A 60,948-nucleotide genomic window follows, 5' to 3' on the forward strand; every position below is an offset into this window, starting at 1 on the left:
TTTTATTTGTATATTGTGTTTGAAATTAAGGTGATAACATAGCTGTGCATAGAATTACGAAATTTAAACATGTATGCTAGCTAAGACCACTATATTAGCTCAATATCCTGCGATTCTGTTGTGTTTAATGATCAATTAACATGCATTGGTTAAAGTTGGCTTGCTAGCCTGAAGGAATGGTGTGCTATGAAAGAGTGTATTTAAAGTATAGCAGTATACAAGGCGCTCATTTGTAGTAAAATATGCTAAATATAGCCTAGCGCTCTGAGAGATTTGTGTTGAGTTAAAAGGTGATTGTATATGGTATTAGTCTGAGTCTGAGGTTGAATATTATTAGAAGCTCATAATGCTACGGTGCTTTATTCTGTTAGATAATTAAAAAAGAGGAATGCTTTTATATTCGTTCTCCCTCTTTAGCTCTTATGTTGAACTCGCAGTGTGTTCATTGAGCCTCGAAACCATGTACTTAGTTACTTTCAACTTTAATTTGAGGGTGTTCATTTCCACATCAGATGAATTGTAAGACAATGTCAAATCTGCTCAACATTAAATTGAATATTTGGTTTGAATTCTTTCCAGTTAATAACTGTATCATGTAGTCTAATAACCGATCAGCAGACACATGTTTTTCTTTGCTGGTAATATTCTTTCAGATCTTTGCTGCTGCCATCCACAATTCTTACTTACTTCAACTACCTACTTCACTCGGCCATAAAAAACCTCAGTGTTTTTAGGATCATTGTCCTAAAACATATATGTTATGGTAAAAAGGACTAGAAATCTAATGTGCCATCTGAGCTAAAATGACGAAAAAGCTGTCACTCTCCTAGAACCACGTACTTCTGTTTCTCCTGTCAACTGCGGCTGCTGATGACGCACACCTTTGTTACCTAGGTGACAATTTTCCATTGAGTTGTGACAGTGAAGAGTTAAAGTGTGTGATTTTGATGTTTATGTCAAAGCAGCTGATGACCTTCTGGTTTCTGAGAAAAGTTCCCACGGCATCACCTGCTTACATTTCCCAGAATCCAGCACAGTAAAAATATCAGACCACCGGGACTCTGTTTACACATCACTGACCGTGCAGGTATCGTCTGCACGTTCTCTGCTTGTGATGCAGCATTCATTCTATAACTGCTAGTGAAGTGCCATCTGAAAAAGCACAACTAGAGGAGATATACACACACAGTATTATTTAACAGGTAGTATTGTTTGTGCAGTCAATAGATCTGTCTGGATCTCAGAGTATACTGTATACTTCTCTATCTGGTTGCAGGACTGATTCACGTTTCAGACACATTTCTGGTGACCCACATCTCACACCTCCAAGCAAGTGTCACGTGATCTGCAGAAACCTGAGTGCAGGAAGTAGCCGATGCTGCTCAGATAGTCACAACAGTTGTCACCAGACTCAATAGACGGGTCTGTTGGAAGTTAGTGGAAAAGGCACTGTCCACCTCTATCTTTTATTTTTCAGTTGTAGCTGAATTTAGGTCCTTTAATCCGACAATCTTTTTTGCATAAAAGAGACCAGTAACAAAGAAAGGAAGATGCATATTATTGCAACAAGTTTAACAGCTAATTGAACTTCTGAAGAATCGAGTTTTGTGCAGCAGAGGACATGTTTAACTAAATACACTATGTGATTCATCCATTTGTTTGTCCTCCACACAACTCTGTGTCCAACTAAATTGCACTCCCACACAACTAAATTACATTCTCAGTTACATTCCGAAGTAAACATATTTCTCCCAGATAACAGTTGCAGTTTTAAACATGTGGTTAACGTTGTGAATCGAAACAAACCAAAAATGCAACAAAAATACTTTGTATGGTTAAGTAAAACATCATGGTTTGACTTAAAATAAGTATGTTTTGTTTAGTTACAGACTTTAATTAAAATCAGTCAATGTAGACTTTTGGTTTCACTATTATGATTATTATTATATTTATGATACGTCAAAACAAACTTTATCCCTCGCAAAGCAATTAACAATAAAGTTTTGTTGTATGGGATCAGGATTTTTCGGAGACAAGGCTGCTTTAACATTATTGTTTAGTCTTTATTTGCAAAACATAACATTTTTGTTTTCAAAGATGAACTTTTCTTCAGTTTAAGTCTGATTTTCATCTTGGAAAAACAAATTAAAGGACTAGTTCTACATTTTGGGATATGTGATTAGCACAATGATTCCACTCTCATTTCTGTATGGTAAATATAAAGCTACAGCCAGCAAACAGTTAGCCTAGCTAAGCATAAAGACAGGAACGGGGAAAATGCTAAAGCTCATAAGTAGCGTGTTATATTCAATTCAATTCAGTTTATTTTGTATAGCCCAGGGGAAAAACTCCCCTAAAAAACCCCTTTAACAGGGAGAAAAAAAGGAAGAAACCTATGGGAGAACGACAGAGGAGGGATCCTTCTTCCAGGATGGACAGAATGCAATAGATGTCATGTGTACAGAATGAACAGCATAACAGAGATACAACACATTCAATGTACAGTGGGGCAAAAAAGTATTTAGTCAGCCACCAATTGTGCAAGTTCTCCCACTTAAAAAGATGAGAGGCCTGTAATTTTCATCATAGGTATACCTAAACTATGAGAGACAAAATGAGAAAAGAAATTCCTGAAAATCACATTGTCTGATTTTTAAAGAATATATTTGCAAATTATGGTGGAAAATAAGTATTTGGTCAATAACAAAACTTTGTTATATACCCTTTGTTGGCAATGACAGAGGTCAAACGTTTTCTGTAAGTCTTCACAAGCTTTTCACACACTGTTGCTGGTATTTTGGCCCATTCCTCCATGCAGATCTCCTCTAGAAATCTTGCTTGTTTGTAGGTGACCAAATACTTATTTTACAGAGGAATTTACCAATTAATTCATTAAAAATCCTACAATGTGATTTCCTGGATTCCCCCATTCTGTCTCTCATAGTTGAAGTGTACCTATGATGAAAATTACAGGGGTCTCTCATTTTTTTAAGTGGGAGAACTTGCACAATTGGTGGCTGACTAAATACTTTTTTGCCCCACTGTATATGACATAAGTTATTCATATAATAAGACTACTTATAATAACAGCAGCAATTATTATAGTAGAATTATAATTATGAAAATAGGGATAGTAATGTGATTAATAATAATAATCGAAGTAGCAGTGGGTGTCAGTCGGCTCACAGCAGGAGGCACGACTACGGTCCAGGTACCACAACGATTCATGGAAACCTGCAGAACGAGAAAGCAAAAGGGCTTCAGGGTGGAACTAAAGCTAAAATGCTTAATGGTACAGGTAATAGTAATAGTAATGTGACTAGTAATAATAATGATGGTAGCAGTCGGTGTCAGCAGGGCCGTAGCAGGATGCACGACCACGGTCCAGGTACAGCCACGATTTATAGAAGCCTGCGAAGCGAGAAAGCACAAAGACTCCAGGGTACAAGCAAGTCAATAAGCGTAATAGTACAGGCAATAATAATAGTAATGTGACTAATAATGATAGTGGTAGTAGTAGTGGGTGTCAGCAGGGCCTCAGCAGGTGGCACGATGACAGTCCAAATATAACCCCGATTCCTGGGAACCTGCGAGGCGAGAAAGCACAAGAACTCCGGGGAAGAAGCAAAATCAGTAATGTGCATAAATAGGAGATTAATACATAAAGAGGGAGTGAGAGAAGAGGAGAGAGGAGCTCAGCGTATCCTAGGTAGTCCCCCGGCTGTCTAGGCAAATAGCAGCATATCTAGGGGCTGGGCCAAGGCGAACCTGAGCCAGCCCTAACTATAAGCGCTATCAAAAAGGAAGGTCTTAAGCCTGCTCTTGAAAGTGGTGAGTGTGTCTGCCCCCCGGACTGAAACTGGAACCTGGTTCCACAGAAGAGGAGCCTGATAACTGAAGGCGCTGGCTCCCATCCTACTTTTATATACTCTAGGAACCACAAGTAACCCTGTGTGGCACCCTGGACATTTGAATGGCTACAATTATTTGCAGGATTGTTAATGTATTAGTGTGTGTTATTAACTTGTCCCCCACACCATTATTTTCTGGTTATTATAATTTAAAACGCTTTGTGTTACTTCTCAATTAACCTGCTTTCACCTTAAGTAATCGGAGGGCGAAAATCACTTTCGCCACTAGGGGGCAGTAGCGGCTTCTGTATGGCGGTGACGCTGTAATTCTTTAGAGAAGCAAGTTAGTGAAGCCAAGAAAGGACAGTCAGGATAGCGGCAGTGAAAGATATTCACCCGAGACTGTCTTTCTGTTTGTATTCACAGGTGAGAGAAGTACACAAGCGTCATATACATTATGTTAAGTTCGCTCGCTTTTGCGGTGCCATGTTTTCATGTTTAGGAAGTGTTTATTGTTGACATATAAGGCAGCTAACTAAAGCTAGCATCAGTAGCTAAGCTAAGAATGTCGAGCCCGCTAGCTCTTTTGGCGCCAGTGTGACGTCACTAACCTAGCCGTATAATTGCATTGTTCAATGCAGGCTCGTACACAGATAAATGTTTTGTCCTGTGCTGGTGATAAGCAGTGCTTTATTAGTTATGTTAAGCTGTACATTTTAGGTTGTGTATTTATATTTTGTTTAACCTAATTACAGTTGTATTTAGATAGTCTCACTGATGTATGTTTGGCAGTGACGCTGTAATTCTTTAGAGAAGCAAGTTAGTGAAGCCAAGAAAGGACAGTCAGGATAGCGGCAGTGAAAGATATTCACCCGAGACTGTCTTTCTGTTTGTATTCACAGAATTAAAACTCATCTGGCGACTGAATGGAAATTGTCATCATTCAGTGTGTAACACCTGCATTGATTGAGCGGAGCTCTCTAGTTGGGTAATATGGAACTATAAGTTCCTTAAGATAAGACGGTGCCTGGCCAGTTAGAGCTTTGTAGGTAAGTAAAATAATTATTTATAAGGGGGACTATTTCTTGCTTCCCGGAATCTCCGCTAGTTTTGTATTTCCCAAAATGTCAAACTATTCCTTTAATGTTGCCCTTAGGTGGAATCGCAACTGATGCCTATTCAGACTTGTAGAACAGACATTTGTTCATGTGAAATAATGTGAATTCCATGTTTAAACAACTCCTGCTGCAATAGTGTTTTTACTGTCATGATAAAATCCAGAAGTTGTGAAAATTCTACTTCAATTAACAAATCCAAATCTGCAAGCAAACTTGGCAGCTATGGATGAGTTTACCAACCATTCTTCTTTTGTAATAATAAACCCCTCGTGAATGCACAATAACACATGGTCAAAATGAACGAGAAAATTGACTCATCTTGTGGGAATGAAATGAAGTTGAGCCGTAAAGTCGGCATCTCTGTAGGCCTGGTTGGATCTGTGCCACCAGTCAGATATTGTCACAAGCCGTCCGGGAGTGACACAATATCCACCCCCACCTCTCCATACCAACATATCAGCAGTGAGTCCTTATCAGCTCAACAATAGGCCTTACATTCTCCTGAGAGGCTCGCCGGAAGCTGCTGCAGGGCTGAGCCAACCACTGCGGTTTTCCCTTCGCCGTGGATAAAGCTCAAAGGCAAAGGGAGTTTTCCCATCGCTTTTCTCACGCCGGTCAGATCCACACCACGGAGGATTAATTTACAGACAACTAGCACTGTGCGGATCAGCTGCACCGATCAATCATCGCTCGATTGCTGGCAGTTAATCCAGAACAAAGGAGAGCACAGTGACAGCTTGTGAATGGAGGTCACAGAAATAAAGTAGAACAGCAGCTGCACTTCAGGGGAAGATCGAGAGTACGTGACAATAAAACAATCTGACACCCAAACTGTGATTTGAAGGCGGCACATAACCTTTAGAATCTTTCATAGCTGAAAATGTGACCATCTACGTAAAATATCACTGAAAGGCAACGTGGAACTTGAACATTAAACAAGCATAACACACAGATTTTACTATCCATAGTATCCTCAACAGTCCACAATGCAATGCAAACCATTTTTAGGCACACAGTGGGATTCCAAAACAGTCTCTACTCCTCCTCACAAGCATTGTGACACAAATTTAAGAAATTTGACATAAATGCGTAAAATACATCAGTATCTACCCCTCTCATGAATTTTTAAGCTTTTACGTGTTTGTAAAAAGGCATTTTCTAAATGAGACGATAGCTGTTGTCGGAACATTAAACACGCTGGTTGTGTTTACTCACAATATGTAACCGTGTTGTAGATGGTAGAGTTTTACTTCTGCCTATGCATTCTTGTATTTTGTATTGTGTTTCTGCAAAAATCATTAAGTGAAGATTTGTAAGGATTATCTCGTTGAAAAAAACCTTTAGGTACAGTAACGCTTATTCTCTTTAATAATCCAATATCCAATGAAAAAATCCTGTTGTTTTTTGTCGATGGAACTAGTGAGATGCTAACTTCCTATTTGGCCTTTAAAAATGCGTCATCCCTGCATCTCTATATAAGTAGGATGCACGTTCTCTGGTACTTTGTAAGCATTCTGGGAAATGTAGGAAAACTAGCTAGCTAAAGGAGAAGTATGGTTGAGATAAATCGTTTCTTGCATCTTTCAGCGAATTTCTAGAAATTTCAGCAAAACAGAATACGTTCCCACAACGTTAACATATCGAGTTCTCAAGCTAATTAGCATCAGCTGCTTCCTTCATGGCAAACAGCTGATTTGTTACCTCAGATCATATTTGCACAGGAGTATAGAGCAAAGATTTGCTCATACTGAAATAAAACCTACAGGTGGATGCAAATGTACCAACATATTATCAATATTTTAAAGGGTCAGCTCAATAAACGACCAGAAACTCCCCTCTGACTGCTGATTAAACCACAAACTGATGATGTAAATCTGTGAGTCTCCAGCGTTGATTTGGCCTTTTTAGGAGGGGGTCCCTTTTCTTTACCACAACCCTCTCCCCTAACCCAAAATAAAGGCAATTCTGCAAATTCCTTCCCATGCTGCTGGAAACGAGAGGAAATGAACAATGACTACCTTTGAATAATTAAAGATAATAACATCCATCAGCCATGACTTCATCTAATGGCCATTTAACAATAAACAACACAATGTGTATATCCAGGCAATCTGCGAGCACAGAAATATTAACCTTCCATCGCTGTTTACCTCTTCCATTTTTATGAGCATCCTCCAGGCTCCTATGAAAACAGTACCCCCCCATGCGCTGGACACTTTATTAATGAGCCCGTACAGTCGTTTTGGGTCTACGAGAGGTCACCGGCATTAGACTGATGAGGCTCTGGCAGTGCACTCATTTTGTTTTTTTCTTCAATGTTTCCGTTTGATTTTTGCCAAGTTGGCTCAGTCACATCAGATTTTCCTGACTACCTGCAATGGGCCGAGGGGACGGATGTTGAGATGTCTATGAGTACTCTGAAAAGCGCTCTATAAATAAAATGTATTATTATTATGTAGAATGTGGAATGTGCGTGCATGCCTTGTAAACACAGCAGGGATGATGTTGTTAGAATTTCACTACCAGGGCTGCAAATTATTTATTTTTTCCCCTAAAAAAAGCAATTAGTATTTGTGTGTGTATGTATATATATATCATTTTTTTTAATTAGTTTTAATTAATTAGTTTTTCCAAGGGTGTCAGAGGGGACATGGAGGGAACATGGTCTATGATTTGGGGGCCAAATTAAATATGGAAGTGACCTTTAAAAGGAAAATTCCAGTGTTCAACCTGGCATAGATCCCTGTGCAGTTAGCCCTAATGGCTGCTCCAGGGGACTAATCTCTGTGTTTACCTTGGGGTCGGACCCAGACACGAGTTTGAAATGATTCACTTGAAAAAAACTTTTTGGGGGGGAAAGTTGTTCTGCTTTCCCCTGAAACTCTACATCTGAGGTGGAGCGTGCAAAGTTATCACGACACACAGAGTCCCAATGGCCACTGTAATGGCCTCATTTTCCTTTAAGGCGCAGATGCTTGTGCTTTTCATGATCTAGTGGATGTAACATATCCTAACACTTACGCTTATTCTCTATGCCCAGTGCTGTTTTTTATGCAGGAAAGGGCCTCAAACTCAGGTCAGTTTTAACCCCACATGGACCACATGACAGATCCATAACAGCAGTTTCAAAGTCTGGACTGAAAACAACATAATCAATCCTTGTCTCTTACAGACTTTGGAGCAATCTCTCAATGACTTACGTCAATGTGACTCTATCAGCTGTCAATTATTTCTAAAACCTCACAGTACAGTAGTAGCAGTACAATAAAGGTTGCGTTATACCCTCTAATGTGACCACGGAGGTAAATTAACACCTCTGTGAACTGCTGCGCTGTGTGGATTGTACTGATTAGGAAACATGTACAGCACGAAGAAAGAATTATAGAATTCTCAGCATGATATAATTCACCACAGGTCTGGGTGTATAATTGCAGGAATGCTTCCCTTAATCACTCATAACGTCTCTTTTAAGTCCATTTTCCCATTTCTCTCTTCCCTTTCAACTCTTCTGCTCTGCACATTGGATCCATCTGTTGCACTGCGTGACGCATCGCCTACCTTTCAAGCTAATCTCAGGCTTTTTTCACCTTCCTCCTGCCACTTACCTTGTCACCTGCTCTGTCACTTCAGAGAGGCAGGAGGAATAGGTGAGCCTGCTGGGAGACAAAGGAGACGTTGTTCAAACTTGTCCCAGAGACATCCGGGGACACAAAAAGAGGCTCTCAGGCTGACACCAAGAGAGACTCTAATCTAAGAAGCCACATGCGCCAGGTGTGGAGGGGCTGGCTAGATTACCTCACACACGCTTTGAACTTCTCTCTGATGTCAGCAAAGTATTTTTTTTTTTTTTTGAGTAACAAAACAACCTGCCCTTAAATTACCCACCAAATTAGTTTCTCAATAAATCTGAGGTCAGAAATAGGGCATGCAGCTGTCTATATACAAAAAGTTATGTTTTTAATTACAAAACATCCCCTGACAAATCCTCTTCACTCTTACATTCAGTGATGCTCCACAGAGGGCAATGTCAGTTGGCCGGTCCACCACTTTGGTCCAGACTTAAAAAATTCAATCTAGTGTCAACATCACGTCAAAAGTTCACATTGTTTTTGGTTTATGACAAAAAAAAAACACTGTTATACTAATGAGGTCCTCATCAGCCTTTATATTTAGTGCTAATAAGCAAATGTTAGTATGCTAACAGACCAAACCAAGATGGTGAATACGGTCAACATTACACCTGCTAAACACCAGCACGATCTCCTCGTCATGGTGAGCACGTCTGCATGCTTAAGTTAGCATTTAGCAAATAAGGCCTACACAGAGGCGCTAGCATGGCTGTAGACTCTTAGTTTTGTTATTTAGTGAGTATCCACAATGAAATACGGACCAAGTCACTTTATGCTTGCTCCTTTACTTTTTTCTTCCTCTCACTTATTTTAAATAGAGATAGAAAGATCATGCATGGATCAAAATACGCATCAACCATGGACAGGCATGTTGTGTTTTAACTGCCACTCAAGCGATTGTGTACTTAAGGGGTGTGCCATGTTGTACTTTGAATGGGTGTGTAATGGCCCTAAAGGCGTGTTCAGACTGTACATGAAGCCAACTCAGCTTTATTTACTCCTGGAAAGGTTCAGCTGCACGTGTACAACTTCATGTAGGATCATGTACAGTAAGGGTAGCCATTGAGCGCCTTGTTGAATGCAGGGAGCCAATGAGTCTCCCGTATGCAAGTTCTTAAGCTAGCATTATTCACCGGTCCACTCGCGGTCTCGAACAAACTCCCCGAAATGTTCTCTAGCTTACAAAATGTCATGACCTTGCATATACTCCATAAATGTGCTTCGACCTTCCCATTTCTTTACTATGTCTCCATGCACTTTAAATGTGCAAATTTCCCCGCTGCGGGACTAATAAAGGATTATCTTATCTTATCTTATCTTATCATCTAGAGCAAGTATTCTATACCGTGTCGACATTTTTACTTACACCAATATTCCTAGCAATCCCTAGCAACCAGAGGAATATTCATAGCAACCAGACGAAAACAAAGCTCTCAGCTGGATACAAACGTCGTGCTTCTCAAGCACTTAGCTGGGTGTTTTCACCTGCGAAAAAACCCTGCTTTGGTGGACATACCATTTACCTTATTTTTGGCCAGGATAATAGTGGCATGAGCACACCGGAGCCCCAACATGCCACACCGGCTGTTCTTGCATTAAAAATACAGAGCGGACGAGCAAGGAAAATACCTACATGCAATATCTGGTTGCAGTAGCGACTGTACCGTGACAAATGTTTTTATTCAAATTGGAAAAAAGGGACGGCTGGTACAAAAAATCTGTCTCGAGGGAAAACAACATTTTGCAAGTTAAAAGCAGTCAAACCTGACTTGTGCACAGACATCCTTGGTTTCAAAATCTAACAGTCATCATATTTATATCCGATATGTGTGCTTGTGGCTGAGCTTTTTTAATTTGGCATGGCTTATTGTTTGAGAGGTTACATAGCTGTCTTTCTGGTGAGTTATTGTTCATTCATCACCGGCTCTGTCACCGGAAGGACGAGTAAGTCCAGCTCATCCCCGTAGGCGTGAGGTGTGTTTCTTTGGAAGCCATCTACTCATGCTGCTCCTGGGCCGCCTCCCACTAAAATGTTTTCTAGTGTGAAATGAAAGCGAGGGTGTGAGTTATCCGGCACCTGGTGGTGAGTAATGGCTTGAATAATACGCCGGTGTTCCCTGAGCTGTTGGAAGGGGTCCAGGTGGTTCGCAGCTGGAGAAGTGGCGAGAGTGCCAATGTGTTAAGACATGCTCACACCCAAAGAGCAGGTTAATCTAAACCTGGAGCAATTTTACCTTTAGTTTGGTTCATTAGAGCAGGAGAGAAAAATGTTGTTGAAACTCATGCAGCACTAAATAACTGAACATCCTCCATCATGAAAACTGTTGGCCGGTTCAGTTTATTGTACCTAATAAAAGGGTAATTTGGAGGCCATAATATTAAATATCAAAAGCTGATTCTAATGTTTTGTACATCTCGATATACTTATGATCAAATGTAGACAAAAAAACTTTAACAATTAAAAAAAAATCACAAAACACAAGATGCCCAAATTGCCCGCAAGCTTAGCATAATGTTAGGCCTTATATTCGTCTATCATTCACAGATAAACTGCTGTAAGATTTGCATCCTGGCAGATTGAGAAGTTGCTAAATAAAATGTGTAATAAACAAGCTTCTTTTGAGTCTATAGCCGTGTTTCCATTAGAAAAGCTGTAAGAAAACGACAAAATTCATGAAAACTTAAAACCTTAAATGCGCAAAAAAGTTTTTACGTCAGCTTGAGATGTGTTTTGCCTTTGTGGAAAAAAGGGTTGATTTGGATCATGGAACTGCCTTTGCATAATAAATTCCGACATAGAAAACATTTAACTCACATGACTGATCAGCTGTTTGTGCTGTCGCCGTCTTCCGGGATATATATTTAGTTTGTCTTCGTCTCTAGAACGCATGAAACATGGCCAATACTAGATGACATCAAAGAACAAATAAAACTTGCCCAATTGAATTAGATTCTCTCATCACTTTTTCTCTCTCAAGTCTCCAAAGGTGACTTGTTTTGTTTCAGGTTCAGAACCTCTTCTTCTTCTTAACTGTTTACTGGCTGCTTACAGCCTTGAACCGTCTATAGCGCCAATTCTGACCAAACTATACGGTAGCCCAGTTTATTGTCTCTTAACCAGTTAATGGAAAGGCACCTTCACCTTTCTTTTTTGTGGAATTTCAAAAAGTTGCTTAAACTTTGTTTGACAATTGAATGAAAACATTGCTATTGTCACATTTGTTTAAATAAAAACCCAGAGTTTTAAGGGAACTGGATTTACCAACTACCATAATCCATACGGTAATAATCTATGTTTACACCACGGTACTTACATTTTGCTATCCACTTGAACACTGTGACCACATTCATAACAAACTGCTTATGTAGATGGATCACCTTCAGACATTAACCTAGCCCAGGTATCTGGGCAAGACCACTTATCATGAGTGCTTGTCCAAGTCCAGCATCATTTACGGGACAGGTGCCGGCCCAAATCCAAATGGGCTCAAGACCAACTCACAACCAAAGAACTGAGATGACCTTAAAAGTCAGAAATGTGAATTTAGATCAACGTCAGGCTGACTGCACTTAAAATATCATATTCCTTTTGATTTTATTTAGTTTTTTTGTAATATTTGGAGGGTCAAAGAGGGTCAAAAGTAAAATGAGTCCACTAAAATCAAATAAAAACACACTGTGGGTGTGACCGAGACTTCTCAACCACACGGCTGACTAACTGCTGACCAACATGACTGATTTCTTTGTTGTGTTACCACACACACACACACACACACACACACACACACACACACACACACACACACACACACACACAAAGAAGTAAACAAACGTGACAGCAGTAGAAGAAGCAATTGTGTGTTTTTAAGAGGCCTGTTGGTCACGGTCCGGATGCTGAGACCAGCGTGGTTACTGATAGAGGCACTTATCTGAATTCCTGCATATGTGAGGGCTCAATAACTAGGCTGCTGTGGCGTAGTGGAGAGCAAGGTAGTTCTCCAATCAGAGGGTCGGTGGTTCGATACCCGGCTTCGGCAGTCGATGTGTCCTTGGGCAAGACACTTAACCCCAAGTTGCTCCTGAAGGCTTGCCATCGGTGTGGACTGGATGTTGCATGAATGTTAGTTAGAGTCTGATGGTGGCACCTTGCATGGTAGCCTGTCATCAGTGTGTGAATGGGTGAATGATATGTAATATACTACTGACTGTAAGTCGCTTTGGATAAAAGCGTCTGCTAAATGACTGTAATGTAATGTAACAACATGCGCCTTTATTGTCACTTTTTTGGGTTTAACCACCAGGCCGCCCTGATGTCCCAGTATTTTAATTCAGATTCAGTTTGTCCCAATGCTGTCCCTCACAGCAGACTCTCCATGTTCTAGTAAAAAGAGGACATACACGGCAGTCAATGCGATTCCTGGTCACAAAACATAATTACTACCAGTTTGTACTGTTCTTCGCTCCCTGCCCTGACGAGTGAATTAAATCGCATGGATGTGATTTGCCGGTGGCTTGGCCGACGGAATACATCCTGACTGACTTTGAAGGTGGAGCTGCTCTGTGGCAGTGGAGGCGGGGTTGGTGAGACAAAGTGTCGGCAGTTGTTTTCCGATTGGTGCTTTCTTGAGCGACTGGATGACAGGTGGTATTTATCATCTGCATTTCAGGTATTTGGCCAAGGCTCACAGCAGGGTTCCCACACTCCTTGAGAAAAACTAATTTGAGAAAAATGTAAAGCGTTTTAGAGATTTTATAGGTGCAAATATTTTATTCAAAAGTAGCCTACGGCGGATAGTGTGGCTCCGCTTTCTTGGCCTTAGGGTTGGATACGTTTCTCACACATTCTTTTTCAGAGTGAGTCCTGGAGAGCAGTTCATTTATAAATGTGGCCAGCATTTATAGACCTAACAAATGGAAATAAAAACATAATGGTGATGATCATAGCTAAAACTAAGACATTACCAACAACAAATTTTACCATTGTTTTTTATAAGTTTGGAGACCAAGCCTGTTTTTTTCTCAACTGAAATCAATCATGTCACTGTATCCCAAATATAAGACCAAATCTAGTCCCATATCCCAATATTGATACAGTATCGTTGGGGGTCCCCCCCCCCCCTGTATTTAGAACTCCTCACTGTGAACACGCTGAGTTTCGACTCTGAGCACTGGTTTCCCATCTGCCCCTATGCAAACTTTGCTACAGCTTTGGAGCTCAACCCCTGCTGTCATATCTGAAACCATCCCTCGGTCCCCGCTTGAACTCCACGAAAGCCATTTTTTGGGTTAAACAGTCTTGCCTGGAAGTCTGACATAATGAAGCTAGGACAGGAGAATGAGAGTCCCTCGTTCAGACAGAGTACGAGGACACAGGGAGGATTAGTCCTGCCTGCTGTGGGGGTCCCACAGACATCATCAGGGGAGGAGGGCACATGAATCCACTGTAAGAACATCAGCTCGCCTTGATGTTTGGAGATGGATCACAGAGTTTGTGTACCTCCCGGTCACCTCATTTAACTCAGGATAGGAGGTAGAGGAGGGAGGAAGGGGGAGGCTGGGGGTGACGGTGAAGACCAACGGTTTGATTAAATACTTCTTTGATCTTCATCCTAGCTGTTTTAATTCAATGTTCAGAATATTCTTTCATTTACTGTACCTCAGGCTCCTAGCTTTCTCTTTTTTTATTTTACAATAATTCATTTTTTATAATTCATATTGGTTATTTTTATAGTATTGTATTGTTTTTTCACCGGTTTCTTCTTATCTCATTGTTTTTTATTGTATAGTTTGATTTATAAACGTGTTAAGCATTGGTACCCCCATTTAACTAAAGTTTTGAACAAATAAAGTTATTATTCATACAACGTTTTTGCATCCGGCTATCACGTTTCATTCTCAGGCTTTTAATCCTCGTCCTCACAGAGGAGCAAAGAGCCTGATGTGTGCGGACAAACTGTGGGCGGAGAGCAGAGCCTCATGGGATTACAGCACAACAATGTTCCCCTGGTTCACTGGCGCTCCGCTGTTTTGTCTAGAACAGGAATACTGTTATGTTTTGTTTTTTCCAGGCCTTTATTTTCTTACGGGTTCTGTGGATGCTGATAATGATCTGTGTTGGTAATGGATGAGAATACGGCTCTGCCAGAGGACTTTGTTGTCTTAATTGGTGAACTGACTAATACAAAGTCAAGTCTGTAGTTGCATGTTGGAGCCATTTTTTCATATAATTCAGAATATATAGATAGTATGTGTCCTTGGTGTTTGTTTTGACTTTTGTAGTTATTTGGTCAAAATTTTGATTAGCAAAATAAAGACATTTAGATTGTATTCATCTTTAAGTTAGTTTTATCAACTGTATTCCAACTAGCACACATGGGAAGTTAAGCTAAAGTTGGTAACTTTAATAAAAATAACTTTTTGTCAATGTGCTTAAACTGTTACCTTATCTTGAGGCAGATAATCGTGAAAAAATCAGGTTCCTCTGACTCTTCATAATGCCCTTAATGGCATTTACAAGATTCCACCGAGCCCGAAGGAAAACCGCCAATCAGAGCTGAGGGTCTTTAACACAGCTGATGAACTCCGATCAAACTGTCAAATTAGGCAGCGCTGATGAAATATGAATCAACATTCTGTAATTCCATTGCCTATTTCTGGTCTAGATTTTTTTAAGAAACACATTGAAGTTACTTAAAAGCCATAAAAGGTGAAAGTCCGAGGTCATTGTTGTGACTTCACCTATTGGTTTGTGGTCTTCGGCCTCCAGTTCGGCAATATCGCCGTGGCCATATTGGACTTTTGCAACCAGTGAACGGAAGTTACTATATTTACATGAGTCCCCTACAGCTATGTTTATACCAGTAAAAAAAATGCAAGGAAACCGGAGGCGTTAAAGTCACAAGAACATGAAACTTCCATGGGGAAGATTTTATTCAAGTCTATGCTCTGTCCTCTCCCCCCGATTCTTACACCAGTTTGGACAACTGGGAAACAGGGGGGGATATATATATCATGCAGAGGGATCAGTGTTGAACTTAGCTCGTCATTATGATAATCAGCCCCTGTTTTGGTTATAGATCTCAGACTTTGGGGGGGGTGGGACCACACAGCTCGGAGGAAGTGCCTCTCGGGGGGTACAATCTCACAGATTTCCTCCTGGGTCGAAGCGCTCACAAGCGGATCTGTGTGGTCTGGAGGCCTCGGTATCTCATACACATCTGTGAGCTCAGCTCCAGGTTTTCCACTCGTTCCACCAAATGTTTTGTCTGTGGAATTATATTATTAAAAAGTGTGACAGATGGTCCGTTTTAAACAACGAATTCCCTTCCCTCATGACTTCTTTAAGGTGGAGTGAACTTTATGTCAATTCTTTTCCTACTCTTTTCTTTTTTATTGATGCTATAGGTCCAGTCTTTGCTGTGGTCCTGTGTTACCCTCTCTGATGTATATCAGAACCTTTAAACCTTTAAACGATACAGCCACATTCAGAGCATGTTATATCAGCTCAAAAGCCTGAAATCGAAATGTAAATCTTACAAGCGCGTGTTATGTTTGGACTCTGCACAAAGGAAAGCATAGGAATTGATGAAATCATAGATGATTTACAAAGCAGGGTCAATTTATCGCAGTCATATATTACTGTAAACTGTAGGAAGAATGAGAGTCGTTCTATCAGATAAGAGCTTCTTGCCAAAACAACTTTTTAAGGCTGAGATGCCTTGTGTACAGCAGTCACTCAAAACAGATGAATCACTGTCCAAATCCCTCTTTTATGAGGCTGTGTCCTCTCGGTCCCTTATCTTTTAAAACACAGCTTGCTCTAATATGAACGCACTAACATGTTCTCAGAGGCGCTACATAATGTCTACATGCTGATGTGAACGGTGTGTTCTCACCTCGTTTATTCATCCAGCATTCGTAGCTATACCTTAGAATAACCATGTGCCGTTATTTGTAGATATCCGATGAAATGAATACATTTGTTATGCACGTAATCATGAACCAGGAAGTATAAAGACTGCAAATTCCCACACAGGGCGGGTCAACAAACACTGATCTTTCAGCCAGTGTTCGTTCCTTGTGTGAAACGATAAGTCAACATTGATTTATTTGTCTCGTCACTTGTGTACTTGTTAATGGCATTTCCGTAGTTATTTTAACCCAGGCAACGATAATTTCCTAAAACTAACCAAAGACTTTTGTTGTCTAAACTTAACTAAGTATTTCATGATCTTTTCCTAAACCTAGCTAAGTAGATTTGTTGTCTAAACCTAACTAAGTATTTCACGATCTTAACCTAAACCTAACCAAGTAGTTTTGTTGTATAAACCTGTTTAAGTATTTCACAATCTTTTCCTTAACCTTGTTAAGTAGCTTTGTTGCCTAGACCCTACGGAATCTTATTTTGAAAAAACCTGTATTCATGTAACGAGAGGATATTGACACAATTTGCTGGACTTTCGTAAGAAAACGCACTAAAAATAAGAAGTATGTTTTTGTAGGACACAATAGCTGTATGAGGAGAAGTTAATCAGTCATATAATGTGACCTTATATCTAAGCTGTTTTTAAAAAGGACGGTTAATAGGGAAATATGCTTGTTTGCTTTCTTGCCGAGACTTAGGTGGTGAGGTCTTTGTCGCTCAAGTCTGTGAGGACCAGTAGCTTAGCTTAGCGATGAACTTTGGCGAAAGCCTGCCTCCAGGTGTTATGCTAAGCTAAGCTATGACATCTATGAAACTTCTGTCCACCCTGAGAGAGGTTTCTTCTATTTTTTCCGCCGCTAATGGTTTCTTTGATGAGCTTTTCCTTATCCAATGAAACGGTCAAAGAACAGAGGATGTCGTATGTTGTACAGATAGTAAAGCCCTCTGAGGCAAATTTGTGATATAAAGCTATATGAACAAAATTTAATTGAGAATCAATCAACCCCTGGCTCTCGCTTCATATTCACCCTAAATCAGATTGGTATCAATGACTCATCTGATTCTCTGCAAGAAAGTGAATACAACATCTGCCGCTGTAGACCAGCAACACCTGTGTTATGATAGGTAGAAATACTGTTTTTATCAATGGAGTCTGGTGGTTTTGAAAAGAGCACAGATAACGTTTTCAGTTCCCTTTCAGAAAGGGCTGTCTGAAAGCATCGTAAAGAGGTGAAAATATTCTAAAGTGTTTTGATTACACAAACTACTACTGTTATTCACTGACTATGGAGAAGTACCACATACAACCACACTTCAAACAATCCAAACCAATCCAAGTCTTTCAGGTCCCTGAATGCGGACCATTACCAAGGATAAGTCAAGTTTATTATGATTTGGCTCCTCTTTTTGTAGTTCTGGCCATCATTTTTATTGGTTATAATAACATTGTACTCAATGTAAGTGCTGCGATCTGAAAAACATGGAAACATCACTACAATGGAGTTTGACATGACAAGAAAAACAAGCAGTTGAGCATTCAGATGGGCTGGAAACAAGGCAACAGTGTAGCCAGATTATCTCAGCCAGGGGCACTGGTGGAATGTTTTTAGTACATTTACTCAAGTATTGCACTTAAGTACTTGAGTATCTACTTCTCATGGCACTTTATACTTCTACTCCACTTCAATTTCATACTCCACTTTTTTTTATTAATTATTTGCCAACTTTAGTTGCCAGTTACTTTACAAATTAAAATGTTCTAACAAAAAATTTAAAAAAGTACAATTACAGACGAAATCATTAGTCAGTCTGTGATTGACAGAAATGTTACGGGATATTACTTTCTACAGTACTTTTTTCCATACAATAATGAAAACATTCAGGTTCTCAAATGTGAGGATTTTCAGACGTTTCCTTGTAATTGTTGTTTATTTATTTGTAAGAATTTTGAGTTCTGGACTTGTTTGGAAAAAACATTGGGAATTAGTCACTTTGGGCTCTGGGTATTTGTGAGGGCATCTCTCGTTATTTTTGAAATTTTTAAAAACCAAACGGAGGAAATAATCAGCAGCTGAATCCATAATGACAGTAATCATAGTTATATATGAGCTCCATCTCTAACTTAAGTTATAAAAATCTATTGAAATAGATGGGACATTTTTTTCTGCATATGTTTTAATTTTTAATACTTTAAGTACATGTTCCTGATTATACTTACATGCTTTTAATAAAATAACATTGGCTCATTTGCGCTAAGATATCATACGGCAGAGTTTCATTACCATAACTATTACCTGGGAATGCTGCTGCTTTAATTCCCACTGGAGCCATGAAAATAATATTAATGGTAATCGTACTGACACAGGTCCTGAGCCAGGAAGTTGCCGGAGCATCTCGCATGGAAAATGAACTGTGGCTCCCGATGCAGACGTGGAAAACTGCAGAACCATTTATGGGTTGTGGTGCGGAGAGAAATGGGGGCCACTGAGTAGCTCTCTCTCAGTGCAATCAGAGATATCTCAGGTTTCTCAGGGTTTTCAGCTAATCTCTTCTCGAAACATTTGGAGGCTTGGACGGCTTGGGGAGAGAACAGTAAACACTCCGGTGACAGATTTTAAAACAAAGCGCTCACCAGAGGAGCATTCATACCTGACGGAGTGAGTCAGTCTGGTGAGGCAATCGAGGAGGATGCCAGGCCTGCTATTTTGGACTTCTACTGTTCTGTCCGTGAATGTTTGATATGTGGAGCGGATTCCTGTTTGATAGCTCTGGTGATTGAGAGAAAAAAAGCTACATCAAAGCGGAGGCATTCCTCCCAAAATGAAACCGGCATGTGGCTCCCACTCGAAGTAATATGGAGAAATGCATCTCAAGGTGCCTGATAACCATCTTGTTTGTTAGTTATTTTACCAGTCTTGGCAGGTCATGTGCCCTCAGAGCGCTGCTGCTTTACCACTGCACTGCCAATGTCAGCATATAAAGAGTGATTACTCACTCCCACCGACCCGCAACATGAACAACACGGGGAAAGTCTGGCATTACTGAGGTCCAAGCTAAACTCCCGTTAGCTCAGAGTGAGCGGTTGCCGTCTCATTTCTCCAAAAACCTGGGCTTCTCCAAGAGGAAGTGAAAGAAAGCCTAATTCTCTGCAGAACACAAAACTCAGTATCTTTTGAAGGATAAATAATGTTTCACTGATCATCAAATGCACATGTAAACATTTGTTTCAGCCTGGAAAGGAGCTTGTTTCGGCTGCGCACAACAGCTAACTTGTAAGCTTTAAGCCTTCAGGCTAGGTTTAGCTGATGTTTGTTTTGAGGTTACAGCAGAGGTGTTTGGCTCGCAATAATGTTATTAGTGTTATAAGTTCGTATGAAGTCTTTTAGAAGGGAAATGAAAGTCTTACTAATCAGGGCAAAACACAAAATGGCCTCTTACTCACAGTCACACAGTTCCTTAGTGCTTTTAGTTGGCTATCTGCTCGTGTTGTCTCCAGGGAAGTGAAGAAGAGTCCGGTTGTAACGTTAACATTAGCCGCTGTTTGCCCACCATTGACATGTTGGACTGTAGGGCTCGGAGGCTCCGCCCCCAGGCTTGTTAATTAAAAGTTTAGTAATATCTATCGACTGTATATAAGAAGGTAATATATAATGTGTAACGTGTCCAAATTTCACAGGGAACTCCCTTAGTTCCTCAGCAATTGTGACCGAATGAGCAGTGTGGAGATATGTGAAGGACAGACAGACAGACAGACAGACAGACAGACAGACAGACAGACAGACAGACAGACAGACAGACAGACAGACAGACAGACAGACAGACAGACAGACAGACAGACAGACAGACAGACAGATATTCTTGCTTTACAGTTAGATGAATTCTACATAGACTCAATTCAAGTTTTTTAGAAAACATGATAGTTTAGAACTAAAAGTATTTTAAGTATCTGAGCTCTGAGTTTCCAACTCCCTGAAGGATTTTTGACTGGTATGCAGTAAATCAGGTCTGTGGATTGTGCCTCAAAATAGTTCATATTTTATCCATAACAGGACATCTGTAAATAGGCTACTAAACTTGACTTTAGATGCTGTTTGTTTAGCTTTCTATTTCTGGCAATTGCATCTGAAGTTCAAATATAGTAAGAGGATTATCTAGTCAGATCTTTTTCATTTCTGCATGACATTTTGAAAATGTAAAACTAGGGAAAGAAGTTTCAAAATATAATAATAATTTACTGACTTATTTGAAATGTTGTAGAACAAAACGTTGAAATCTCAGACAACAAAAAAATGTACTTTGAGACGAGGCAACTTTGAAGTGAAAAAATACTGACTCATTTCTGGGTTTTAGGTTTCTATTCTAAAAATTGTACAGTCCTGTGCCTTTTATTCTCAATGCAGTTGGTCATTGCTTATACGGGGGGGATGAATAGAACTTTTTCCTGTGAAACCCTACAGTTGTGGTCTGATAGCATACCCCTGCACACTATATTAGCAGACACTTTACTGTACGTCACGGGACAGCAGGTATGATAAAGACTTAAGGTTTTGAAACAAGCTCCTGTAGTAACAGACAGAACAAAACACCACTTAAGCCCTGCTTTTGTTTTGTGTAAAACACCCCTGAGAGGAATCAATTCCATCATTTTTATTTTTTTTTAAACACATGAATGTTTTAGTGAGCCATTAATTGTTGTTGAAGGTTTTTTGTCTTTCCCAGCGTCACATGTCATCTCCCGAGGCGAAAGGAAATCCACGAGACAGAGTGATGCGATTTGTCTAAGAGTGAAGCGCACTGAGCTGACAGCTTCTTTCGGCAGCGTGTGAGTGATGACTGAACAAGCTCCCGGTCTGTCAGGACTAGCAGGGTAGAGTGTATTTTGACATAAACAGAGTCCAGGTTTTGATGGAGGGGGTGTCATGAACCCCTTTGACCCTTGGCTCCTCTGCGGTTGCCCCTAAGCGCTACTTTGCTGGTCAGATTTTTGTCTTGATCTCATTGTGTTATCGGCTGTGGGTGTGGATTTGGTAAACTGATCTGAACGTTATATATCGAGGGAGTTTCCAGTGCCTTCTAGCGTTGAACGCACCGGGGGGGGATAAAAGAGACATTGTTGCGTTTAAGTGACACAGAAGCATTAGAAGACACAGAGAAGCTACACAGCATGTAAGCCTCCACGCTTCTGCATGCTAATCCCATAGACAATCCCTCTGTTATATTTTCTCCACACTGTGTGGGGCTGTGTGGCCTTTTCACCATGCATGAGCCATGAGAAAATGAATTTGTCGCCCACATTGTCCAACAGCATCGACGGAGGCGCCTCAAGAAGTCGCAGTGCGTTGTTGTGCTCTATGAAATATGCTGCATTGGAAGTTTTTTCTCCAGCTGTTTTACTGACCACTTTTGTAAAAATAGTCCTTGCATGTCAAACCTCTTTGTCAGTTTAGACTGGCCTTTGTCCCAGCTAAATTAGTCCATGTCAGTGCAGCAAACTCGCGTTCCTTCCCAATCCTTGGTACTGGTGGAAGCCAGATTAATATTTATGTGATTTTTCTAGAAGTAGGCAACATTTTGGGGAAAATGTTATTGGCTTTCTTGCTGAGAGTTAGAGCAAAAGATAAATTGCGCTCTCACGTCTGTAAACTAAAAATTAAGCTTACCAGCAGTTCAGTCATTATGCCAATTAAGCTGTCAAAAGCTTATGTTTAACATTAATAATTTTTATCAAACTTTGAGCTTTTACATTTTTTATTGGCTTTAAACTGTCTAAATATAGTTATGTTTAAACACTTTCAAGTTGATAAGGCAAACAGTTTCCTATCTAGCTGAATCTGATCGACATTATCATTTCATCTGTCCAACTGATTAATATAAGTCCAATAGTTACTTTACTTTTACTTTTCTCTTCCTCTCACTTTGGTCTCCACTTAATGCCATACAAAATATATTAGACTTTTTAGCTGCTAAATTATCACCAGCTAGTTGTTTACTGTGTCTGTCTGCTGTTTGGTGCTGCTCAGTCTAGTTCACAGTGGTTTTATTGTAGATTTTTCACTCAATGTGTAAATTCCTGTGGGATGCACATATAAACGACCCCCTTTCACATTACAAATAGTAATTTGACCGATTGTAGATAAAAATAAATTATATAGTTCAGTGAAGCTTTAATGATCAGTACATGTCCTAAAATGATAGAAAATCCAGAGAATTAGCGGACTGTGGTAGGTAATACTAAAAAATAAAAATAGATAATCACAATACAAAAGATTATAAGAATAGTGGTCCCAATTTAGATGAGTAAAGCTTTTTATCACAGAATTGTGGTGATGAACTGAGTCGCTGACTTCATTTTGGTGTTGATGCGTCATTTGGAACATCAGAATGAATAATCACAGTTCCTCTTATTCTGAACACTAATATGGATGTAGGTTTTATTTCTGAAAATGAACTGTTCAGCTCCATTACCCCCTTACAGAGGTAAATTCTGCCACTTCAGCAGCTCATTGTCATGTTGGCTAATGTGCAGAATTCTGTCACTTCCACATTGTAGTAATGGTGACTGAGTCAGACCAGTTGGGGAAGTTTCTGCTTCCTCAATTTCATCAGATCCTTTCGTCCAGTGCATAGAAAGTAGAACTGAGATTTCCCGATCAAATCGACATGGGTGAATGGTCAGAGCGGCGGCCATTGTTATTTGTACCGTTGTCATTGCGACTGTACGGGCTAACTTCTGAATACACTGAACAGTCTTGTGGCAAGTTGCACCCTCACTGAGGTGAGGTTTCACAGTAACGACTAAAACAAGCAGTGGAGTGGTAACTTTACAAAGAGTGGATAGAAAATATGCAAATCCACACACTGTCATCACAGCATAGGAAAACACATTGCCAGAAGAGTGACACCTTTTTGGGCATATTACTTGTAACCAGTGTAGCATTAAAGCAGGGTCATTAAATGTTAAGTGGACTTGCATTTGTTTACTACATGTCAAGCAGTGCCCGTCAGGACTAAACTAATTCCCATTCACACCAGTGGCTAACAAGTTGACACCTAGCTAGCCATTTAGACAGCTTGCTTATTCCTCCATGCTTTAATGCTACGCCCACTACAGAAAATGAGCTGAACAGCAGGCTGGTGGCCAGCGACAGCAATGGTTCTCGCTGTCCCTTTGCTTCACCTCCCACCACTCCAGAGAAGGACAAGCTACCGGCTAACTAGCAACCCATTCCATCTCCAACGGAGCTGCGTACGCTTTCTAACTGGTGAGCTGCGACAACACTTAAGCGCCCCACTGACGTGTGTTGTCACCATAACTACTTACAACAATCGTAATTTTATTTTGTGCTGGTCAAATGAGCCGGGAAAACAGATTAATGTCCGTTCTTCCCCTCTTCTATTTCAATGGTTGGGAGTCTCTTCTGCTGACTGTGGCCACGGGGGGAGCTCAGATACTGGAGCTAAAGGCAGTTTGTAGCTGTCACGGTTTGTTTGTGGGGTTCTTTGCTGGAGGGAGTGTGTCAAAGGACATGGCGGTGACAGACAAGAGGCTCAGACATCTGTGTCCATCAATAATCTGGCCCACAGCTCTTTCAATAGCACAAATGAGCTGCTGAGAGGGAAGATTCTGGCACACTGGAGAAAGCGTCCTGCTGTGTTTGTGTCTGGGCTGATTCTCAGCTGGGTTATTTTGCTTTTTAGGCTTAAATAGAAATGTATGGTGCTGGTTTAAAGTTGCAGGTGTTGTGTTACATAAAGTACAGTTTGCCAAAAGATCTACCTTGTTACGTAACAGCAGATTGAAATTAATGAAGTGTAGCATCTAAAAAAACCGACCTCAACCACTTCATTTCACTTGATCATCAACAATTTGCGTCATCCTACAACACTAAAATAAACTAGCACTAACTGATTTCGCATGGATAAAGGGGGAAAACAAAATAAAGCTAGGTTTTATTTATGGTTCCTTATCAGTTAGAAGTCTTTGGGTGGTCTCAACAATAATATATGGTTGTCTTTCCCCTTTAAGTTTTTATTTTCTAAGCCATGTTGTTGGACTTTCGTCACAGACTGATTTACTTTGCCGCCCAGGAACATATCAGCACCCATCTCATTAACTGTAATGCTGGTACATGTTCAACTTCCATTAAAGTAAATTGGCAACTGTGTGGAGAGCATGAGCGAATGTTTGGAGAATGCTCTCTGTTTTCTGAGAGGCAGACGAGAGGCCATTACTTTGTGCAGCCAAGCAGACGAATGAAAAGGGAAGAAAATCTGCCCCGCGCCAGCAAGGACTTAATGTTTCACAATTAAAAAGCTCGGTGGAGGCTGAAATGAAGCTGTCTCTATTTTATTTTATTTCAAGAGATCCTTTTACTTACCATGCATCATCACTCACACACCAGTGGGCTAAAGCTTATGAACTGAGCAGCCCTTACAGTTTTAATTCCTTTAAACCCAATTCGTTTGTTAAAACGTTTGAGAGGCTCTTGTGGACCATTTGTCAGGTCTTCCAAATGGAAATCACAGACCTGACAAAGTGAGGGTTTTTCTTTCATTACTGACTCTCCATCAACAAATAACGTAGTTCGAACAGGGACCAGGCAGCCATGTTGCAGTTTGAAATTCCAAATCCTGACTTATTCTTGCACTGCAAATGTTTCTCTTGGCACTTTCATGGAACTGACTGTTTAGTTAAGAGTTAAGCACGGTCATAAATCAATGGGCATCTACTTTTTTCTGCCTTCATTCTGGACTCTCTTCAAAACAGTGTCATATGAGTCATACCACCTAGCCTGATGAGGACATGCAAGCTAGTGTGTCTATTTGAAAGTCTACTTAAATAAAACATATTTTTGACTAACATATTTATTTGCTTTCTGGCTGAGAGATTGATAACAGGAGTCACTTGTCACCTTACTCCTCCAATACCTATTGTCTGTCCCTTCACTATGAAGCTACAAAAGCTGTTAGCTTAGTTTAGCATGTTACCTGGCAGCTGGTTAGCTTAGTTTAGCATATACAGGGGTGCAAACTCATCAGGGATGAAAAAGGTGACAAGGATCCGAACCCCTTAAGGGGGTCCGGGGCATGCTCCCCGGGGAATATATATTTTTAAAAATATATATATATATATATTCATATGCTTCAATGTTATTACAGTAAAACACAAATAAGCTGCGGCTATTCAGCTTGGATGGTTTTCAACTTTCACAACCCCTTTAACTTGTCTTTGATCCTGAGAAATGAGAAATGAAGCCAGTTCTTCTTTTTAACTTCTGTTTATTGGAAATTTATTGGAAAGTTGTGTTTCCTGGTTGCTATGGTTATCTAGTTGCTATGCTAGCTAATTAGCTAGCTAAGGACACTTTTAATAACCTTAAATGATTTAAATGGAAGAGTTCAATTTGCATGAAATGATAGCTAGTTATCTAGCTGATGTTATAGTCTCTGCGATTTAACTCATAAAATTATAATGGTGAAATCAGGGAGCTGTCAATGTGCAAGCTGCCAATTTAATGGTGATTTAAGCTACTCTATTGGGTTTATATATTTGTAAATCTGACTCTGAAAGAGTCAGTGCCTCACCAGCCACGAACCTCACCGCACGTCACTACATACACAGTGGGTTATTTGGCCCAAATCTGTTCATGTGCAAAGTAAACAACAATCAATTGTTTATGTTGACAACAACTCATGTTCTACAGACACACCATATAATTCATATCAGCATGTTAACGTTATATGTAACTTATTAGCAGCTAAACTCCGCTGACGGCCGTGTCTTTTATGTAAATGTACATTTTTCGGTGTTTTTCGCTTAGATTTTTCAAAAGTTACCGAGAAATAGACACTGTACTATCCGATAACACCGTTATTGTAACCAGCAATAATGGTTGATGTGATTTGCGAGGCGTCTGTCAGCCAACTGTCTAACATTAGCACGTTAGCCTACGTTAGATAGCCTAACGTTCTTGCAGCGTACCAACGTGACACGTTACCGTAAATGCTATCTTAAAAAGGCCACTCGAAACCAACGGTTTTTGAAAATGCCTTCACCCGAAAGACATGTCTTGTAATACATGTCTTGTACCTGTAATACACCTGTCTATTACGTCACCTGTAATACACCTGTCTATTACGTCACCTGTAATACACCTGTCTATTACGGCATCGAGGCAGCTACCTTCCATTTCGAACAGACCCGAAGACTCGAAAAATGACATTTGTCATGATGACATGGGTTGGCCAAACGAACAAGCTTGAAAAAAATATTAGATTCATGACAGCTTGCGTTCGCAGATTACTAGGAGGACCCCCCCCACTCCCCCAATTTTTTTTTATTGCATATCTACACGAATCACACAAATGACCTATTTTGGATCAGAAACGGCGAATTTCACCGAAAGGTGACGAGTTTGCACCTATGCATATAAACAGGCAGCCGGTTAGCTTAGTTTAACATGTAAACAAGCAGCCTGTTAGCTTAGTTTAACATGGAAACAAGCAGCCTGTTAGCTTAGTTTTACATGGAAACTGGCAGCCGATTAGCATAGTTTAGCATGATAATTGGCAGCCGGTTAACTTAGTTTAGCAGGTTAACTGGCAGCCTGTTAGATAAGTTTAGCATGAAAACTGGCAGCCTCTAAGCCTAGTTTAGTATGAAAACTGGAAGTCGGTTAGCTTAGTTTAACATAATATAAACAGGGTGAAAACAGCCAGCCTACCAGCACATCTATAGCTCACGAATTTCGATGTTAACTTTAACTTGTTTGATTAATCTGTACAAAATCTGAAGTGCAAAAAGGATAAACAAGCAGAGATCGCATGTAATACCACATCTCGTCTTTATACTTCTGTTTTTGTATTGATTAAACAAACAAGTTAATACCTGTAAATTATTAAGCATTCCAGGCGCTGACCATTCATTTTGTTTCCGTTAAACAGAGCAAGGCTAGCCATTTCTCTCCGCTTCCATTCTTTACGCTAAGCAAGGCTGACACTTAATGTCTCTAGCTTCATATTCAGTATACGGACATCAGACTGGCAACATTGTTAATGTGAATAATCACATTTCTTCAGTCAGAGTGAAAAAACATTGAAACATGAATCCAAAAGTTCAGTTGCAAATCTTACACAGATCTTTATTGTTCTTTAAATACATACAGTTCGTAGCAAGCAAGTTGCTCTTTTCTTTTCTTCTCTTCTCTTTTACTCATCTTGTTCACACATACAAAAACCTTCTTTATCTTCCTTCCCCTACGTACTTGTTCCTGTCGATTAAACTCACTTGATTGTTACCATCTATCATCCATCAATACGCAAGATATCACATCAACTTATACAGGAAGTTAATGGAGTTTATCATCTTGCGTTGACAATCTATTTCAGTTCCAAAACACAGCTTTTTCCATCTTTTCTCTTTTCCCCTTCAGCCTTCAACAAACTTCTCTTATTTCCATCAACCAGTCTTTTACATGTTTAATTGTCCTTTCCCCCAGGACAGGTAAATGTTTTCTGCTGCCTCTACTGGTGCACAGTGTCCACAACTAAATCTCCATGCACGATGCAACACTGAAAAGTGATCCGTTTCATTCCGAAAAGTCAGCTTTTTAAAAACCAACATGGCTCAGTTCAAAATTTTGTTTAAAAACAAAACTCCTCATCTCTTCTCTGATTTTGACATCAGATGATTTGCTACCACTTCACCTCATAGTGATGTTTTTTTCAGAGAGAGACTGAAGTCTCATATCTTACTGGATTTAAATTAATGCCTGCAGTGAATAAAAAAAAGTGTCCAGGTCCTAACATCTGTCATTAAAGGAATGTATAAAAATAAGACATGTCTTCTGATTAATCAAAAAAATCAGACTTTTACAGAGAAATTTGTAGCTTTGTGTTGTACATCTCATCCTTTGGGAGGATTCTCTGCTAAAAATCCTCAAAATTTCAAATAACTTCACCTAAAAGCTTAAAACAGTGCTGCATTATGATACCTAAAAAAATACTACAATAAATTTTAGGATACAAAAATGTAAAACTTTCATTAGCCCCCCAAAAAAGGTCTAAAATAATGCTTAAATATCAAATTAATAGTAAACAGGATTGATGGGCACGACCTCTATATTCAAGAAATCAACACATTCACAACACACAGATTCATGTGTGAAATGTGTTATTGCTTTTCATTACGCTTCCCTCAGAGCTGGTGGAAGCTGTGCACGTCTCTCCAGAATACTGTGTCTCTGTGCGGTGCACTTGGATGGAGGGTAAGGTAAATAGCTGCCAAAGAGGACAGTAACACAGAACACTGTAATAAAACGCACGCACGCAGACACACATAAATACAAGTCCCACGCTTATCCGTGTTGTTTTTTAACATTTATGTACAAAGTCCGAACAAGAGTCCATTTCCTCCTTCCACCTCAGTTCACACCATAGTCTCTTTTCTCTTCCCTAAAGAACATAGAGACTTCTTGTCCTTTTTGGTTTTGTGTGTTGTGGGCGAGGAGAGCGGCGACGACGAAGATGAGCTCGTCGTTGATAAAGATGAGGAAGAGGAGCGGGACAAAGGGGACGTCGTGTCGGGGCTGGGGCTGGTACTGTTGCATGGTGAAGTGGGGGCGGACTGAGAGCCTGGCTGCAGGCAGTTCTCATCCGCTTCCTCCATGTGGACGATGGCGGAGGCTGAGGACGGGCGGCGCTTGGAGCGGGCGGCACTCGCCGGAGGGGAGGGCGTGGAGGGCTCGCTGAGGGGCCGGTGGACGGAAATGGCGCTGCGGAGGCAGTTCAGCCACTGTTGCTTGTGGAAGACATCGTTGACCTGCAGCGTGTGGGACTGCGCCTGGCTCGGGTCTGGGGAGCGCACACGGAAAATGTTCTTTGCTGTGGAAAGACATGGAGAAAAGTAGAAATGAGCAAACTGCAATACTTGAGAGAAGAAGATGTATATTCCTACATTAACCGCTAAAAACTTTTTGACTCTGCCACAAGCCTCACCTTTGTCTGAGTTGCTGAAAGCGCCCCTGAATGAGCCGCCCATTCTGACATCTCCGTCCTGCAGGTCCTCCAACACAAGGTCGTGCACTGGGATTGGCTGGCGGTAAACCTGGAAACATTGGCGCTCGTTCCTGGTAACGGGGCGGGTCAAGACCAGCAGCTCGGTGAACAAGAACACATGCAGCTTCTGGAGAGAAAAAACAAAAACAACAACAACATTAAAACCACATATTTTACATAACCAACAACCAGGTTATCAAAGTACATACTGGTATGTTTAAATCATTGGCCTCTTAGGGGTTGGCTAAGCAGCTGGTTATAAGCCTAATTGCCTTATATGGGATGTGAGGCTTGTGTTGATGAGTTGAAGAGGCAGCCAAAAGAACAATGTCTGTGCGTGTTGTGCTCACCGTGCCACTCTTGTTGCGGAGCTCCCCGTGACAAAGCAGGCTCTTGCACTGCTCGATGAGAGGGTCTCTCTGCCTGTCGTCCAGATACTCCAGCTTGTCGATGTAGTACTGGCACTCAGACTCTCCCTTCTTCATGTTGATGTCGGACAGCACACCCTGGATGATGGTGATCTAAAGAACACATGGAATATTAATCTCAGCTACGTTTTTAGGATCCATGTCTTGCATTTGAACAAATCTGTGCCTTGGACTCACCGCTTCCTCCAGTCTGGCGGCGTCCGCATGCTCTGGTGGAGTGTGTCTCAGTATCTCTTTGAGCAGCAGTGGGTACTTGACCAGGCGGGAGCGCGGGATGTCCAGGAAGCTCCACAGGTCCAGCTTCCTGCTGAAAGGTGACTCAAGGCAGCGCTGCAAGAAGTCCTGCACCCGCCGGTCCTGCTTCTTCTGGTCCAGCAGCGCCTTGGCTGCCAGCTGGTTGCTGCAGTAGTCCTTGTAGGCGTTAAGCCGAGGCAGCTGCAGGGGAGAAGGGACACTTACTAATACTGCCTTTCTTCCTGGAAACAGACCCGAACGTTGACAGCATCAAAAGAGGTCGAGGCACTTGGTGTCGGGACACTTACCCAGTTTACGACAATCTGTCCGATCTGGCCAACGGTCCCATCTGGCCCCGTGGCTTTGGCGAGCTGCGCCAGGAGGTCCTCGTGCAGAGGGATGTAGGCATCCAGGTTGCCAAAGATGTGAGTGAGCTCCTCCTCTGACATAATGGAGAGCTTCAGCATCGGGTCGTGGTACGCCTGTGAACAAGAGTGGAGCCAAAACGTCAAATGACAACATCCCATCAGGCCAAGAAGGTAGGAGGGTGATTGCTAACAATAGCTCGCGAAGAGCAGTGAGGGTACAAGAAAAAGACAGAGGAGCAACTCCTGTCTTATTATAGTTCCTGGCGTGGCTGTGTGGAAGGCCTGCCAGATTTTGATTTAATCTGTTTGCTTAATATGCACTCCCTCTGCCTCAGAGATTTAAAAGTACAAACCTTGCGTGCGAGCTGGAGGTCCTCAATCAGGTCCTGTTCTCCACGAGACAGCTCAAATATGGCCTGAGGAAGGAGGAGGGGAGGCACAAGGTTTTTTTTTAGCAAACACATGAATCAGGATGTCATTACATTATCGCAACCGATGGCAATTACACTAAATGGTAAACCTGCACTGCTGCCAAACGACTGAGGTCAACTCTGAAAACTCTCTGTCTGCTCTCTCCCTCTACTTATTGCTCTTTGTGTTTAAAAAAGTTTATGGCTTCTGACAGTTGGCTAAGATGTCTGACATATTCAGCACAAGTGGGGATGTAGGGCAGGAAAGGGCTGGTTTGTTGGCTTGTCAGGTCTATGTGAGCTATCAGAGACTGGGAAATGAGCCTGGGGTGGCTTTTAGACCCATTTAGACTATCGGACATGAATACTACATGGGTGTGTTAAACCCGTCTGGTAGACAGGTAGAATTTCCACTGTCTGGATTTCTACCTTGGCTCACCCATGTATACACATATACACTTTGCCCCTAGGCGTCCCAACCATGCTCTACAATGCGCTTGCTGTTCCTACTGTATGTTCATAACTCAGTGCTGATTCTCACCTCTTGCCGCTTGATCTCTTTGGTGGAGAAGGTTCCCTTTTGGTGAACATCTAGCGTCTCCGACCACAGCATGCTGTTCCTCCTTTTTGGCGGCGTGGGGGCCGCTGCCTTGCTGCAAGGTTTCTGGGGCACGCCCGGCGACTTGCCATCGCCTCGGAAGGAGGCCTGGAGATGGAAAAGAGGAAGCCGCCAGGGGTCAGACATGTTGCAAGCGGAAGCCCAGTTGTTCGGTGCAACAAGCAGAACAGCAGAGAGGTGCGCATTGAGTTCCCTTATAGTGGGATGTCACTCGAGCTTACCTGGATGGTTTGGCCGAAGCGCCGGACGGCCCCATTCTTCACCGGAGAGATGAGGCTGGCTAGCGACGTCACCCTGCCGAGAGGACGGACACGCTTTGTGCTGGGTTCCTGAAGAAGGAAGAGAGAAACGGAAGGAGAGATTAGTCAGGCAGTTTCATCGTAGCTCATGTCAACTTTTTATTCGGCGTGCAGAAACACAGAGCGAATCAATTGGCAATGCAGATGCAAGATTTCCACAGACCTCAGCAGTTAAGTGCTGACTCTCCCTTGAGACTCCCTTGTGATAAAACTTATCTTGTCTGTTCATAAATCCTCATTATTGACTGGAATGGGAGTCACTGGAGCCGAGGACAGGCTGCAGCCAGACAGACTGGCGTACCAGCGGACAGACAGAGATACTGAGGAGGAGGAAGCAGCTCCAACAGCTGTTGGCTCCATCATGTGAAGAGTCCCAGAGCCAGGCCAGCCCACAGAGCACAAAGGCCCTTTCTGGCCGCTGATCTGGAAGGGGATCTGGAGGAATGCCAGGAATGCACGAGACCCGTCTCTCAGCTGTTCAACACCCCTCCCTGCGCACACTCTGCTACTATCTGGCCTGATATCCGCCACAACCCCACTTGAGAGGGGATGTGGTCAATCAAACAGCGTGAGATAATCGCTTCCTGATTGCTGGAGCTCTTTAACTGCCTTTCCCAGAGACCCGTGTGGCTCTGTGTTGGGACTGTTGTGTCAGTCGGGGAAAAGTAGCAGGAGTGGTTGTATACAAACATCAAATCTGACCCCTCTCTTGTGTTTGCACAGTGCGGCGTCACAGGGGGTGCCGCGGCAGTGTTTTAGCGGCTGCGAGTCGAGACAGGCTCTCCAACAGGCCTTGCGTGAGAGCAGAGCTACACCTGGGCTAGGTGAAACTCCCCCTCACCAGCCCCGAGGCTGGAAGAAAGAAGAGAGCTGCCTGGCGTCATGCCAACAACAACATGCTGCAGGAATCAAAGACCTTGAGATCTGAGGTAATGATTTCAGCCAACAGAACCTCTTCAGAAGATGAGACAGTCATAATTAGCATCTCTGAACGTTTGCACTCCCCGCAAAAATATTTTTGCATTTTGAGAAACTTCAAACTAATGAGGGCTTGCACTCTGAAATTGAGCAAAGCCTTGTGTGTGTTTTTCTCCTGACTAAGGCCAAATGGGATTTTGCCTTGGCTCAGCGAATCTGGGAAACAGAGCAGCCACTGAGGCTGAGCGCTCTGCGGACACAGCTGTGGAACAGATCCACTCTGTCTGTTGCCGCGGCTGTGGTCGACTCACAGTCTGCTCTGGGTCTCCGCGTTGGACCAAAGCAGCCAGACAGCCTTGAGAACTTACAAAGCCCTCTAGTGGCAGAGGCCAGCAAAGACATGTCGACTGCTTCGAATGTGCTCTACAAGCAAAGGGGACAAGGCTTGGACGAATCTAGTTTGTGACCTTTTCAAAATCAGCAGACAACGTAAAAAAACAAAACTACAATTACAGTTGGGCGGGGGTCTCTTAAGTCAATATTGGAAACGCATGTTGGCCATTCTGCCCTTCCTGTCTTTTTGGAACCATCCCCAGAACAACAAAAGGCCACTAGTCCTCCTCTTTGTTCATCAGCTGTGAAGTGAGAAAGTGCAGACGGACAGGGAAAGTTGCTATTCCTGGCAGTTTGACGGCAACTCTGGCTCACTTCAGGAAACCAGACGGATCCGGGGTTTGTGCTGCTGCTATGGATAGCTATTATCAGTGGAACGACGGCCCTCCAGACATACATATTGTACATGTGCTCCTTAAACTCCTAACCTAAGATTACAGCCTTGTAAACATCAGGAGCTTTTTTCCAGGGATCCCAAAAGAGTTTCCTGCGCTCTCCCTTTGATGTGACCTTGTGTGTGCTGTGAGCTCATACCCCAGATGTGTCCCTGGGTTTTACAGCGCAGCTTGAGCTTAACAGTCAGGCCGCGGAATGAAAGGGGTCGAGGTCATCGACAAGTCAGCATGGTGCGTTAAAGCTAAGAGGGCTGTCTCGCGTTTGCAGTTCTGCGAGAACAGAATGAATCGCCCCGCCAGGACTTCTGCTTTATCGTGGTGGTTTACTGTCAATGGAACCACATCTTCCCCAAAATCTCTCCCGAAAGAGAACCGTGCAAGCCTCAAAAGGGGAAGGAAGGGGCTGAAGTGGTGACTTTTATAAGTACAGAGAGCACACCTGGGTTTCAACACCCTTTAATTGTGTCTGCTGCGGCTGAAGGAATGCTCCCGGGCTGCATTTGCATCAAAGATAACCTGGTTGCAGTTCAAAAGCAAAGTAACTCTAGACAGGGTTGTTGACTGAGGGTTTTACCCCCCTCCCCCCCCGCTGCTGCTGCTTCACTGTATGTGAAAGAGAGTGTCCTAAACTCTCCCCATATCCCCACTGGGGCTGAGCTACCTGCCGTGCTGGGATGCAGATTAAAGGACATACGGGGAATACACAACACTGAGGGGGGTCTGTCCGCTATTAACAACTTCCTAGGTGCAGTGTGATCCAATGATTAACTTTTCTAGGTTAGGCAGTATCTCAAACATTCAAAGTCCAAAGTCTCATTTTACAGGCACAATGCTTTTGAAAGCACACGCACACACACACACACACAGTGCACCCATGTGAGATAAAAACAGGGTTAGGCGCTGATTCACTCACAATCTGACACAAAAGGCATGACTTTGTCTCAAAAACAAACAAACATTCACTGAAACCCACAGGTAACAGCTAAACTAAGTAGGGAAACATCAGCTAACTTCCTGCATCTCACCTCTGAATCTTTGTTGGCTTGGTTCTGGTAGTCTATCACTTGTAGAGTCCGTTTGATAGGCACCAAGCTACCCAGTTCATCGTAAGCCACCATAGCTTTCAACAATACACAATATCCTTTTTTTCCCCTTCTTTTAATCCAGGCGAGTCAGCTTCAAGTAATCCACATCAGAGAAAAAAGAAAAGTTGATGGCGCTCGAGAGTTGTGTGGGTAGAATAAAATAAAAAACCTTAAATAAGTAATATACCTTCTTCCTCCCCCATGAGCTCTGAAGGCTTCCCTTCACACACTCCTTCTAAACTTTGGTCTGAAGCACACTGATGGAGGGAGGGCTTTATACCCGGGAGGCCAGACAGGGGAGGAGCAAGCCCACATGGCTGCAGATGAGGCGGGACTGTGTCTACTTGGAAGTGAGGAGAAGCTGCCCGCAGGCTCCGTTGATTCGAGTGAAAACAGTAGTAAGACGTTTTTAAGATGACGGGTAAAGCTTTCTGCGAAACGGAGTTGACTCCAAACAACTCCAATGAGGGCAGGTGAACGTTGGAAAGAGACCAAAGTTTATCTAATAATATGAGTTTGTCTCAGGGAACTAGGTTAAGGTCTGCAGTAAAGCCAGCAGAAAAGATCATTCTTGTGTTTCTGTGCAAATTTACATATGTGAGGGTAAAAAAGCTGAAGCTGTTCGAGCTTTATTTGCTCTCGACATAAACACATGGCAGAAACATTGGCGGTAATGATTCCACACATTTGGTCATAAGAGAGTTGTGAAATAATCAGCTACTGATGCCGCAGTTGAACAGCTTTACTATCAAATACAATCAATATATTGAAAAAATATACTTTATTTTGCACACTAAATTTATCTGGAAACAGGCATGAAAACTCATCAGGGGTGAAAAAAGGTGAGACATAAACCCTAGAATTGCACCGGCAACCTTGGTAAACTACGTTAAATCAATTTATCTATTGCTACATTGCACTGTAGCAATAGTGAACAGACACTCTCCCAAAGGCAACAGGTCACAAAAACAAACATCTTTTTTTTGCTATGAAATTGAAAATACTAAAAACAAAAAAAGAGGGATTATTTTGTCACGACTTCTACCAGGTTCTGTATCAGATACCAGACAGTTTGAGGCTGAATGCTACTTCTGTTTGACAGACTAATTAACAAACTACAAAGTCATTATTACTTGTTAGCTGATTATCTAAGCGGTTTCTGCTCTTCAAACAGAGATGTTATCAGGCTCATCAGCTGCACTGAGGGAGGTGATCAATTAGAATATCAATGGCGGGGGGGATACACAGATGTTTGAACTGAAACCTGTTTATTGATTACCACTGGGGGGGGGGTGCAACTGCTACCCATATGTTGAGGGTGGGGGTAAAGGGCAGCATGTTGATTAGTTTCAGTAAAAGACGACCACACCTGAAGCCATTAGCCCCCCTATACAGCTGGTGCACAAATGCACGGCAAAAAGTGGAGGTGTTAGATCTGACGGAGCGGCTAATGTGAAGGTGCTGCAAAACAGGGTGTCAAAATGTGTGTGTGTGTGTGCGTGTGCGTGTGTGTTGGGACAAATGGACAAGCCTGTTCGGGGCTCTACTTCATCCTCCTGGGTCAACACGCAGGTGTGAACCTGGACAGGGGCTTCATGCTGTGTGTGTGTGTGTGTGTGTGTGTGTGTGTGTGTGTGTGTGTGTGTGTGTGTGTGTGTGTGTGTGTGTGTGTGTGTGTGTGTGTGTGTGTGTGTGTGTGTGTGTGTGTGTGTGTGTGTGTGTGTGTGTGTGTGTGTGTGTGAGACAAGACACAGATGCTGATTGAGGCGTCTGGATTTTGACGCCTTGCTCTTTGTTGACAGAGCGGTCAGGAGGCGCTCATCACGCCACAGAACAGCAAGTCTGGGTTACATCACCCCCGTGCACCACCAAAACAAAGTGGGACCGGGATCATGAGTCAAGTGACTTCAGTCTCAGAATAAAAAAAGAAAGGGGTTCAAGTGAGGGATAAGACAGCATAGCGAAAAACTATGCAGACTGAGGAGTCAGAGAGGATCTAATAAAAAAGCAAATCTGTGTGTAGTCTGTGCGTGCCTTCAGTAGACAGACAGCGTGTGAAGCCCTGCTGTTACTCACTGCATGGGGAGACCTCGGGCTGAATCAGCTGTACGTCTGGTCCCGCCTCTATAAAAACGGGACACGACGTGGCTTGGCCTGCCCGGCCCTTGTAGCCCCCCCCCCTCTCATCACACCGAGCTGCAGCTGCAGTGCAGCCGTGATTTACGCCTCATAACACACACACACACATACACGGCAGTCTGAGTAACGCAGTTTCACCGCTGTGTAACCTATGGCGTGCCAGGGACGGACTGGGCCCCTAGGCCTGAGGGGCTGAGCTCAGCTAAACCTCTGCATCAGCAGCACAGGGCCAAAATTACAGCTTCGGGGGGGCATTAAGCAGGCAGCTCTGTGCAGAGAAACACTGCAGAGTGCTGACTGACTTCAAACCAACAGGAGGACAGTGGCGCTGCTGCTGCCCTCTGCTGATGCAGGTCAGCAACAGACACTTTTTCCTGCAGCAGCTGACCTCTCAGACCTGCCACTTGATTGATGCCACTCTCCTTCTATTGCCGAGTCAAAATGAATGTGGGAATGTCAGGGACTTTTATTCAGGCATGACAGGCTGTTACAGAAAGAGAAAATAAAACGCTTATCTCGCAAGGTGTTTTTCCAGTCGTGGTGTTATTGCAGGAAGGAGTGTTTACTGCTCTATCACAGGCTGCATCAGTGGCAGATTTTGACTCTTATTTTTGAGCCCCAAAGCTATAGGTAATATATTTGAAATAGTTTGTTGTTGTTATATTTGTTGAAATTCTCATTGCATCCCTACTATGATGAAAAGAAAAGTTCAAAAGCTGATGTTATTTGTTTGTTTTATTTGTGTTGTTTAGAAGTTAGTTTAACATGCTATAGTGCTGCTAACATGTAAACCAACATGCTCCAGGTATCACGTATTATAGTAACATGCTATTTTTTTAATAGGGTTTATAATTACAATGTAATACAATGAAACTGTGATATTCTGAGATGATTGTCGTACCGTGAAAATCTCTTACTATTACAAACCCTAACCTGACACTAAGTTGGGACTCCTATTCGCTCACATGCTGTATGAAAACCATTCTGCTGGATGTTAATTTATTTATCCAATGAACATTTTAAACATTAGAATTGGTGAAAGCTTGCTTGTACAAGCTTTAATCTGCAAGAGGAACATTTTCGTATAATGGAAACATTTGCAGTATTAATGTTTCTCTAACATGGAATCCCTAATAAACTTCCTTTGCCTGTAAAGTTCAAAACCACCACCCCAGAGGGTTTAGCAATACGCTTGGTTCTAAATCAGACCCCCAGTTAGGGCGGGATTGAGAGATCCTCACTCATATTATCCGGGAACTTTCTGTTCTGAGGGCAAAGAACTATAAATACCTCCACTCCTCTGGGACTACAATTAAATAAAGATGAAGAGACTGAAGATGTAGACGGTGATCTAATCACACAACTGCCTGTAGAAACAATGAAAACCAGACTGACATGCTACGGTTACTCAACACACTGGGTCTTTATGTCAGTGTTAACACACCCAGAGCAGCGCTGGTTGCTACAAAACACAGCGAGGTAACCAAGACTCCCAGTGATACCGGCAGAGCCTCGGCTGACAGACGTAAACAAAAAAAAATAACGTTTGCCAAGTGAATGTGAAGGCAGATACACATGTGAACAATCGTGTGTAGTCGGAGCAAAAGGGGCGACAGTACAGCGTCATAGATCGTATGCATATCTTATTTTTCATGGAACAAACCATCCTTTAGCTGAAACATGCAGCATTTAGCATGGAATTAAAGTGGAAAAAGCTTTGGTTAACTATCCCAGAGATCTTCAGGAAATTCATGCTCAAGCTACAGCACGGCTGAATCATTTACTGTGAAATGATCGTGACGTGATTCTTTTTTTGGGTGAAAAGACCCAGTTATGCAGAGTGATAGGTGTGACAGGTCCATTGTAGAGATGGGCGACATGTTGATATACGCCTTGGGGAGTTGATGCAAATTACTGGCATCTACTGACATCTTCTGACCCAGACAAAATGACATTTGAAGACGTCAACTTGGGTTTTGAGAAATTGGGAAATAACCGATAGACTTATAAATAATGAAAGTAGTTGTTTGTTGGAACCCCAATAATAGCAAATCTTATTAAACACTACAAATGAAACTGAGTTACCCCAAGAGAACTACTTTCAAAGACCATTCCTTGCAACTCTGACGTTTACTAAACAACTCCATTTGGAGTCGGAGACAAAGAGCAGCAGTACACAAGCAGCCAAATGGTTAAGCAGGGATCTCTGCTGTAACAGCCTCGGTGTGGAGGGATTCCACTGTGGTACAAGCGGCTCAATTGGGAAAGAAAAGAGATTCAGAGCAGAACACTGTGATATGAATCTAGGAGTGGCCCCCGGGACTCTCAACAACACTGTTGGAGCTTTGTTTAGTTAAGTCAGAGCCACTGATCCAACTGGTTCCAGAAGTCCAGGCTGTGCGTCCTCTGCTAATCCCTCTCATGTGGGCGGCAGGACAAAAACAGCCTGTGTGGAGACAGGGTGATGCTTGATTCATTTAGGCTGCTATAAGCACGACAGGAGATTTAAACACAAATATGTCAAATGAGAGAGCGAGAACTCAGATCAGAAATGAAGCTAGGACACGTTGTGACACTTTTGTACACTCAGACAACCTGCATGGCTGGTAGAATAGGGAAATTCGCCTGAAGCTAAATGGTGTTCACTTGTGATGTGATCATCCCTAGTTGGAATAGCACGGATTGATCGTCATGCTCGTTTTAACACTCACATGCCAAACGAGGTGTGTTTTCTAAACCAGCCGGTCCCGCCTTTCAGTTCCGCCAACGCATGTTCCAGATGCAGAGGTAGACCTCATCGTTTTTACACCAAACAAACACAGGCTTTATCTAGAAGCCTTTCTGTGATAGAGACTAGTCATTTTGACGGTACACTCTGAATAAACCGATGAGGCACTGATAAGGCCAGAAATCAGATATGGGCGATGGCATTTCTGTCTTAACAACACATCAAACAAGAGTAACATGAGAACTGCTGCAGTGGAATTTATATTTCACTATTCACGCCTAGAACCCTGTGTGAGCAACATTCTGGAGCGACTTCCGGTCACACCAAACCTCTTCTTCCTCATCTTTCAGTCGACATTGTGTATTACGGTTAACAATGTAATGCAGTAAATCTGACCCTGGATCTGGCAGAAATGATCCAATCTCGTCTGTGCTGAGATCTTGTTAGACGGCCTCTTGTAAGCTCTTTGTGACAGTGTTTTCAAGTGTCAAACTGGTTTGTTATCCTTGAAGGTTCTCAATATGGAATTCAGAACATATCTGCGGCCTCCACATTGCTCTCAACACTGTGAAGGCTGAGCCGGTGGCTAGCCGCTAAAAAATGCTTGCGGCGCTAACAGCCCAAACAACAGCAACAGTAATGACAGAGCTAACAGTTTTTACCTAAGGGGGAACCGGAGGGCAGGGGGCTAAGCTTCTGCTACCATCCTATCTGTTTGACAGCATTGTTAGTAGCTAGCTTAGCTTAGCTGTGACTAGTAGGCCAAACTCACATGCACCAACATGCCCAACCGCCCCGCTATGTAAGCAAAGCTCTGAAAACAACACACACAGAGTGAGAGTGACTTCATTCTCTGCTCAGGTAGACATTACTCCACTTTATCTTTAAACAGACAATAGTGATATGTTGCTACATTAATGCTACATTAATACTAAACCTGTTTGCTTACACAGTACAATGCACATTGTGTTGCTGCAAAAATAATAATAATGCAAAATCCAAGGCTTGCAGTCGAAGCCCACTGCAGTGAATCACAGACGTCTGGCACAGATGATGCTGCAGAATGTTCTGGATGGCTGGATTGGAATGTTCAAAAGCTTGCCATGAAATATAATACGTCTGGAGTCTTTGTAGCATTGTTTTGGTTTTAAACACCTTCAAAACTACCTTCTGCTCTGCACGTTCTCTCACACTGTGGCTCAATAAAAGCCAAACAGATAATTTACCAAGATGTATAAAACAGTGATTTGATCGTGGCTCATAAATGTGTGTGTTAAATGTGTTGTTTCGGGTGTGACAAACACAGGCTCTGGTGAACTGGTGAACTGTGATCCCATCTATAGATTGACATTAAAATACATTTTCTTGCTCTTATTGTATTTTATTAGATTGTATTGATAATGATAAAAAAGGGGAATGAGTAAAGGTCATTAAAAATACCAATAACAGTGCGGTATCTTTTTCTGTTCTGTCTCAGCATGGCTCTACTAGACCAGCTTGCTTTTCTTTCGTTTACTATTGGCAAAAGTTGTGGAAAGTACCTGGTCATTTTTCTGATAAAACCTCGGTTGAGGTTCTAAGCAAGCTGAGCCGATACTAGAAGCTGGAGTTAAACACTGCTGACCACTGATTGGTTGGATAGAATTGTCACTAGCATGACACAGGACAAAACCGCTGTTTTAAAAAAACAGCCAAACTACAGTCAATAGCAAGTGTGGCGTTGAAGATGATGTCATGGCAGTTTCACGTGGCGTCGCTACGGAAAGCTGAGCATCAGCTTCAACTGAGGGGTTACTATCTGCTGTGGACAACGAAATAAAGAAAAGGACCTGGTACTCAAAGTGAGTCAAGTCAAGTGTTTTCTAATTCAGTGCTTTCCACACTAGTGGGGCCTGGAACCATGCCAATAGAGTAAAATAACAACAATGAGGTTTTTATAAAATACCTCTTTGTTAAGTGTAGCAAATAAATACAACCCTTTTGTTTTCAAACTACTACAAGAAGACTGGCCAACTTGATAACATCTCGCTTTTCTTTTCTGGTCTCCCTTTTCAGCAAAGCAACTGTTTTACTATCATTTCTGATGGATGCCTTTATTGGATGGAGTTTCAAGTCCCAATTGCACATTATTCATTCTTGACTTATTTGTCATTCAATGAATGGTTTATGACTGAACCTATGAATGGACTGTGACTTAATGACAAAAAAAAATTAAAGCCCATTCACTGATTCTAAAAGTGGGCTTTTAGAATCAGTGAACATCCAGGAGTCTATGAGGCAACACAAAAGGCCCCCTAGCTAAACAAGAAAATGATCACTTTCTTAACAAGTAAATAGGCCTCAATTTCCCAATGGGATTTTATTATCCCCTACAATGAAGATCAACAACTTTCTATCAGAATGGGTCTTACTGAAACTAAATCCAACCACAGGTGTTTTCTAAAATGCTTTGAATATGAGCGTAGAGGCACAGGCTCAACTGAAGTGAAGCAGAGTGTTCCAGCGATGTGTTCTTACCTTAAAGTCGAAGCTGCAGAGGCTGACTGCGTCGCCGTCATCCTTCTCCCTGCGTTTCCGCTTCTGTGGAGAGATGAACAGGCAGGATGTTAGCTGGAATAGTCGACATGATTCATTGAAACTTGTTGATGTGTGTGTTAAACATTCTTATGATGCAGAGGATGAGGTGTCCCGACAACCACAGACGCTTACACAAGGAGTACGAGTCTGGAACAAACACTCAATACCACGTTTTTATTTTATTTTATACTCCTCTTTCTTAATTTAGTTTAGGATTACATGTAGGATTTTAAGTATGACAGAAACATGTTTCCTAACTGCATTTAGGGAAAAACAATCCTATCTCATCTTAGGATAGGAATTGTGTTCATACAGAACCGTCCAAATTTAGGGACCTCCCAAGTTAAAACTCCTAAGTTAGGATGGCATAAACCCTGTCCTAAATTCAAAATAAATGCCAAAAATGGCAGCGGCTGTTAGATCTGTATGTCAATGAGAATGAAGATGGGGAACAACATGAACACCATAAATATATAACAATTGAGAGGCTAATCAAACCGTTAGATTGGTGCATTAAATGACAATGCAATAAATAAATGACAAATGCTAATTAAAACTGGGGTTTTCCTTCCTTAGCCTCCAGGGTTAATGCATCACATTCCTCGTAGCCAAAATTGAACAGCTGTATGGTTTTTTTGGCACGCTAGCTAGCGACACGCGAGAGCTGTTTATATTATGGTTGGTCCATCTCGAGAATCCTTCCGGTACATTCTGATCAAAGATGCAGGCAACTGAGTGTCCATACTAAACATAGACACAGGCACATTTAAAGTTAGGATCTCAAAGTTAAGATAAGATAGGAGGTCCGAGGACACAGCCAGGACTTAAGGAATTCTTTTTAAAATAGGGAGATCTTGGAAACTCAAGCTAAGACAGGAGGAGCATACATTTCTCTGTTCTACAGGTGCACTAAAGGCTGTTGAGCTCTCTTCCAAACTACGTACAAAATTATCTCAGAATATGATTGTGTGCAAACATTTCTCACATTCTTGGGGTCCCATGCAGTAACACACATATTTTCTCTCCTTTGTGCTGTAGTACACGCCCTTGTCTGGGGTGCCAATATGAGACAAGTAGAGCACTTTACGGCCACCCCATTCCTACTCCTTCTACAGGCCAATTATGCTCATTGCCCCTGTAGCTCTATTGTAAAGTCACAATAGACACGGCTGGAGGTCCTCCTGGGAACAGGAAGAGGTTAATTAAGCTGCGGGACGCTTTAACACCTGCATGTGGACTGTCAGTCAGGGAGAGTCAGATAGCAGGTGAGAAGAGCAGACTGGCCTGGTGGCCTCTGGGACCCCCTGGGGTTCCATTACTGCTGGTCCATCAACCAAGGAGGGCCAGACTGCTTCTGGCTGGACACTCAAGACCTCAAGACCTGGTTGACCAGCGAGGTGAGAAAAAGACAAAATGGACGCGTAATGGTGAGGGGCGTCTGACGATGAATGATGGGTTTGTTTGTGTAGGTGTAGGGCATTTCCTCTGCGGCGGGCCAACCTGTTTGTTTTCTCACATACGTAACAATTCAAGAGCTGTGTGCTCTACAATTTCTGCTCAACAGCTTTGAATATTTTATTGCGTACATTCACGTGGTGACTGACTGCATTAGCCTTAACAGCAGCGAATAGCACAGTTTGTTCAGAGTTGGTTGCATCTCAATAGGAGGCTGTCAACAGAGCAGCAAGTAACAAAAGATGGTGTAATACACTCCACGGCTAACTTTAATCCAGTGTCACAGCGGAGAAGTTTCACAGATAGCCAAGTGAATAAAGTGACTAGTTAACAGGCCAACAGCACATTGTATAAAGATAATGAAACAGCAAGGTGTGAAGGGACTTATCAATTTATTGTCACTGTTTGGTGTTCTGTTATGATGCCTCAAACTGAAGTGATAACAACTAGGATGACACATTTACAGTCAGCTAATACCTTACTCTCTCAGTATGTATGCGCACACACACACACACACACACACCTTTGAATTAAGGCTCACTCCCCATCCTAATGGCTATAAACACTTGTTAAAAACATTTATTCTCCAGCAAAAGGGACGGGATTAGACAAAACATAATTTCTTAGAACTACATTTTGCCTACATTTACCTTTAGGGTGGTTGATATGGATAAAATAATCACATCAGTCAAGATACATATTGTTATCACGTTGTTTTCTAGATGGTGCTTTAAACAATCATCTCACTTATTAAATATGGGTTTAATATGAGCTTAATAAAGCTTGCGTTACATTGTATAAAAATGTAATAAATCCTTCTGACATTAGCAAAGGAAACACTACATACATCAATATTACATAAATGGGATGTCACAATAAGAGATATATTGGCACCAATTTTGAAAACGTGGCGTTATGCGTATTCCCACAATATCGGAATACCGCTACAATATGAACAACAAATCTGTGTTAAAAATCACAAGGATAAGGAGAGCTAGTTACGTTAGCTGTTAGCAGCCAATGGTCAGCACAGTCCTGCTTGGCTAAATACCGGAGCTAACAGCTAATGTTAACAGAGGCTCCTTTGAGTTACACTATGATTGGTTCAGCTCTATTCAGCAAAAATGAGAATTGGGCAAAGGTTAATTGTGACGTTATCATGATGTGTTTAAATGTAATCTTGTAAAATGCAGATTTTGGTGAGGAACTTTAATAAATCCAGTTGTTTGAAGGAGAAAAAACATTGGTAGCTGTATTACTTCCTAACACCAGCTCTAAGCAGCTTAGAAAACTAATGCCCAGAGTTCTTTTTATTAAAGCAAATATTTAAATAAAAACAATCATCTTTTCCTAATTATCCAAATTGTGTGTTTTCTGGAAATAACCACTATAGATGACAGCAACAAAGTTAAAGGACAACATTTAGAAGTTTTAATGGTTTAAAGCTAATGCCCAGAGTTCTTTTTATTAAAGCAAATATTTAAATAAAAACAATCATCTTTTCCTAATTATCCAAATTGTGTGTTTTCTGGAAATAACTACTATAGATGACAGCAACAAAGTTAAAGGACAACATTTAGAAGTTTTAATGGTTTACACCGAAATTTGAATTATTTCTGGTATCCAACAGGTATTGAGAACTTGGGAATTCCACTGGTATCAGTTACAACATTTCTTGAATCGTGACATCCCTAGAAAATATAATGCATTTCCTGCAAATTTCTTGAAAAATAGTTTATGGATGAAAGATCAGAAATGTCTGTTTTTGGATCATCCAGCAAAGGTAATACCATATATTTATGCAAGTGTTTCATCAAATTGATCTGAAAATCTTATAAAAACCAAAACAACTCAGTAATTTGCAACACTGCCCAATGGAATGTTTTAAAACACCAGGGGTTCTAAAACTTTATTTTTCGGAACACACTTTTTAGAAATCAAACAAACCATCTTGACCCAATTCACAACAAGCCTTATCCATAAATCATGAGAGTAAAGAGTGAACATTGGTTTTATAAATCACAACCTTATGCTTGTGTTAGACACAAATGCTCATGTCACACCCAGTCTTTACGAATTACTGCAATACGCCGGAGTCAGTGAAGCTTCATACTCTAAAATAAGCTTGTTGTTTTGTACCAGCTCTTTGCACAAGATACATCTCCCAGACAATGCTGATTGGACAGTTAATGTCTGTCTATGTGTGAAGGAGTTAGAAATGTAAGAAAAAAAAAATCCAGCTCGTACTAAACTTATGTCAACATCCACTGGACAAAAAGAAAACACGCCTGAGTGGCGGGGGTGGTACAGATCAGCGAATCATCACAAGTCTGAATCATCATTCAGTCCCTGAAGTGTGCGTGCTAAGTGTGAACGCTACCTTCCAAGTTAAATATTGCCTTAAGCTCAAGTCCTACACATTGAGATAAATAACGGACATGAGAGTAATCAGTTTGAGAAAACAGACGCGGCGGAGAAAAGGAGAAGAAAATTAGCCGTCCTGTTCCTGCCACCTTTGGAAATCCCTCCGTCAGCAGCTGGCAGATGGAATAACACACTCCAAGCAGCGACTTGTTCAAATGCTGGGCTGGGTTCAACGTAAACACTCTGACTCAACAAATACACCCCCTGTCTCTGCTCATTACACACACACACTGAGGTTATAGAAACTGTTGCGACTGGACCCTGGTTGCTTTGTTACTCATCTGAGGAAACACTGACAGATTTGTGCGTTACATAAAAGCCCGATGATGTACACAGACAACATAAACACGGCAGCCATAATGAGCTAATACCACAAACACGTTTCAGCGCTTTTCAGACAGACAATGAGTGGGTTTAGCGTTTTTTCTGCCTTTAGATACCAGCCGGCTGAAAGAGTTTGGCAGGCAGAGGAACAAGCCTCTTACAATATCACAGTTTCATATTACCATGACATCATATGCTTCAAAGAAAAATCCATCCTTTGACCTGACAAACGGCTCATTCCGACCCTGGGCTGGATTAGATAGGGGGCCGAGGTAGCCTAGATTTGTTTAACTCGTACAGTTTGGTAAAAAAGGAAGATCAATATTTTCTGTGCAGACAAGAAGAGGTGGAGGGAGATAAAGAAAAGAAACACTAAAACAAAGACAGAAAGACTGGTTGGAGTCGGCAAATCAATTTGAAACATTCAAAGTCTTTGGTTGTGTAACAGTTCTGCCTAAACAAGTGTATTGAGTTCAACCGCGAGAGAGGGAAAGATGTAGTCACGCCATTGTTCTGTTCAGTCTCAGTCACGTGAAGAAGACAAAAAAGAGAAAAAAAAAAGGTGAACCTGGCGAAAATTAGGCTGTAATGCCATCCAGAATTGGACGCCACTGATAGATCTATGTACTGCACCGTTAATTAACGTAATGCATATATGGATAAAATGTAATGCATATATGAAGCTGCAAAGTACATGTCTGAAAATGTGTGGATCTTGTTTGTCCACTGAAACAATATCAGACTGATCATATGGTAAATGGCCTTGCATTTATAAAACGCCAGATCAGGATTTTAAATTAATTTACACACTGATGGCCCAGCCTTCGGGAGTCTGGTGTTCCCAGGAAACTACTTTGACAAGGAGCCGGGAATTGAACTGCCGATCTATTTTTATCTCAACTTACAGTTACAACATGTTTACATGCGTTAATGCTCATAATCCTCCTTGTTTTTCTCATCCTGTCCTGCAGCACCTCTTCTCAGCCTCTCTCTGAAACGCTTCGTTGTATCGCTTGCTCCTCCCTCCAGAAAGCAAAGTCTGCCCTGATAGATCAGCTAGCCCGCTCTGTTGTGATTGGTCAACGTTACACATTTCAAAAAACTCTGCCTCCGGAGCATGACAAATGGAACACAAGCCACGATGGGATTGGATCCCGGGCCTCCTGGGTGTTAGACTCCTTTCTTAACCACTATATCATGGCAGTTGTGAGCTGGCACTTCGTCTCTCTCTTTTGTTGTTTGAGGGCCAAACTAGCCGGAGAGTTTTACGTGACTTTCGTTACATTGTGACCTCATAAAGTTACAGAAGTGAAGGAGAGAGATGTGATGGAGCCGTTTCAGACAGCTCAGGAGCAGTGATTCTGAGGGGGAGGGCAACTCCTTTTAGGCGTGGACTTCAGGTTTTACACTCTATGGACCTTTTACATGTACAAGAATATATATAACACACTAAAGGAGAGGGAAAAAGTGGAAAAGCATAATAGGGCCACTTTAAAACATACATTTATGACCCCTACAGGGTTCAACTTCAATGCTTTATTTCATTAGCCCGGTCTGGAGGGTGGCTCAGAAATCCACTTGCCCAAAGTCTTTTTTTCACTTCCTCCTATACAAATTGTTTTATTTATAAGCAGTTATCAAATAACAATGAAGACCAAAACTAATTGTCATGTTTAAACTTCATTACAGTAAATTCATCTGGAGTTTTGCCCACTTCCTTTTACATCAAATCAACTAAAATCCTGTTTCCAGGATAATTGAAATGCTCGCTTGTGCTTCAGCTCGTAAACTTTGTCTTAACCCGCCGCCGTTTTCTGGAGAGCACCAGATGGGTACAGCACATGTGCAGCTCTCAACAAAAAGATGAGAAGGGAGAGAGATGGCTCACTCCCTCGCTACTTTCATCAACAGCTCCAAAAAAACAATGTGTTTAATTCTGTTTAACGACTTGCCCGATCCAACAAGTGAGTTGGCTCACTAGCCGGAGGTGGTATTTTACTTGCCCCGGGCAAGCCTTATTGTTGAGCCATGCCTGTCAAAAGCCTGGATATTATCACAAAGAGCTAATAAAAAAATAATTTTACTTAACAGGTGTTATCAACTATTAAGAGGCAGGAATCCAAGACACGGGGCAGCTGCAGTGCAAACATCAAAGTGATGCTGATGATACAGCTGTACCTGGATCTGTCATTGCAATGGATGAGTGGCCTCTGGGGAGCGGCACGTTGGATGCATTAAGTTTTATCAAGGGTTCAGTGATATAAATCCTGCTCTCTGCGGAATGCCGAGGAATCTCCAGACTGTCGGTGGTTGAAGAAGTTGGCCTTGGTTGGGACGCAAATTGCTGTTGATATGGGCAAGGCCTTCCCACAATAATTATCAATGTTTTTTGCATGAAAAGCCTGACGGGAGAGCCACATAAAAAACCCATCATCTGATTAAAAGCTGGAATGCTGCTCATCAGACGGGCCACTCTCTCGTGGCTGACATCTCTGGCCGCCTAAACTTGTTGCTTGAGGAGAGAATGTGAGTCTGGCTGTCTGTTAATTACCTTCGCATTCCACCAAACGCCAGTCTGGTTTGATCTGCTCCACCTTGGCATTGGGCTGGAAACCTGACTCACATTCTCGCCCGTGACAGAAAAGCCCCTGGAGGCCTCGTACCTGATATAGTCTGAGCGAACGCACCAAGAGCCCGGGGAATGCTCGTCTCGCCCGCTTCAATGTTCGCCTGAACCCCCCCCAACCACTTCAAAGCCCAACGACTTGGCTAAACTTGATTCAAAGCCTTGGCAAAAGCTTCCAGCTCAAAGTGGCAGGGGTTGAGATAAGAAGGGCAATGAGACCAAAGACACTTCCAGGATTCTTTTATTGCTTGCTGTTCGGTAGATTTATAAATTACAGATAGAACGGGGAATTGAAAGGGTGAGCTAACGAGGTCCACATGTTTTTTTTTAAGCGTGCCATGTTTGCGAATCAAAAGCAGCAGGCTGGCACGAGATAAAGAGCCGTCGGCCTTCTCGCTCTCCAAACCCCCGCTTTTATTTCTCCTCCTCGGCCTTCAGAACGCCGATGGATTGTGTTTCAGGCAGCTGTTAAACCCCCCCCCAAAAAAAACGCCTTGCTACTCAGTCACGCTGCTCGCCGTCTAATCTGCTCGCTCTTTTTTTCTGTTCCTAATCAGCGCAGTCTCATTTAGGGCCGACTGTAAAACCACAAGCGGGTCTATTGGAGGCAGCGGTTTGTAGGACATATGCTTTTCTGGTACAGGGGCGGGGGGGAAATGCTGGATTTTCTTTATCCAGCATTCAGTCTCTGGCCAACATGAGCAGGCCTTGTTCAGCCATGAGGGAGCTTCATAAGAACAGTCATCACAGTCCCTCGCCGAGGAATTCGATGGAGATATACTCAGGGAGCTGCCCAAGGGAAAAGATGTCCTGGAATGTGGAGCCCAGTTTATAGATTCACTGATGGCATTTAAAACCTGAGGATCAAAGCTGGCGATTGCTGTGAAGGTTTGAGTATAAAGACCATTATAAGAGGCCCCTAAGTGAAACAAGGCTTTTGGATGGATAGCGCTCTCCACGGGACAATACCTTTCAAACTACAGCTGCATTGCAACAATGCGGGTATAGATTACAATAACTTGAAACGTCACAGACGGTCAGACCATGTGCCAAGCAGTCAATGAATCTCAAATAGCACATGGAGACTATAGAGTGCTGCAGGTATGATGTATTTTGTAGGCCAACAAAGAACTTATCATCGCACTGGTTCCTTCCACAAAAGCCCATGTGATTCTTCTATCGGATTTTGGATTAATGCAAAATATGGTGTATTGTAGTATAGAACAGCCTTTATAAAAACGCGTAATACAAACATTAAAATCTCTTAAACTTGTTTGAACCACAGACCATATTTCGGGCATCTAACCAAAACACATTTAAAAAACACGTTGACTTCCGGGTTTTGGGACTCATTCCTGTGGCACTCTAATATTCTATAATAAACGAGGCTGGATAATGACAATTACATTTTTATAAAATGTCAGAGAGCGGTTAGTTTTATTAGTATGTTTTGTTTACTTTTTCCCTTTTCCCCCCCCTTTTCTGTACAAAGTTAGTACTTACCCTCATCTCACCTGAAATTATATTGTGATTTAGATTGTTACATATGCTAATTCTCCTTAAACCATATGCATACTTGAACAACTGTAATAAGGGATGCACAATATATATCTTGCATGATAAATTATTTGCCGATAATTGGACAGTTATTTTTATTATGTATTATTCTGATAAATTATCATATAATATGAGGGCAAATTGCTTTCATTGACTTAACCAGCACAGCCTCTACACAGTCAGATAAAACAGGTGGCGGTATGAATCCTTTAAAGTCGGCCCAATAAACACAGAACAGTTCAGCACGCTGACTACTGAGCCAAACATGTCGTCAGTGTGGATGTTTTTTGATGTGCTTTATGAGGAAACAATAAATGAATATTTGGAAGAGTCAGAACTTTGTTAATGATGTCAGCTAGATTGCGTTAGATCAGAGCTATTGAATATGAAGTCATCCATCTTTGCTCACTACAGCCTTTCCTAACCTCAGGTGTGCATAATAAACTACAGGTTACAGATTTAAAATACAATAAGTTGCAAAAACAAATTGATTATCTTAGTTATCGTATCGGCCATTCAAATTAAAACACAAAGTTAAAACACAACCGCTCAAATTCGTATCTTTCTTCACTGTACTCTACGAGCGTATGAATGTGAATAATCATTTGAATCAGAAACCTTCAGTATTTGGATCCTGTAGCTCGCGAACAAAAAAGTGGTCGGATTATAGAAGACTACAGCTGTTATTTCAATATGTCAGACACATATCTAACCAACATTTAAGGAAATAGAAGTATCAGAGCAGACTCAGATAGGCAGATACCCCATATAAGAGGACTACGATTGGGATCGGGACCAGAGGAAACTTGATCGGGACATCCTAATTTATAAGAGGACATATTCAAGGCCGAATAAGTAGCGTTAAAACTTCAATTCTGTATTCCCTACCTATTAAGCATTCAAGCCAACACATCCCAGACATTGTATTGAGCATAGTGCTTAACATGCTCAGAGTAAGGAAGTTCAAGTAAATAAGACATTTGTCCTCCGTCTGGATGGTGCATCGGGATTAAACTGGCTGCGGGCCAACAGGGAGCGGCCGTCCAATCGCCGTGACGATGAACAGCGCTGCCGTTTCCGAGACCTTGTTGGAAAAAATCCGAGGCGAGATTTAAAGCCAAAACACCTCGTCAGTAAGGGAAGCGGCGCTTACACTGTCATCCTAAAGCCAGCTTGCAGGAATGTGCAGACGGTAAATGTGGATGAAAAGTGAATACATCATGCAAGTACTGTTTATTTAATATAAAGTAAATATGGACTGGAGGTAATTGTCTCACTGCTAAGCACTTTCATGTCTTGGCTTTGGACCACCAGGCACATTTTGTGTCCCCTTACTGTAGAGCTGACAGCCGGCTCTCTGCTTATTGATTAATAATAGATTCACCAATATGAATGTCTTGCAGGTGGCCCTAATATGATCTGCTAAAAAATGAACACGAGGCCTGTACTCACCAGACTGAAGTCCCATTGTGGTCCTGGGGTGAGGAAGGTGAAGGAGCTTCCTCTTCGCAGGGACCTGTACAACATAGGAGGGGGAGAGGGGTCACGATTAGAAGTTCAATTCATCCTTAGCTACAAAAAACCAACATCTACAGGGCCTGTCCAGCATGGTGCACCACCGGTGTAATTGTAAGTGTTATCACCGAAAGGTCATCCATCAAAACCCACCACCGCTGTGAAGAAACATGACTCAGATTGATCTAAACCCCCCCAGTGGAGTCCAATCTGACCTAAAGTCCAAGCTGAAGAGTGAGTAAAGCCGATGACTAGGTGAGAGCGTTCATAATGAGGGTGATAAGAGGGGAACCATGACTCATGGAACATTGGTGTCCAAAGAAAACATCATCCACCTCTTCTGGTTACCTACCACAGCCTCAGCATGGTGTCGCCGTCGGAGCTTGTCCTCCCAACTCAGATAAGGATCCTTCACCAAGTCAGGATGGGAAGGGGAACATGATGACCCCCTGGTCCACTTCTTAAAAAAAAAAGGCCTCATCTACTGCTAAGCTGTCCCCATGTGAGATTTGAAGGAGGAGTCCTTCTTTAGCCCCACACCTTCCTCCCCCACCTCCCAACGATTTGGACGTCGGCCAAATGTCTCTTTTTGCTGGGAAAGGGGACAGGCTTGCCTTTTTTGGGGACTCTCCACAGTGGGATTTTCCGGATTAACCCCCCCCCAAAAACAAACCCTACTATGCACACTGTAAATCCTTCTCATGTCAAACACCGGATCTTCAACCTGTGATGAATAAATTGTTACTAAAGGCCACCCTGAGGACAATTACACAACACGCCATGCTCAGTGGATGAACACGGAGAGAAGACAAAACATCAAAGCAGTGCTTAACGTCCGTCTCGTACCTACAATCATCATTTTTATTGCAGCACTATTTCACACTGATGAAGCATGAGAACTGGGTCTCACCACTGCCATACATGGCTAAGTTACTGTGCAGCTTATGAAACACAGTACGCCTGGACACAGACTGTAGAGAGAGGAGACTGTATCCTGTTAGAGAGGATTTATCGCCATGTTATATTTTATGAATAATGCTGGATGTGTTATTTTTGCAATATTTACAAATGCATATAATTTGCTTTTTTACATTTATTTATATTTATGTTATTATTATTTTCCTAATGGAGCTAAAGGAATCACATAACTTAGCTATTAAACTAAACTGCTGAACCTGACAAAATAAAAAGAAGGAAAAGGCAAAACGCTGTCTGGTCATTGAGAAGGAACCCAGTTAAAAATGATTTGGGTAAACGCATCAATCTCTGCACATATTGTTTAAATACAACTTGACAGTGAAAAAGCAGCTGCCTCCCCAGTTTGCCTGCAGAATATTCTGTTTAAGGTGGATTCTTGCCATTTCTTTCTGTATTTTTAAATTTCTTTCCAATTTTTTTATATTTTGCCTCTAGGTCCCAGTATTTGCTAGAAACTGTAGTTTGTCTGCAGCTACTTTTTTTTTTTTTTTTTTTTTTAAAGATGAAGAAAAGCTACATTTCTCATAAATGTAGATACCACAAATGAACTCTTGTGAAAATGCAGGCAGAAGATGAAGTGTTAAGACATGGTGGAGTGTGTTTATAACGGAACTATCACGCAACGATAGTGTATCACACTCAGCAGACATGACAGCCTGGTGGATCAAAACCTCCTACGTTGCTCGGTTTTCGTAAAAATGTTACCTCACACATGATCATAAACGGTGTCAGAGAAGTTGATTATATTGCGGATGTATGCCTCAGGGGGGGGCATCCATGGCGGGACCTTAAAAGGCTCCAGCAATCCGGAGAATGCGGGGCTGCTCAGAAACACTTGTTCTGTGTGTGTGTGTCCGGCAAGTGCTGCTTGTAAGGCTGAGTCATTCCAGTTATACTGCTCCATACTACTGTTGCTCCAGTTGGCTTCTATCCGTAGACACAGCCGACCGTCCATCTATAGTCAGCACTACGGGCAGCTGCAGCCTCTCTCTGCTCTGACACGTCGGAACAGCGAGATGAGGAAACAATTAGTTCATTCATTTATTTATTAAGCGGATTGACAGAAAAATTAACCGGCAGCCATTCCGATGATTGATTAATAGTATAAGACATTTTTCTATCACAAATGTCAAACAATGTCTGGTTCCAGCCTCTGAAATGTAAGGACTTGCTGCTTTTCTTTTATAAACTGGATCTCTATTGGTCTTGGACTGTTGGTCAGATAAAACAAGACAGTTCCTTCCTTCCTGCCGCTTTCTGTCATACAGTATTTGTACATCACATTGAAAGTCATTGACCTTTTTTTTTTAACAATTCTCATTTGAAAGTCCTCATATGCTGCACAGCAGTTTGTGTGGGACTAATAGAACAGAACTGGGTATCTGAAGTTAACTGAAGATCCCCCATGGCTAAATCAGCCACTGCTAGCCGATCTAAGTGGTTAAAAGAACCATCTCTGGGAAACTCAGTGAAAAACCACAGTAATAATGCTCACATACAACCACAAACCAGAAGTGTTTCACACCACTGTAGCCTAGTAAACTACTTCACAGACATGTTTGACTGAAGAGACAATAAAATGAAAAGGGGAGGGAGGCAGACATGTCCCGTGGAGCTCAGTGAGTTGAACAGAGCACCAACCTGCACTAATGAACTGAGTTAGGTTTCCTGTTGGGACCACCCATGCTGGGTGCACCGCTGCTACCGTAAGGTGTTCAGGATAAACAGCATGTGTTTGCAGAACAACAAGAGAGAAAGAAAATGAGAAGCTCCCTGGGTGTCCTGGAGGCAAGTCAGGGGTCAGAGGTCGCTGCAGGTGTTGTTCAGGCTTATAACTGTCAGAGTGCTGAATTAACGTTACGCTCCTGCACAGGAAGCGTCCTCAACGTCCAATTTTGGACACTCAACGTGTAAATCTTTAAACTTCCAAAGGAGGCCATGGACTGCTTATCTGGGTGGTTAAAGGATGACAGATTTACCTCCCAAAATCAGTAGTTTGTGATATTGGAGGGATTTACCGTATTTTCCGCACTATAAGGCGCACTTAAAAGCCTTTAATTTTCTCAAAAAACGACAGTGCGCCTTATAATCCGGAGCGCCTTATATATGGATTAATTCTGGTTGTGCTTACTGACCTCGAAGCGATTTTGTGTGGTACACGGCGCTCTGTCAACATGTTTTAGTACGACTTTGGTAAACTACAAAGCCGCACCGCAGCAGCATTACGGCTACCGTAGTCAGGAGCGTCGCGGAGTAATACATACTGTGCTTCACCGTAATATTACAGTGTGTGTGTATAAGGACCCCAAAATGGCACCTGTCAGCGGACTGAAACTCAAGAGACACGCTGCGAGAATATTGTGAATACGCTCATTAACGTTTGAACGGACTTCACACTCAAAGTTTGACTGACTGACTGTTTTGTTTCGCTTAATGCGCCTTATAGTCCGGTGCGCTTTATATATGAAAAAAGATCGAAAATAGACCATTCATTGACAGTGCGCCTTATAATCCAGTGCGCCCTATAGTGCGGAAAATACGGTAATTGTTTTTACATTATTTCGATTTTTCTTTGACAAAACATTAAAATGGTTATGGCGTGATTGTTGCTGGTATGTGCACCAAACAATTATGTTTTTTAACATCTGTAAAATAATGATTTTATTTTATTTTGACACACATTTGTCTTTTAACAAATATTGTTCCTACTGTGATTCAACAACTGCAGTATGCCATATTGCAAATTCAATATAAATGTAGATCTATTGAGCAGCCCTACTATGATGCTCTTTACTTGCTTGCACTTTTGACTAACTACATTCACTCTACTGTTGCACACCACTGGTCTCCTTAGATACAAGCATCAAATGACGGACTAAAATATTTTGAATTGTAAAATATTGGCTGATATGTTGACATGGCTTAGGTATTAGTGTAGCTAGGGCTGGACAATATATCGATATATTTGTATGGTAATGAATGGTGAATCATTTGTTTCTTTCCTTTGTTTCTTTGCTTTATATGGAGAACTAAGCTTTCTTTTTTTACTTGTTAAGGGCCTTAATATAAACTTTCTTTTGGAGTGGCACTACCTATTTAAATAATAAGCCCTCTCTTAGAAATGTATTTTACCATGTTGGAGTTGCCAGTTTAACGGTTTTGCAAAAAGTGAAACTTTGATTACATTTTGACCTTGAATGAATTTGTCAATTAAATTATTTATTTTTAAGAAAATAAATCGTTCAGAGAAATCAGTCAGTTGATGGATAAATTGATAGGAAGCTAGTCATTAGTGGCAGCCCTACTGGAACACTTTACACTCACCTCCTCTAGCTCTCGGTTAATATTCAATGGAAGTCATCTATTTAGCCCTTCGAATAATTCATGTGCAATCACAGTGAGTCATCATGTAATGGCAAATTACAAGTGAAACATGGTTAAGAAAGAAAATAATTGCTACCTGTGGCATGTTGCAAAAAAGAAAACATGACCGCTCTTCCGCGCATTGACTTAATGTCTCACTGCTGAATCTTAACAAATGTTGGATTTTTGTAATAAAACAGTGAGGTAGTTAGCTCATCCCCAACAGGTCAGCAGTATGAAAAAATAAATAAATAAAATAAATGGCATGCTTATTAGATGTCCAAACAATGTCTGGTTTTACAATTGTAGAAGGTTATCATGCTATGATGCAACTGTACTGCGGCAAAGAAATTAACCAGGTTGAATTTTATAAGCGTACCGTCACACTGTCATAGTTTACTGGCACAATGACTGGGACAGAGTCATCCTTTTACTGTTATCAGAATGTTCTGGCAGGGGATTGCTTCGCCTTTTTTGGGTCCACAGTGAGTTGTCCGGACTCAACAGCATACTGTTAATCCTTTTCATGTCAAACAACTTTTCTTCAAGCTGTATGATTGTTTAAAAAGGAGTAATGTCTTAAGTCTGGCCACAATTTTTGTTTCAAACCATAAAAGAATGAACTAACATCATCAGCACAATGTGAAGAGGTTACAGTGTATTTTGCTGCAGAGATATCTACTGAAATGAGCATGCTAACCAGCTAGCTGCGGCCCGTCCTGCCTTGTACCTCGAGAGGTGATAGTGAGTTTGCCGTAGCATCCACTCTGCCCTGAGTCCAACATGGGAGGACCATGAAGTGGAATGTTGAAGGTACAGGTCATGTACTTTTTTTGTTTGCTTTGTTTATTGGATTAAAATCGACAGTGGCAAAAACGAGAAAAGGACTCGAGTTTTCGCTTGGTCCTCCCAACTGCCAGGAGACGGACCTACCCTAGATTGTATGGACCCAGTAATAGAAAAGTAAAATGTTGCCCCCTTTTCCTTTGGAGCATGTGGCCAGAACTTTCACATTGTTAAAACAAGGTCGAGCTGGACGAGGCCACCCTGAGGACAATTACACAACCCGTCACGCTCAGTGAACGGATGAACACGGCAGGGAAAAAAACATCAAAGCAGTGCTTAACATCATTCTCGTACCTACAATAATTTGGATTTTTATTGCAGCACTATTTCACACTTATGAAACATAAGAACTGGGTCTCACCACTGCCGTACAAGGCTAAGTTACTGTGCAGCTTATGAAACACAGTAAGCCTGGACACAGTCTGTAGAGAGACTGTATCCTGTTAGAGAGGATTCAACATTATGGTTTTTGATAAAAACGTGATGAAAAATAGACACCACTTGTATGCACAATTTTTATGACTCTAGTTTGAAAAATAATAAATGAAAAACTACTTTCAAAAAAATGTAGACACCACAATTATTATTAAAAGATTACAGATTTCACATAATTTTCTCTTCGCCTAAGTAGTAATTTTGAATAAAATAAATAAATAAATAAATCAACATTTAAAAACTAGTGATATCATTCTTCAATACAGACTGATGTTCAGTAAGTAAATTATGGTTAATTTAGAGTCCTATAGACCATAAAACAGATTATGCTTAAGGGCGGGGCAACCTTGTGATTGACAGGTCACAACCAGAGCCGTATAAGGCCTCACTACGTCAATCGTCCGTAGTCCAAATATGCTCACTTTTGTTTATTGATGTAGAACGGCAGTCCAAAAAACGAATGTGTGACATGACAACGACTACATCGACTTTTTATATACAGTCTACGGGAAGGATGAGCAACAACTTGAAATCTGAAACATAAAATTCTTAAAAAATAAATAAATCTGAGCTGTTACTGTTGGCCAAGAATATTAGTTTGGTTTAACTATCACCTATTTAGTTTGTAGCATACTTCTACTGGGGACATCTTAGCAAACTATCAGGTCATAATTTATTTAGACATAAATTCGCTCATGGACGTAGACTCATCCATGTCATGTTTCCTATAAAATGAGCTATTCTGAAAGCCTTTTCATGAATACGTGATCGATATCTCCACATAGTCCTCAGAGTCACACGCCAGGGGACAAAGGTCTTTTCTACCCCCGTACCTGCTCTACGTGTCGAGGAAAGTGTGGCCCATGAGTCAGTGGATTAGCATCCCAGTCAGCCTTGCCCTTGTTTGTTAAAGTTGACTCTGAAACTGAAGCGCCCCAGCACTGATCCCCGTCTGTCCTCCTGCGTCTTATCTACCGATACTACAGAAGGCATGCAAGGGAACACACACACACACACATGGCATTTTCATGACGATAGGATCATATCACAGGGCGCATACTACTATTGTATTTATAGTTAAATGAAGTGAACTTTGTTTAACTTTATTGTTCCCAGTTTTTGTTGGCACAAACCCCACAAAAAGAACGTTTGTACAACTCAGTCCCCGCCCATTCAACGTGCAAGTTTAACCAAAGTGCTTTACACGGACAGAAAACTTACAATGCTGAGTTCACAAGCTTTGAAACTTTATTTATTTCTGACGGTTGAATTCCACTGCCAGTCTAGTATTTAATGCCAGACTCAGTTGGGAAATCAAAACTTATTTTCCCTCACTCAACGTTTATGCTTTTTTCCCCTACCATAAACCTTGTTACGGAGGTCAAATATCGGGTGATGGTTTTCCATGTTTGTCTGCAGAGCCGGTTGGGCACTGGGCAGGGCTGGCCCACTTTGGCACACAGCATGGAAAGCCTTCGAAAAGAGTCCAGTATAAACTCTCGCAGGGGTTTATAATCCCCAAAACATTCTGATTGCTGTTATTACAGTATGTTAGCAGCCAGCCTGAGAAATTTACCAGATAAATCTCACTGTATTGATACAAATGAGCTCCGGGATGCTATTTAAATACTGGTCACATTTATGGACAATAGATTAAATAAAGAATACCTGAGGGGACAATGATAAGTGTTTGTGTTGCCTGGATCCAGAATAACACCATCTCTAACCACAGAGTTGGGGCTGGAGAAACACTACCTAGATACTATGGTGTACTATTTTGGGTACCGACTCTGGAAAGGTCACGCTCACAATGAACTGGTATTGCTGTTAGTTTTAGGGATTTTACTCAAAGAATAGCTTCAAAGTCTGTCTTAAAACAATACTGACGTGCTGTTTTTTTGTTAAAAGACTTATTGGTCGCTGTGATCACTCATCCTATGAATATTTTGATGACCCCTTTTTTAGCGAAACCACAATTTAAGTGATGGGGGACAGAAATGCAACCTAACGTCTGTTTTTGTAAATATCTCTTTAATTAAAACAAATCTAAAAGTAATGATTCACTCTGTGGTTTTTGGATCTGAACCCGTTTCGCACATTAATGTGTGTCGAGACTTAAAAAGTAATTCATATCAACTGATAGAATAAAAAGCAGTGCATCTGAATACATATTAATGTATTGTTCGAATGTACAAAACATCCCCCTTAAACCTCGTATGCATTTTCGAGTCAAATAACTATATATTTTTTTTTTCTTCATTAACAACAAATGCTCACTAATATATATATATATATATATATATATATATATATATATATATATATATATATATATATATATATATATATATATATATATGTATATATATAGTATATATATATATATATATATATATATATATATATATATTATATGCCATCCACAGATATATATAATATACATGTATATGTATATATATATACTATATATATATATATATATATAGATGTCAGCAATGCTAATGGCCATCCACAGATGAGAGGGCAGAGAACAGGGCTCGACCAGCAGCAGGCCTCTGCTGACATCTTGTGGCTACGTAACGTGAACGCGCCGCTACGTAACGTGAACGCGCCGCTACGTAACGTGGACGCGCCGCTACGTAACGTGAACGCGGTGAGCTAAAGCTTGCTAGCCACCGTTAGCTCAACTGTGAATGTGTTTTCCCGGACTAATTCGCTAATGCTGTTTGGCGCTGACGGTTTAACGGGGTTGTATTTATTGTGTCACTGCAGCTTTATTGAGGTTCATTCAGAGTCTGGACAGAAAAGACGGACTCACCGTCTCAGACTGCTGCTGCTGCTCTTGAGGGGAGACTCTTCCTCATCAGCTGAAAGCTTCCTCCTCAGGTTCCTGGAGCTCGGTTGTCTTTTCGGTTTCTCTGAAGTCGAAACGGGAGCTCGGGCTTCATCGGTTTCACCCATTTGAAAATGTCATAGACCAGGGGCAACTAGCTCAACAGAATAATAACTATAAATCTATTCTACAACTCTACTACAATAGCAGAAGCTGGTCACTGTTTTTGAATATGGCGGAAATCCAGAACTCGACCAATGAGAGGAGAGCGGAGGAGCTCGTTGCTAGGATATTACGCTAAATGGGCGGGGCCAGAGCAGTTCAACTTTGGGGCAGATAACACAATGCAACAGTTTCAGTTTGCAGTGATTATGATGCAATTTAAAAGAGTCACAGTATTAATGATGTTGTCCATTCACCC

At 41.6% G+C, this 60,948-nt stretch overlaps 1 protein-coding gene across 2 annotated transcripts; it reads right to left on the reverse strand.

The window, feature by feature from the left end:
* Window positions 1–27,643: 27,643 nt before the first annotated feature.
* On the reverse strand, window positions 27,644–60,720 carry net1 (neuroepithelial cell transforming 1). 2 transcript variants are annotated; one of them, XM_054624600.1, is made up of 11 exons: window positions 60,513–60,720; window positions 52,010–52,073; window positions 42,112–42,174; window positions 31,859–31,966; window positions 31,560–31,724; window positions 30,962–31,024; window positions 30,549–30,722; window positions 30,184–30,441; window positions 29,929–30,099; window positions 29,519–29,705; window positions 27,644–29,404 (listed from the first exon to the last, which is right to left on the reverse strand). In XM_054624600.1, exons 1-11 carry the CDS (start codon window positions 60,653–60,655, stop codon window positions 28,950–28,952), a joined length of 1,851 nt encoding a protein of 616 aa, XP_054480575.1. In that variant the 5' UTR covers window positions 60,656–60,720; the 3' UTR covers window positions 27,644–28,949. The 2 variants fall into 2 exon arrangements, with proteins under 2 accessions (XP_054480575.1, XP_054480574.1); XM_054624599.1 differs by lacking the exons at window positions 42,112–42,174; window positions 52,010–52,073; window positions 60,513–60,720 and adding an exon at window positions 34,668–34,957.
* Window positions 60,721–60,948: the final 228 nt, after the last annotated feature.

This window comes from Anoplopoma fimbria, chromosome 23 (genome assembly GCF_027596085.1).
Source record: "Anoplopoma fimbria isolate UVic2021 breed Golden Eagle Sablefish chromosome 23, Afim_UVic_2022, whole genome shotgun sequence".
Classification (NCBI taxonomy): domain Eukaryota; kingdom Metazoa; phylum Chordata; class Actinopteri; order Perciformes; family Anoplopomatidae; genus Anoplopoma; species Anoplopoma fimbria.

What these genes read in the sequence shown, in the direction of transcription:
- net1 (XM_054624600.1), bottom strand. Translation starts at nt 60,655, where the DNA reads ATGGGTGAAACCGATGAAGCCCGAGCTCCCGTTTCGACTTCAGAGAAA. An exon ending in AGCAGCAGCAGTCTGAGACG is followed by an intron (nt 52,074 to 60,512) that starts GTGAGTCCGTCT and finishes TATGTTGTACAG; the next exon opens with GTCCCTGCGAAGAGGAAGCT. An exon ending in AAGAGATCAAGCGGCAAGAG is followed by an intron (nt 31,025 to 31,559) that starts GTGAGAATCAGC and finishes CTCCTTCCTCAG; the next exon opens with GCCATATTTGAGCTGTCTCG.